The sequence below is a fragment of the Anoplopoma fimbria genome, chromosome 23 (assembly GCF_027596085.1).
Source record: "Anoplopoma fimbria isolate UVic2021 breed Golden Eagle Sablefish chromosome 23, Afim_UVic_2022, whole genome shotgun sequence".
In the NCBI taxonomy this organism is placed as follows: domain Eukaryota; kingdom Metazoa; phylum Chordata; class Actinopteri; order Perciformes; family Anoplopomatidae; genus Anoplopoma; species Anoplopoma fimbria.
In genome coordinates, this window is record NC_072471.1 from 8,367,920 (window position 1) to 8,436,995 (window position 69,076).

General features: G+C 41.4%; 6 protein-coding genes across 7 annotated transcripts; 3 read left to right on the forward strand and 3 right to left on the reverse strand.

Moving 5' to 3' along the window:
• Positions 1-15,138: 15,138 nt before the first annotated feature.
• Positions 15,139-17,901, forward strand: trim35-14 (tripartite motif containing 35-14). The gene is made up of 7 exons (XM_054624775.1): positions 15,139-15,207; positions 15,390-15,843; positions 15,953-16,048; positions 16,165-16,395; positions 16,489-16,511; positions 16,602-16,720; positions 16,839-17,901. The coding sequence occupies exons 2-7, from the start codon at positions 15,418-15,420 to the stop codon at positions 17,381-17,383; spliced, it is 1,440 nt and encodes a 479-aa protein (XP_054480750.1). The 5' UTR covers positions 15,139-15,207; positions 15,390-15,417; the 3' UTR covers positions 17,384-17,901.
• An 879-nt stretch (positions 17,902-18,780) lies between these two features.
• LOC129112698 (protein mono-ADP-ribosyltransferase TIPARP-like) lies at positions 18,781-22,429 on the forward strand. The gene is made up of 6 exons (XM_054624906.1): positions 18,781-18,854; positions 19,203-20,020; positions 20,236-20,404; positions 20,521-20,708; positions 21,022-21,282; positions 21,592-22,429. Exons 2-6 carry the CDS (start codon positions 19,203-19,205, stop codon positions 22,037-22,039), a joined length of 1,884 nt encoding a protein of 627 aa, XP_054480881.1. The 5' UTR covers positions 18,781-18,854; the 3' UTR covers positions 22,040-22,429.
• Positions 22,430-24,181: 1,752 nt separating this feature from the next.
• On the reverse strand, positions 24,182-44,915 carry tulp3 (TUB like protein 3). The gene is made up of 12 exons (XM_054624849.1): positions 44,843-44,915; positions 37,344-37,385; positions 35,351-35,402; positions 30,593-30,755; positions 30,085-30,327; positions 26,776-26,909; positions 26,193-26,384; positions 25,910-26,022; positions 24,894-25,011; positions 24,706-24,804; positions 24,445-24,616; positions 24,182-24,341 (listed from the first exon to the last, which is right to left on the reverse strand). Exons 1-12 carry the CDS (start codon positions 44,860-44,862, stop codon positions 24,208-24,210), a joined length of 1,482 nt encoding a protein of 493 aa, XP_054480824.1. The 5' UTR covers positions 44,863-44,915; the 3' UTR covers positions 24,182-24,207.
• A 451-nt stretch (positions 44,916-45,366) lies between these two features.
• On the reverse strand, positions 45,367-47,782 carry rhno1 (RAD9-HUS1-RAD1 interacting nuclear orphan 1). The gene is made up of 3 exons (XM_054624842.1): positions 47,620-47,782; positions 47,311-47,498; positions 45,367-46,775 (listed from the first exon to the last, which is right to left on the reverse strand). Exons 2-3 carry the CDS (start codon positions 47,473-47,475, stop codon positions 46,047-46,049), a joined length of 894 nt encoding a protein of 297 aa, XP_054480817.1. The 5' UTR covers positions 47,476-47,498; positions 47,620-47,782; the 3' UTR covers positions 45,367-46,046.
• A 61-nt stretch (positions 47,783-47,843) lies between these two features.
• On the forward strand, positions 47,844-53,835 carry foxm1 (forkhead box M1). Of its 2 annotated transcripts, none has more exons than XM_054624438.1 (9): positions 47,844-48,061; positions 48,762-49,247; positions 49,392-49,531; positions 50,136-50,327; positions 50,578-50,706; positions 50,893-50,952; positions 51,324-51,372; positions 51,497-51,669; positions 51,802-53,835. In XM_054624438.1, exons 2-9 carry the CDS (start codon positions 48,800-48,802, stop codon positions 52,621-52,623), a joined length of 2,013 nt encoding a protein of 670 aa, XP_054480413.1. In that variant the 5' UTR covers positions 47,844-48,061; positions 48,762-48,799; the 3' UTR covers positions 52,624-53,835. The 2 variants fall into 2 exon arrangements, with proteins under 2 accessions (XP_054480413.1, XP_054480414.1); XM_054624439.1 differs by lacking the exon at positions 47,844-48,061 and adding an exon at positions 48,156-48,580.
• A 283-nt stretch (positions 53,836-54,118) lies between these two features.
• si:ch73-352p4.8 (cystine/glutamate transporter) lies at positions 54,119-58,686 on the reverse strand. Its single transcript, XM_054624810.1, has 12 exons — positions 58,461-58,686; positions 57,528-57,654; positions 57,330-57,445; positions 57,077-57,202; positions 56,869-56,968; positions 56,689-56,733; positions 56,460-56,583; positions 56,258-56,361; positions 56,052-56,148; positions 54,879-55,028; positions 54,608-54,785; positions 54,119-54,183 (listed from the first exon to the last, which is right to left on the reverse strand). Exons 1-12 carry the CDS (start codon positions 58,684-58,686, stop codon positions 54,119-54,121), a joined length of 1,458 nt encoding a protein of 485 aa, XP_054480785.1.
• Positions 58,687-69,076: the final 10,390 nt, after the last annotated feature.

Here is a 69,076-nt window from a genome sequence, read left to right on the forward strand (position 1 = left end):
ATAATGGTAAAGACTTTTTTACTTTCCAAAGACCATCCGCGGCAATTCCCCGTGGAATATGATCAGCATGTTCTCTTTCTCCTGGTAGCTACCAACTTCAGGTGAGACTTTTTCACATTTTCAGTAATAGAAGAAATAAAGGTTTTTACCTCTGATGCTTCCAAGACCGCAGCCGCAATTGTTATTCAGTCCTTAATGCAGTATTTAATCTCCATTTAAAATCAATTTAATGTTAATTAATCATCATATACATCAGCACAGCATCAGCAGCGTAATGGTGGAAATGTATTGATTAGCAAGATAATCAGAGTGTCAACGAATGAGTGCTGATTTATTAGCCTGATACTTTTGTATGATAATGTGGTTCCCTGGTATTGGAAGCCAGTGATCCCCGGGGATCTTTGAGGATGTCAAGTTTTCCGTTACTCTTGGGTGACAGAGTGCGGAGGCTGCTACCAGTTATACAAATGGAAATCTGATACAGTACGGGGTTCATTTTGCTGTGTACAATGCCCCAGAACTTTTTCATCCGAATTTGAATGCGACTCCAACCGGAATAATCAAACACTCTCCTCTCCTATACTCATGTATAAGCATGTCAGTGAGAGGCCCTGTCCTGGCTGTCCTGTTTGAAAGCTGTAGAACCTAATTTATGACTGACAATTAATCTGAAGCAGCCAAAACACTCCAGCGTGGCCGGCGGAGCGTGACAGCGTTGGCAAAAACAGCTCTCGCCCGATTCGTCTCCCAGCCGACATTCTGGCCCCGTCGCCCAGCGTTTATCTGCCTCCATACGCTCCCCCCCAAAAACTCATTAATCTCTAATGGCTTAATTCTGTGTTCCCGGTATGGCCTGCGTATGTTCTCATTAATGGCTTTTCAATCTTATGCTATAGAGCAGAAGCAAGATTATAAAATGTTCTTTTCTTTAAAAAAAAAAAAAAGAAGAGAGCTTAGATTGGAAATAGAAAATGTACGTGATGCTTCTTGTAGTTATTTGATGGTGAGCGCTGCAGATAATCGAGGATGAGATCTGGTAGGAGGGATGATGACAGAAATTGAAAATGTCTAAAAGTTTTAAGCAAGCCTTAGTTCAATCAAAAATTAAGAACTTCTGAAAGACACTGAAAGACATGGGCTGAACAAAGATTATAGAGGGGAAAGGATTTTTTGCAGCACAGTTTGTAAGTTATTATAAAAAATATCCACAGCTGGAGGGAAAAACAATCTTTAGATCTCTTAAAGCTTCCTATTTGCTAAATGAGTAGATTCAAAACTCAACCGGAGGTGATCAAATGCCAAAATGATGGTCCTGAAGTCTGCCTTAAAATATACTTTTCAGACAAGGCACGTAGTTCCTGGTGTTTTGTTCTTAACTGTTGTCGGGATTATGGATTATCCCTCTCCCCTTTGGGTATTTGCTCTGCTGAAATAAACACAGCCTTCCATATTTCATTCCGCAGAAAATACATTCCTCCCGATGTCTCAAAGACAAGTCGACGATCCAAACTTTCAGTTGTCAAAACAAACCAAATTCTCCAAAAGAAAGAAAAGTGCACGTATGGCACACAATAGCTTTGAGGCCAATTAGTGAGAGAATTACAGAGACAGAATGAGGGCCGGAGCGAGAGAGGTGAGAAAAACTTAAAATGACATATCATCTGCCCGGTTCTGTAAAAGTATCTTTGAGTCATCATCCACAGAACACAGCGCTCTGTGCTTGTGCTGGGAGCGTCTCGGTGTTCCCGGCAGTCACCTTTAACAATAGGATTAGTGCCAAGCTGAGAAGCGGGGGAAAAAAAGGCAGTGGAAGGGAGTATCAAAAAACCTGCCTGGGATCACCGCTATCACTGATGGAGACTGAACCCCCCGAGGGAGCACTCGTCTTTCTGTTTGATTTGTTCTCAGTCATCTAGTCTGCAGCCAGTGGGCTGGGGGCTGTTTGCTTGGCACAGCCCTTTTTATCTGCCGATTGAGAGGAAGAAGGAAGTGAAATGTGGCCAAACGCTGAACCCTCCGCCTCCACCCCCGAAGGAAAGCAGGCGTTAACCCGAGGACATAATGCCCCCGCTGCAACATGCCTGATGTTGCTGTCGCTTTTTGTCGACACTGCATTGTGATTCTGTGTGATGCAACTTGCTCCGACCATCACCTTGCTTCCGAATGCTTTACAGAGATGACCTAACTGTGGTACTTATATGAATTTATATAGAAGTCAATAACCTCATAATAAAACACCTCTGTCTCACTCCAGCTGATCACCAGTTTTCAGTGTTTTGAAGGGGCCTGCAGTCCCAATCGATGAGAAAATAAATTACCACTCGCAACCATCGCCTGATGACTGAGGAGAGAGGTTGAGCCACAGCAGTAGTTCATCCCTGTTCTGCCTTTCTGCCAAACAAGAGATTGAGAAATAACTTCAGTAATGAGACAGTATCTGGGTGATAGGGACCATATGCAAAAGTGATGGGTTTGACTTTTTTTACTCTCTCTTCTTCGATGGGATTTAGCAAGACAGCTAAAGTGTTTGTGATTGGCAACGGGCCCCCTCTCCCTCATTTCTCCAGTCACAGGCTTCTCTCCGAGTCGGCCAAGCGTGTAAACACACATCAGCTTAGCGGGCGCCGGTCCTGCCCTTTGCAGGTGCTCACTGTCAATCCAGGAGGTGGTAAAGTAAATAAAAGTCCATCAGACAACACGGCTCAGACCATCTGCAATCAGCGCTCCGTAGACTGAAGATTATTCCTGGGTTACTGGCACAATTGAAAATAAAAACAGGAGGGAATTGTCAGAATTTTCATTAACAGGATTTGTTCAAGTCTACCTGCAGCATTTGCAAAAAATCAAGTTATTCCCTTCTGTCAAAAATGTTTTACTCAATCTTGATTAATGTGACCTATATTTTTGTAAATAGGAGGCACATTATTTAACTTCTAAGGAATGATCATGATGCTGAGAGGATGCTAGCAACGAGAGAGTCGCACCAACATCCGTCTCAAATTAGAGACGAGACAAAGTAGAGTCTGTGTAAATAGGGACTTAACTTTGATCACAGTACTCCAAGCTCATTTTGATTAACATCCATTTTTAATGAAGCCACAGGCAGCAGCCTCAGTGGGAATGTGCTTTAGCAGTGAACAATTTGTCATGGATGGAAGTGGACATTCTTGCAGAGATAAAGTGCAAGGATTAGCCTTTGCATTACAGTGCTCCATGCTTAATGCTTACTGATGAGTTTCCATCTATCACCCAGGTATACCAATTCTGTATTCTCATTAGCAAGCATTAAATGTGGTGCATTACAATGCAGCCTCCCAAATGGTCTGCATTATTGTAATTGGATGAGTGGGTTTGTAAGTTTAACCACAAAAGCAACCTATTTTATGCACTTTTAAATTCCCCCGAAAAACTTCTCGTAGTCTGAATGTTTTTTTTTTTAATAGATAAGCCTTTAACTTTATTCCGGCTAGCATGAATATTGATCACAGCATTAAAAATGGACAATTTCGAGCTATTGCATTCACAAGTAAAATGTTATGGCTGGCACCATGTGGAAACTCACCCAAGCAAAGCCGCTGCAGTGATATGTGTTTCATTTGTGTTTTATTTGGGTCAATTTTAGCCGAGCAGACGGAGCAGAGCGCCAGCCACATTGATGTCTGTATTAGTGTCTCACGGAATACAGATGAGAAAGCGTCTGGGCCGAGAGGAGCTCTGTGATTTCTACTTAATGAGGTTGAGAATAGCCCCAGTCCGAGCAGGTTAGGCCAGACTGTTTTGACCTTTAACACCCCATAACCATCAGTCACAAGAGCCTGACAGACTGCAAACAACTGACCCAAGCACTGGCTGGATCATGATCACTCACTGTGAAGAGGTTTGAATCTGTCGGCACGGCAGAGAGGACACCAGGGTGAAGTCCATTCTCAATTAATCTCTATTTAGCTATCCACTTATTTACATTGATTGAAGCAATGGACTGTACTTCATTGTAAAGATACATTGAAAGGTAAAAGCTTTTTTACACTGTTGATAGGTAAATGGTGTTAAAATGGAAAAAATTGCAGGAAAAGAAACAGGAAAGAAATATAAATAAAAAATCATGGTGCAAACTACGCTCTTAAAATTTTATTAAAATTAACTTCTTAAAGTATTTCACAGAATAAATGCAAACATTTCTCCCACACTGCCATATTTATAATAATGTTGTTTTAGCCAGTAAAATGCATTTTCTTTTTTCCAGTCAATTTTATTTTCAAGTAATTTTTTATGGTTAGAAAGCCAGCCTATAACTTTTGTTGAACAGCCACTGAGTAGTTAAAGGGATAACGTAAATTAAGTAAGTAAGTAAAGGCCTTTACAAGCCGAGGTTGCGACCAATATACGGCACTAAAAATGTAGGCTTTTCTTTTAAAAAGGTAAGAATGAAAGGAGTGGATCTTGTCTTTGCTGCCTTCGTCAAGGCTCGACGAAGTAATTAAGTTACCGTCTTGTTTCAGACTACGGAGCCTCCATGTGGTTGTTTCATAAGAAAAAGGAGGAATCTTGTAAATTCCATTAGGAGCACCAAAAGGAGGCAGAGGAACCTGTTTTTTCTACAGAATATCTGCCTCATGTAAAGTTAATTTCATTAAAGCTACCTACTGCAGATTTAATACTCCCAATCTATCTTATGGTATCTCCATCTCTCTCCCTGCTCCTACTCCTGTGGCCTTGAATTCAATCGAATCCACACTCTGCCTGTCTGCCAACATTATGATAATGAGACTTTACAAGCCACATTTCCACAGGCTCGCTGAGCGTGCACCTAAAAACACTAAAATTCATTCCCCCTGACGGATAAGCTTTTGTGCCACCGCAAGATTTTTTTCAAAGACTCTTTTTTCACTGTATATTTCAGAGACATTTCTGAATGTACAATAGTAATATTCACAGGCAAAAACAGCGTTGATCGATAACAGTGCTCCGCGTAAATGCGCGTTTGTGGTCACAAGTGCTGCCAAACACTCAATAAGGCATGACCTTCACTGAGGGAACAGTGTGGTCAGGGAGGGAACACCAACAAAACAATTATCTCAGCTCATCCCCCCCCCTCTGCTCACCCGCAATACATCATTGTTTTATCAAAATCGAAAAAGGCCTGACTGCATACAGCTACTCCTCTGTCCATGGATCGATGGCTGATTACGGCTCCTGCTGCGGTTTAAGCGCCTCTCATCACAACCCAAGTGCAGTACTACAGCAGCATGAGTCGATATGGACGTTTGCCACATTATAAGCCACATTATAGCAATCATATTAATGCCTCAGAGGCTCAAGTCTGAGTTATTGTCTCTTTCATATGAGCCTAAAAAGACGTAAATGAAATGCCGTTGTTAAGAGAAAGATGTGTTTTTCTGTTTTCAGGAAGCACCTGGAAACAGAGGCGCTTCCTTCAACTCGATGTGACATTCATTAGATTTAGGCCATCCCAAAGTTATTAATATTTGAAAAGAAAAAGAAAAAAAAGGACCACAACAAAGACTTCAAACATTGTTCTGACTCGCCCACACTAAACCTGTGATTTTTCAAGTCGAGAACTCAGCCAAGCTTCAGGATAGTCTTGTTATGCAATTGTTATCATCAAATGCACTCAGTCGCGGCTTCACTTGAAGACTTTGCTGTGTCGCCTCTTCTTGAAAGGAGCCGCAGCGATAAAAAGAAGAAGGTCTCTTATCAGTTCCACTATATGCAATTCCCCCCCCCGCTTTCATAAGCATATTAAAATGTATGTCAAGACATAACGATTATTAGCGCTGGTAGTCTGACATTTAAATGCAGCCAATTCTCTGAGTCATCCGGGGACACCGTCCTCCTCTTTTACAAATCAAGACTAATAAAGTACAAACAGCTGCCCTAATCCGATTCAGAATACAACTTGAAGCATAAGATGCAATCAACATATTCGGCCCTTTGGTATCCCGGCAACATGCCCGTGCCCCTCTTCCCAAGCCTCTAAATCTTTTCTGCTAGCCTATACATAAGGGAGTAGGAAGGGGCAGGCTGGTTACCGAGAGGAATGTGAGTTAATTTCTGCTCAGCAGCTTCTGCAAACAAGATGGTGATTTTCAAAGGGCCAGTGAAACTCATTCATTTTAACAGGTCAGGACCAGAGAATATGTCAGCGTGAACTTTGACTGATTCAACCCAAGCCTGGGTAAAAGAGTATTCAGGTTATTTAAGAGACTTTGTTCGGCTTCACAACTACCAGTTTGTTGGGATGTATCTTATATTTGTTTGTCCGTTTATGTGATCTTCTTTCTGGTTGGGCCAAAAGTCCAGTCCATATTAAAAGTATTTTAAAGTATATAACATGTTTAGAATATAGTCAATCCCATTGGCAACATTTATTTGCTTGTTTTATTTATTTGGTGCCTTTTAGCAAGAAGGCTAGTCTCCCAAGTGCCCAGTCCAAACTAGAATTTAATTTTAAACTATTTTGTTAACTATCTGGAGCTTTCGACATGGTCTTCATCAGTCGCAATTTTAGGACTTCTATTCTGAGTTGGTCTGTGATTCACTTTGAATTATGAGAAAGTTCATTTTGAGCTTGAAGATAATAGTTTGACCAAACAATCCCAACTCAAGGTCCATTTGTTAGCTTTCCCTGGAGCTTTCAGCTTTATCACACAGTCTTCATCCCCATATTACAGTTAAAACTTTAAAGTGTTCATTGTAAGAGTACAAATATATTTGTAGTCTAGCACATATGCTCACACAAACATTGTATGTTAATGTGATTTACCTAAAGACACACTCTATCCATAGTCCGATGCTGGATTCATATTGTGTTGTGTTATTATAATGATGTAGCAGTCCCTAAATTATTTTATACTTGTTGTCATTTTCCATTTTCCTTAATTATTTTAGCTGAACGTCACAATTCCTCTGAGTTTTTTTCAGGTTTATTCAGATCACCTGTTGCGCAGGGTGTGAGGACGGGCTCCTAATTAAGAATTGAGAGCAGCTTGGTGCATTTGCCCTCTTGGCCAATCACGCCCCTTCTTTAGGGCTTAAGAGAGGTGAGGAATTTACCACTCAGGGCATTCTGATCTGTCCTTGAATTGCTTCAGACCTCGTACTAGCCAGAAACTCAGATCTTTAGGCCCTTCTGAGACTTCTTTGCTGTGTTAGCTTCTCTGGTTGAGGGAGAGATTTTGATCCTAGCTGAAATGAATATTAAAAAACACCTTTCCACTAGGTCACATGCATTAGGGCAGACTTTTAGTTCTATATGTGCAAGAGTTTGCCATCATTTCCTTATTATTGAAGAGACATATTTTTCATTGTGTAGGCACTTGTGATATTTGTTTATCCAAATAAACACTTCTGTTTTAACTGGCTTCTACCTGATCAGCTAAAATTTGCGGAACCATTACCTCCTCGATAATATAATTGTTCTGTAAATAAAAGGTCTTAACCTTTCGCATTTTTGGTACAGAAACATTGCTGTCTAGACAGATCTCTGACTGTGGGCCCTTCCATCATAATATGCCCTTGATCCTAATGCAAACCACCCAAAATGATGATGCAGGCCAGCTGTGGTTCGGCAGGTAGAGCAGGTCGCTCTTTAACCACAAGGTTGGCGGTTTTATCCCCGGCTTCTTCTGTCCGCATGTCGAGTGTCCTTGAGCAAGACAGTAAACCAAAAAGCCACTGCCCCCCCTACCAAATTCTGTGTACCTGTATTTAATGACTATTCTTATGAAGTTTAAGCACAGCGACAGTATAAACAAAACCTGTTATATACCCAAAAGTCAGTTTATTTTTGTGTATAAAACTCAACCCATCACATGTAAGAATGTAAGCACAAATATTCAAAGACAAAGGGATCGTGAACACACCAACAGTCCGATGATTTCATTTGAGGACAAAGGGTTGCTGGGATAAAGTGGAGCAATGCGAGGTGGGATATGATGGCAGATGCGATGTGGGCGGTGGTGTTGGTGTTGCAGCTTTTTGTCTTTATTACAGTTCTGTGTTTCTGCATATTCTGTCTGTGTGTGTGTGTGGGTATTGTACATACTGTTGTAAGGACCTTTGTGGTGCTGCTGACTGACCAGATTACAGGATTACTGCCATCACGGACGGTTCGACACCTTTAAGTCAGGCGAAAAGCTGCAATCCTTTTTTCTGGCAATGGGGATTTATATCACTCATATCTTCCTCGGAGGAACAAATATTATTATTATAATCCCACAGAATTATCAGCGGCTGATATCATTCTGATATGTGCAGCCTCAGGAATGTTAATTAACGCTGAGGTCACGTAAAGTACGGTCAGGTGAAGCGGGGCAAATATTTTAACCAGCGTAGGTGTGTTTGATTTATCTACCTAGGCACACTGCCTGAAAACGACAACCCAAGCAACTCTCATGTATCTTTTAATAGTGAACTCTGTATTCTGCCATGGTTTTGTCCAGGCTATCAGGTTATTTATCACGCGCTCTTCAATGTGTTGCCCTGTGCTTTTTAGTACATACTGACACACTACACACACACATGTGCACACATAGAGGACTTTGCAGGGGTCACTGGGGGATTGTGCAGCTCCATCCAGCAATCCATATCTTTATATTTGCCCCAACATAAAGCCATCGAGGGCGGGGTATTTGTCACCCGGATCAGCTCTTAATGTGCACCATCACGTGGCAGAGGCCCTTTGGGTGTCATGCTGGTGGAGCAAGCACATCCATCTGGGCTTTAAAGAGACCCAAGCCTCCCTCTAGTAGATGAAATGAGACGATGCCGGGGGCCAATTTGTTCCTAGAGAACTAAAACCCCAACGCAGGCTTTTGCTCTGGTCCCCTTAAAGTGAATTTTTTGATACACCAGATAAAGTCGGCCATGATGCAGGTGCTGAACACAATTAGTGCGAGCTTTCGAGCTCGATGATGTGGCTTCACCAGTTAGATCCCTGGCTTCAGCCCCCGCAGCCTATCTTGTCATGCCACAGCTGATTTGACACATCGATGGTGACAGGCGGCTCTGGCCTGAGCCGAGCCAAGTGACCCACATAGAGACGGCCAGTGCGCGGTCCCCGTGGCCCTGCAGCAGCCCCATGGAGCCTCAGCACAGATCCTGCTTTAGAGTCTACAATACGATCTGTTTGATGTAATTTAGATTCTTTTTCTATATTATCAATCTTTACAGGAATGAGGGCAATTTACTTAATATCCCACTTCGCCTCCTGAAGATGACATGAAATCCTAAGAAGATAAATGTAATGTAGAAACATGTAACTCAATTCCAGCAGAAAATGATTGTAAGCAATTTTCCAGACGGTGCGAAACCATTCCCTGACATACTCATATGCCGTTTTTTGATAGCGGAGCAGTGCAAAAAAAAAAACTAATAAAGATTTGGGTCATCACAGACAGCAGATTCATCCGGCTAAAACAAAATTGTCATCACTCTGCTTTGCTGAGCTCGAGTTTAAAGGGAAGGGAGGAAGCCAGGAGGGGAAATGGGTTAGCAAAGAGATGGAGAGAGCAGCTGTTCTGTGGCGTATTGCACCGTCCCTGTCAGCCCGGGCTTATTGAATTGATGTCACTCCTTTTTTAAACTCCAGTGGGTTGGGTTCACTGTGTGCAGGTGTGTGAGTGAGAGCCGAGGAGAGAGAGGGAAATACTGTTAACTGTGGTTTTCCTGTGAATCTGGAGGGCCTGGCTGCCTTCCAGAGACTGAAAGAGGTTTCTGAACCCCAGGCTTTCCAGCAGCCTCTCCAATAAGATCGAATTCACCTCGAATTCAGTGCGTATTTGTGTTTGTGGAAATGCCGGGGTGCTCATGTGTAGGCACGTTTGTGTGTGTGTGTGTGTGTGGGTGTGTGTGAGCAACGTGCAAGTGTGTCATTTCAGTCCACACACCTCCGAATACACAGTAAAAATAACTAGCAGGAAAAAGACCTAAACTCTGAATTCATTTTTTTTTCTCCTTACTACATTTCTTGCAGTGTCCGTGTGAGATGGCTGACAAAAGTTTCTCAGCTATTACCAAGGGCAAAAATCGATATATGACTAACAATAAGGGTTCCTGGTCTTTGGTGAGGGTGCCGTGCAAGCCCCAGTGAAATTGTGCATTTAATCCAATTTATATTGAGCACTCAATTCATGTGTGAAAAAAGAGACGAAATGAAAGCATCCTCTGATGAAATGGATGTATTTCCCCCTTTGACGACGCCGGAGCTCTCTGCTCATGAGTCACAATGTGAAGAGCATGAAAATGATTTGTCAATGCGTCACAAGTATTTTAATGTGAAAAGATCACATGTTCATGAGGGCAGAAAGTATAATTCAGTTCTGGCACCCTTATCCCTCTCTCTTTTGTCTCGTCTCTCTGGTAGAAATTCCAGTTGTAATCGAGATTAATCTTATAATGTCCTCCTCTCCACATGCCGCTCTGACTCAGCTGCTGCCTACTGCAGACATTTCAGTATTCAGAGGAATGTACTAGTATGGTTGCAGTCAAGAAGGAGGATACACTGAGGCGCGAAGTTCAAATTGATACACTGCGACCGTTGGCGTGTGGTCAGACTGGATTTGATGTGAATTTTGGAGACAATGAGGTTGCATAAAAGGTCAAAGTTGTGTAGCTAAAGATAATGTCTGCACAAATAGTGCATTGTGGCAATAAAACGCAGACTGCTCATGCAATTAGAGAGAGGAAGAAATGAACACATCCTTTGGAGCTTTAAAAATGACACTACTACCTTCTGAGGTATACTGCAGAAAATAGTTAATTAATTGCAAGTAATTAAGAAGGTGATAATATGTTGACGTTTTTTTCTTTACAGCTTTCTTCTGTTGCCCCCAAGTGGCTGAAAAATAATTAAATTAATCCAGGTTTTATTATGTTTTGTCATTTTAAGTAGCATTCATTTATTAACTTAATTCATCAACAACTCATTGACTATTAAAACAGGCATTAGTCACAGCTTTTAAAGTGTGCATAGTTAGAAAGTGGGATATGTTACCAACAGAGATATGAACAGATGTTGTGTAAGCATAATGAAGAGTGGGGGGGGGGGGGTTTAGTTTAGTTTAGTTTAGTTTAGTTTAGTTTATTTGCACAATTGGAAAATATAAAAAAAACACAACATTGATAAATAATATTTCAGTGCAGGATGAGGCAGAAAGCCCACTGGGCTTATTTGAAGCCTCCACCTGTATAATATTTTTAAATCACAATACTATAATGAATACAAAAAACAAACTTTAGACTTTATGGAGACCTGCCTGCCATCATCATCAATCCATACCATAAAATACCTCTCTGTCTCTTTCTTTACTTCTTTCTCTCTCCTTCACTCCCTCCTCTTACGGTTTCCCATAATTCACTGGCTTTAGTTCACTTTTTTACTGTCCAGCTTTGCTGCATAGCAGACACATTTTCAAATTGGCTTAAAATAAATATGAAGCTGGGATGTTTCCCTGCTAATTATTTTTGAATGCACCTCCTCAGCTGCAACCATCAATACCTTTCCCCACCTGAAAGGAAGGAGCTCCGTCCACCGACAGCATCCGTCAGAGTGATGCTTCTCTGCAAAGTATTGGTCCGAGAGACAGGTTCAGACCCGGGTTGTCTCTGCTGTGTGTTGGCCTGCCTGTCCTCATTAGATGCTGTGAGATTGACACAGCCCTCCCTATTTCGCCTTCCCCCACCCCCCTTTCAACCCCCCTATGAAGCTGTGTGAACACTATCAGGGTGGGAGCAATAATGAATCACTATTAGCCTGGGTCACACCGGCTGACAACCAATTTATAGGCAAGGAGAGGGGGCAGGCGACATCCAGGTAAATGTGAGCATTTAAACCGCTTCAGTCTGAGTTTGTACAGGTATTTCCAAAGCACCTATCATGGAAGGATAACACAGATTATATATCCTCTCCTGATATTTGTCTGTTTACCTAGAGTCATTTTGATGTGAAACAATCAGGACACTACTGCATGAATGCTGCGGCATAAATTCAGTACCTTTTTTTGGGTGCTTTAGCTGACTTCACCATGCGCGGGTGCATTCTGACATCTAGTGGTGGTTAATGATTACAACATCAGGGAAATGTGCTAAATTTTGTCTCAGTAGAAAGATGGTTTTTTTTACCCACAATAGTGAGAAGCAAGCAAACTTGCTTACATCAGAAGTGACAAATACTCGGTAGTGTTCTGTAAAGTACTTTATGTTCTTCTGTATGCTAATACAGATTATGTAACACATCATGTTAGCGAGAAACAAATATCTGCATGACATATGGCTCATAAAGACTTATGAAGCGGTGTAAGCATAATAGCAAGCATATAACAGGTTGATTTTTATGATGCACAATGACACAAATATTCCACCCTTGGGCATAAAATGAATCGGTGTCTTACTGTATGAGCAGTGACAGGCTTGCAAAGACATTACAGCGTTTTCACGACGTCCTATTTACACTGAGCATCAACAATGTGAACGCTTCATTGCCCCCAACTGAAGCGGAGCTCAGCAGGCCCTTAAAAGACTCTGAGTCATTCCAGGAGGGAAGTGAAGGATATCTGTGCATGTTGCGGTACTCATGTCACATGAAATGCGGCTCAATTAAAAGTATGTTTTGGAAAGCTGACGTTATGCTGACATTCTTCTTGAAGGTGACGGGATGGCCGAGTACAGACTACCATCAATCTATGATTAAAAATCATCTTCTGCAGCTCTGTCAAAATGAAAAGCTGAAGACTCTTGAGTCTCTGTGGCATACCAAAATGTCGTCAAAGAAGTAACTAATGAAGTATTGAATGATAACATGAATAACACAGCCAGTAAAGCAAAGATTAAATGTAAAAACTGAATTGTGTTTCAGGCTGTCCTCAGACAGTTGGCGGACAGTGGAGGGTTGTCAGCTGATTAAGCTCACATGGGCCCTCAGGCTACAAAAGCTGGCATATGTTCTCTCTCTATATTATATTTAGAGCATAAATACAGCAGCAAACGGCTATTAGCAATGTAAAGATGCATTGGATTAATGTCTCCCTCTGTGTGTGTTGTTATCCAAGCTTCTCCTTTCTTTGTTGACATAGCCGGTCCGGTACTGCCAGATTTTTGTGCATTTTTGTGCATGTTAGAGTGTACAACTGGTTAGCTCATCACCGTCGCTCAATATGGCGGTTAAGGTTGATAACTTAATCCCACAACCACCCTATGGTTCCCCCTCAGGTAAACACTGTTAGCTCTGTGAGCCTGTTTGCTGTAGTTTGCACTGTTAGCACCGTTGGCTGCAAGCCGCCGGCTCTGTAGCAAATCGATGAGAGGTAGTCAAAATTCTCCCAATACGGTATATATAGCACCTTTTGATCTTTCCACATACCCACATTCAAGCAATATATTTAGAGGAGGAAGATGCATTTCCTGCAAGAAATACAGTTAAATGTAATCCGGGGGGGAAGGCTCCAAAAAAACATCTCTTAATGGCTTGCGTTTAAATGCAAAGTTGTGAATTTGATAGTTTTGTTTCTTTCCAAAATGTTCCCTATAACTCAAATGATTACAAAGCTGACCAGGTGAGGAGTCTATGGCACTAATCAGACCCCAGAGAGGGACAATGGGGCCAAACCACAGCACGTTATCAGGCCTTCCATACAATCAAGAAAAAGTTCCTGCTGCACACAGTTAATCAAGTTACAATCACAAAAGCCATGTGAAGACTGCAGATTGGTACAACTCGTCTTAGAGTGGACAGAATGAAAAATGAAGATGAATACTCTCATTCAGAGTTTAACATGAAAATTAAGAATCATGTTACAAACTTTGATCCATCAAACAACAGCCACACTTCTGGTTAGGTGTTTAAAACACACATTATGCTATTTTGCATTTATACTTTTGAAGAAATAGCAGGACTTTTTTTTATAGAAGATTAAAGTGCTGAGAGGAAAGTGTGTACAGACAAAAACCTTCATTATGTTTTGAGCTGATCGTATAAGACATTTAATTAGACCGGGAAAGAAAGTGCTGGTATTATGTAATTTGATTTTAAATTCTGAATGTTCCCCTCATACTGTGTGAAAAATCGACACAGTCTACATACTGATGCCCTAAAGTTGTACAATACATTTATCAGGGAGCAAGCACCCACAGTGAGCAGACTCTATTTTTCTCTGTCTATCTGCTTTTGTGCTTTGGAGCATAAAAAGAGCAAAGACATACAGGAAAGTCCTTCTGGACAGCTGGAGCATACTGTGTGATTAAAAAAGGATGATAGTCCTGACAGAAATATAAGAAATGCCTGAGTGTGACTAAAGACTTTAACACTACAACAGACATTATAAATGATAAATCCACCGAACAATTATTTCATAAAATCAAATCATCTGAGCATAAATCATAAAACAGCATGGTACAAACTGCTGTACTTGCTGTTAAATGAAAGATGAAAAAAACTAATTAGTGCTTTGATCACTGTAAAGTGAACAGAAATTAGCTAACTGATTACACTGCCCATCCAACTGCATAATCTGCTCAGCAGTTGCTGTTAGTTACACACTGATGATATAAACCTTCTGCTGTATTTTGCCACCAGATGGCAACATGTGCTAAGAGCAGTTTACCGGACTCCATTTGAGACTATTCAGAAGAGGCTGCAGTGTGGGACCAAAGTGCAACATTATTATCATATTTCATAATGTACATGTTTTCAGATTGGCTTTAACTGCATTACATTACTACGGTCATTAGATTTCTTATTTATAGTTTCAATTTTTCAATTTGAAATGAATTTGGGCCTTGAGTTAAGGCTTTCTGGATTATTATTCATTATAGATTACGGATCCTCCTTAAAATATGAATCAGACTAGTGGTTCCCAACATTTCTGGTTTATGGATCATTAAATTGGAGCAGTTTCTACTTGTGAGCCGTCATGATGAGAATTTTTAGCAGTTAAACTGCCGAATCTTCTCAGATTGTTTTATTTGAAGTGTTTTAAAGGCCTGTAGAGGTGAAAGTATGCTGTGTGCATCCTGGTAACCCCACAGAGAACAGTTTATTTGGACTGTAAACAAGATGTTGGGGTTAATTAAGGGTTAAAAACGCCTGCTCTGTCTCTGAGACTCCGCCCCCTTTGGGTGACTCATCACAACACGAAGCAGGAAGTGCCTGAATCCAAGCTCGTATTGCTGTCACAGGACTCTGGGTGTGAGGTATGTTTGGCTCAAACTGTCAGTTTCATATCAGAGAAGTGAATCAGCTTGCATTCAAATGCTTTGTAAGCCTGTTTTGTGTCCAGCAGTGAAGTGAATAGACTCAAAGAGAGTGTGTGTGTTAAGAAGAGGCTTTGTGTTTTGATCTGTGCCCTCCACTTTTGCCCTACTTTCACTTTCAGAGTAAAACACAGAAGCGTCAGAGTCAGTATGGCAGGCCGGCTCTCTCTCCCCGAGGTGGACCTCTCCTGTTCCATATGCTGTGAAATCTTCAGGGACCCCGTGGTCCTCAAGTGCAGCCACAGCTTCTGTGCACCCTGCCTGCAGCAGTACTGGACTCAAGGGGCCCGGAGACGAGACTGCCCTCTGTGCAGGAGCCAGAGTGTGGATGACCCCGTGCCCAGTCTCACCCTGAAGAACCTGTGTGAGGCCTACATCCAGGAGAGCGAGGGTCCCGAGGAGACCGAGGGGGGGGAGCTGTACTGTGATCCGGGGGTGATGTGCCCTCTTCACGGGGAGAGGCTTAAGCTTTACTGCATACCGGACAAGGAGCCTATCTGTGTGGTCTGCCACACCTCCAGGAAGCACAAACAGCACGACTGTTGCCCTGTGAGCGAGGCAGTCGTGGATGTGAAGGTAAATACTTTGCCTTCAAAAGAACATGTCTCTGGGCTGTTTTTCTAAGGCTCTTATGTTTAAAAATAACCTGGCCTTCAAATACATTTTCTCTTATTTGCCTTCTCAGGAGAAGATGACGTCTGCCCTCACCTCATTGCAGGAGAAGAGAAACGCTTTTGACAAAATGAAGAAAAACTATGAGGATGTTGCGGCATTTCTTCAGGTGACTTTTTTTTTGTTGTTGTCAACATTTCTGGTAAAAAAAATCATGCACTTATTAAGCAGCACAGTCATTTCCAAACCACGCTCACAAAGGTATATATTTTTCTTATTATATAGGTCCAGGCTCGCTTTGTGGAGCGACGGACCAGGGAGGAGTTCGAAAAGCTTCACAGCTTTCTTGACGCCGAGGAGGAAGCCAGGATGGAGGCGCTTAAGAGGGAGGAGGAGCAGAAGAATCGAGCGTTGATGCAGGAGATCGAAGAAATCACCAGAAATATAACGTCTGTGTCTGAATCCATCTCACTTTTAGAGGAGGTGATAGCTCAGGAGGGAATCTCTATCCTTCATGTAAGTGTGTAAATGTTTAATATATGAATAAATGCATGGATACTGGGACAAATTTAGCATTTCTTGAAGTGATTTTGCCTCTTTTTTTTTCAGAAATGCAAGACGACATTGGCAAGGTGCTTAAAAAACTTTTACTTTTCAAGTTTTCTCTCTTCTCTCTGCTTTTATAACAAGATGCATTAACGGCCTAATTCTGCTCCCTGCAGAACTAACAGCCCAATTGAGGATCCAGTCATGCCTCCTGGAGCTCTCCTGGATGTGGCCAGATATCTGGGGTCTCTGAACTTCCATGTGTGGGTGAAGATGCATAAAACTGTCAAATTCAGTGAGTACAAACTCTTACATACTCCTGAGGTGGAGAAAAGATTGTGATGCAGAGTGAACTACAGTCGGAGCGTGTTGCCGGAGACAGCTGACAATCTGCCATGTTTTTCCTCTTTCAGCTCCGGTGACTCTGGACCCAAACACCGCCGCCCCTTGGCTCGTCCTGTCAGAAGACCTCGCCAGCGTCTGCGACAGTGACGAGAAGCAGAAGCTGCCGGACAACCCGGAGAGGTTCGACCCCGACACCGGCATGCTGGGCCGCGAGAGCTTCACCTCAGGCAAGCACGCCTGGGTCGTCAACGTGGGAGACAACACGGCGTGGGTCGTCGGCGTGGCCAAGGAATCCGTCCAGAGGAAGGAGAAAGTGTCTTCAGTGCTCAAGAACGGCTACCTGAGCGTGTACTTTTACCACAACATGTACTTTGCAGGCACCTCTCCTTTAACGAGGCTCACCTTGAAGAGGAACCCGCAGAGGATCAGAGTGCAGCTGGATTGTGACAAGGGCAGGGTGTCCTTCTACGACCCGGATGACAACACCCACATCTACACCTTCAAGCACGCAATCACTGAGCGGGTCTTCCCTTACTTCTGGGTGGGCTGTCAGCAGTGTCCTTTGACGCTGGAACCGGTGGAAGTCTCTGTGAAGGCTGTTGAATATTTCTGAAAGTGCATTTCCATTTCCTAACTTTTACTTCTACTCAGCACAAAAGGAGTAGGAGCTTTTTTTTTTTTTTTTTTTTTTTCACACAGTATGAGGGGAACATTCAGAATTTCAAATCAAATTGCATAATACCAGCACTTTCTTTCCCGGTCTAATTAAATGTCTTATACGATCAGCTCAAAACATAATGAAGGTTTTTGTCTGTACACACTTTCCTCTCAGCACTTTAATCTTCTATAAAAAAAAAAGTCCTGCTATTTCTTCAAAAGTATAAATGCAAAATAGCATAATATGTGTTTTAAAAACTAACCAGAAGTGTGGCTGTTGTTTGATGGATCAAAGTTTGTAACATGATTCTTAATTTGTATGTTAAACTCTGAATGAGAGTATTCATCTTCATGTTTTTTTTTTTGAAGCCCAATTTTGTTCATAACAACATAAATTGCAAACACTTGATATGCTTTGTGTGCAAAAACTATAATGAGAATACTAATCTACAAATAAATTATTTGCAAATCTCATTACTCCCTTTGATTTTGTGCAACCTGCATGTCCAGTCTGTGGTCTTGACCTACATGATTGGCCTATAATGAAACAATGATTGTTTTTTTAACAGTGGGAATAATGCCCTGACCTTAGGGGTTATAAGTAATGTTAAACAGGTTAAAAAGACTTCCTGTCAGCCACTGCATTAACAAACATGGCAACAGGAAATACAGAGGTGCCCATTTAGAATGTTTATGTTGTCAAGTTTGAAAAAGGTCTATATGAAACTATAGACTGACTAAAATGTAATGTAAAACATTTGTTACTTAAAATTTGATTGTAATTATACGCTTTACGACAACCGTTATATTATAAGATGAAATATTGATATAATGAAATACACATAATATTGGGTAAATATCCCGCGCCTCTTAAATCAATTGATACACTTTTTTCACTCATATTTTCAGTGTAATTTAATTTGCACAATAAACAAAGTTAAAGATGAATTTGACTGATACCATTATTTTCAAATGTTCTTAAAGATATCAAATCGGTATAGTGAATTATTTTCACCGTGATGATAAAAATCTGTAATCAACAGTATGTAACAATATGTAATTCCACTATTGAAAAAGTAAATAATTCTGATATTATGGGTGATTTTTTTTTTTTTTTAATCATTGCTGTCTTATATAAAATAAAACCTATGATAATTGTTTTTTATGCTACAGTAAGTAGGCATAAAGTTTATTTTATCTGCACGTGCAATTACTACTTACTTACTGAAAATACCTTTTTTTTTTTTATGTATTTTTTTTTTTTATGTCTTCTCACTCCTCCCACTAACGTAACGCTTCTCCACCGAAAGCATATACAATGTTGCACTCTTTCATTGACTTTAATTCATTCCTTTGACTTTCTGGCTGCAGTTTATTGGTTTGAAGCTTTTTAACAACGCGTGTCCACGTTAAAGGCGAGTGTCACGGTAAGGTTACCCCCAAAAAATCAACTCGTTAATGAGCTTTCATTAGCCAGTTATAGCCGCAATGCTAATGCTAGTGCATGTAGCTAAGAATGTTTATTAAATTCACAAGAATGTTGAAAAGTTTAAAAGGTTAGAGGTTGAGTAAATATATATTTACATGAATTAAGACCTCCATTTGGTGGACTTCAATAAGGCCTCCAACAAAACCACATTTATCTTTGTAGCTTTATTCTATTTATAATAACATTAACTTTAGAGATAAAGTCACTTAATATAAGCTTAATAATATAATATAAGTCATTTGTGCTAATTTACTAAAAATGAATAATTCAATGTGTTTTTTTCAAGATGCCCAACGCTTCATCCAGCAGACGAACAAAGAGAAAGATGGCGGACGGTGTTGCAGCGGTTTTGCAGCCCCCGTCCAAATCTTCCAAAGTCACCTTCCTGAGCCCGTCTCTCTTCCTGCTGGAAATCCCTGCCGACACCAACACCAGCCTCCCAGTGTGGGAGGCCATGAGATCCCAGCAGGTGGACATCGCCTGGACCGTCAACCCCTACAGCGTCAGTGTGCATTTGACCCCCGTGACCCTGAAGCAAGGGGAGAATACAACCTCCACCCAAACTGAAAGCTCCTCCAGCGTGGCGCGGAGCTCAGCGTCGTCTTCGGGGATCCCGCAGCCTCAGATGGTCATCCAGTCCATCACCCAGCAGCAGAACTCCTGCGTCCTGCTCACCCTGCTCACCCAACCGCAGAAAATACCCGCGAACCCCACGCCAGCCACCTCCCTCATCGTCTCCCTGCCTCTCATCATCACCCAACCGCAGCCGGCGCATCAGCCCAGCACGCCGACCAAGGAACGGGTCCTACCCGCCATCCAGACCCCCACAGCCACCCCCACCAAGCCCCAGGCGCCGTCTAAAGGCCCCGTCCGCTCCCCGTTCCACACAAAGATTCCCCCCAACATCCAGGTCTGCGACAACTTCCTCCTGAGTGTGTGTCACGCAGGGAAGAAGTGTAAGATGCACCACACTCCCTACCCGTTCCACTGGCAGCTGCGGAGTGTGCTCACCCACCAGTGGATCAACGTCCCCTCTTGCTCTCAGGTCTTACTGGAGAGGAGCTACTGCAACATCGAACAAGAGTCCATTTACATCAAGGATGGGTGAGTGAGAGAGGAGAACTGGAGTTTAACTTTTAAGCGTTGCTATTAGAAGAAGATTTCCTCTGGTAAAGATAATTACATTACGGATAAATCGGAAAATTGACACATTTTTCTTTGTCCACAATTGGGTAATTGCAGGATGTTTGGTTATCCCGGAGTCAAAAACATAAGTTTGTGTATTTTAACAATGTTGTTTTGTCCAACACTCCCTTTAGCATTCTCCTCTGCAGTCTAGTCTTTGACTCCATGGAGATTAACGACTCATCTCAGTACAACGAAGCCAGACGACTCACTAACTCGGACAGTGTGGTCAAGAACCCGTACTTTCCCAGCAAATGGAAAATCTACTGGTGGTCTAACCAGGTCTGGGTAGAGTACAACAAGGTGAATGTGTTCCTCTTTTTTACACTTTTTCCATTATTGCCCTCTTAGTACCTTTTTAAACTCTCTGAGGTATAAGTTGCGACGCCTTGTTCATTAACTGCGTCATCCCTCCGCAGGACGTGTCCACCCTGCTGCTGAAGAAGATGAGCAAGAAGGAGACCGAGTGTTCCTTCTATATCTGCTCCCAGGAGTACGAGGTGGACTTCACCACCATGATCCAGACCAACGTCACCACAGGGTTCCTCAGAAATGTCCGCTGCAGACCGTTATACCGCTCCCCTGATTCCATGCGGCCTTACCTGCAGTCAGTATCCATTTCTTTGTATTCCTAGTCTCTGTTTCAGTCACATGACATAACCAATTTCATATAAAATACATTGTAGTGGTGTTGCTGAAGCAAAGTGAGTTATTGTCAGGTTCCACATATGATAAAAACAATGTCATCAATCAAATCACAGAAAAAGCAACGAGGACAGATTTATAATACTCGTACTTATAATAATATGATAATACTTGTACGATAAAGTCAGGCTATTTGAAAGAAAACCCCATTAAAAAAGGTCCTGTACCTCCTCTTCATCACAATAATACCCCCCCTTCCTCTACTTCACACCCAGGACAGGAATCCTGCCTGAGCCCGACGGCGATCCTCCTGGTGCAAACTTCAGCGTGGACCCTCTGGAGGAGTTCAGCTCCTGGTATCCTCCCGTGTGGTGTCTGGACTCGGAGCAGGACTACAGCTTGGTGGACCTTCCGGCCGGCACGCAGGCCTACCGGAGTGTCCAGAACTTCTTCTACGAGACCCTGCCCGAGACCAAGGTGGACATCATCGGCATCCAGCAGGTCCAGAACCTCCTCCACTGGGACAAGTACCAAAGGTCCAGCTGCTGTTTGTGCTTAAAAACCTTGAAGGTTTCATTTAAAGTTACTGAGTTTGCATTGATTAAGATACCAAGATGGTACCAAGTGAAATTACCTCTCTGAAGACGGAAATTCGCTTGAAGAAAATTCAGATAAATATTTTTAAAAGCTTGTTTCGGCACAATATATTGTCAAACTAATATTTAAACATAAGCCAGATACATTCAGTCTAAATATCAGTCCGTATTTAAGTGAAGTACAGAGATATAAAGGTAGGAAACATGTTGGAAAAAAGGAAACACTTAGCATCTGCGTTGTCATTCCAGGTACAAGGCGTACATGCAGAAGCAGCACGCCAAGTCCCAGGAGCCTCTGGAGAGACATCTCTTCCACGGGACAATGAAAGGCCCCTCCGAGGACATCTGCCACAACAACTTCGACCCTCGCATGGCCGGGGTCAACGGGACGTCCAACGGTTTCGGCTCCTACTTCGCCACCGCCGCCTCCTTCTCCAACACCTTCTCGGCCAAGTTGGGGCCAGATGAGGTCTGCTACATGTTCCTAGCCAAAGTCCTGGTGGGGAAGGTGAGTCTCGGAAGGTACGACTACCGCCGGCCGCCGCCACTCGACTCCAAGACGAGTAAGTTCCTTCTCTACGACACCTGCGTGGACGACATTGACAAGCCCACCATGTTTGTAGTTTTTGATAGCTGTCAGTGCTACCCGTACTACCTCATCAAGTACAAAGACCTGCCCAAAGCGATCGAAATGTGATGAAGAAGAGGACAGGCCTTGATAGCAGTTGGCTCTTGGTGATTGTTCGGACATAAAGTGTCCAGTTGTAAGACGACCTAAAATGTTTATCAAAAGTTATCACTTTATAAAATGCACAATGTGTAGATTATACACAATCACATTCTATTTGACAACAATGAAGACATGTAAGCAGACTGTTAAAAATGTAGTTCAAAGCGCTTTATTTTTCCAAAATGTTTTTTATTTTGGTTATTCAAACATTTTAACACAGATGGAAATAAGTACTTTTGTTTTTCTCTTAAAGGTGTTCGGAATCAAATTGACATCTGTGTTGGTTATGAAAATAAATCACCCGTTGTTATACTTTCATCTGTTAAAATAAAACAGTTTAATAAACATATTGTCAGACTGGAATGTGTTTCTCAGAAGTCCCCTGTAGTAAAAGCATATATATATATATATATATATATATATATATATATATATATATATATTTCAAAATATCTTCTATAAATTCCTTTTTCTTCTCTCTTTAAAACTCAATTGCACACAAAATGACAAAACAGGATTTTTTTTTATAAATTGCTGGCACACACTTATTTTGAAAATATTTGTAACATTAATTTCCTTAAGACTTAACCAGATATTTGCACTCTTATCTGCATGGTATCTGTGATTTCAGAGCCGGACACAACCCACATCAAAAAGCATTTATATATACCCCTGAAAAACCCGGATCCAGATCAGACTGATTTAAAATAACTGAATTATTTATGTACTATTCAGATGTTTTAACATGTCCCCACAGACATAAAGTACACTGAATTAACAAAATATCAGAAACATTTAATGATGACATATAGACCTGTAAAGGACGCTATCCTTAACTGATTTCCCTTAAGTTTCCCTTATAATTCCAAAGGGAGGAGACACTGGCAGTTATATTGTTGAAGCTTCGAGACAGACGACATGTAGGCTGTACAGAACTGACCCCGTCTCAGCTCGTGTCTTAAATACTCAGCGTAGAAACAGTTGAGTGCTTGATTTTCTTCCTTCAAAGTCTGGGGCCGCCTTCTGTATCTGTGCAACAATGAAAATAAAAGCTCTATCTAGTGTTTTAATGCTGAACTTATATCCATTATTTAAAAAAATGCATGTTTAGTGAAGACTGCTAGAAGAGATCAAATAAGGCATTACCTTGTGTTTTATGTACAGTATGTATATCCTTTCTCTTTAAATGTGCAATTCTGCATTTTTTTTCTCATGATAAACTTACTTGTTATGACAAAGAAAAATCACAGTCACTGATAAAAATTACACTTATCCACAAAAAAATCCCACAAAAACCATAACACAGGCCTGTTCTGAATAATGCACTTCCCACACAAAAGAATATAAAAAAGGGTTGAAAAAATAAAATAAAAGAATGAATCGAAGTAGACGGCAGATTAAACCACGACGCCACATTTAAAGATGTAAACAAGACTGAAATGCTGACCATGATGCAACTTACTTACCAGAAAATAATTGTTGGAAAGATGAGTAACAGAAAACAACTTTTCTTTCTTAGTCTTAAAACTAAGAGTTTATGCTCTTAGTCCCTTGTTACCAAATCATTCTGAAGTTTGGCCTGAAGGTGGCGCCAGAGGAGAGGCCATGTTGTTGCGTAATTACAAATGGTTTAACCAAATCACTAGTGTGACAAAAACACGCAGTGAAATCAAATTTAAAGGCAACAGAAAATACATAATTAATACACATATCACCCTCTACATAGTGCGAGTCATATATCTGTTATCAGATCTTTTTGCACCAGATGTCTGACAAGAGTGGTGTGTTCTGCTTTTGTCTTTTCCCTTTTAGTTTGCATACATGTGTACACGTAAACTGTACAAAATGGTTAAATTGATAATTGAAAAAAAAGCTTCCGCACTAAAACAGTTTTTTGGGGGGGGATCGGCCAACAGAGCACCAACATCTCTAATCAGTATCTTCTTGCTCTTTTCTTTAATCTCATATTTGTCACTCGACTTCAGCGTGAACTGGCCCCCTGCTGATTTAAACAAGTGTATCTGTCTGCTTCCAAACTGTCCCGTGGGAGGAGTTTTGAGGGGAGGACAGGAAAGGTGGTGGTGTGGAGCTAAAAAAAAAAAAAAAAAAAAAAAAAAAAAAAGAAAACAGGCGGTTCATTCGCAGGCCAACTTGCTGTCAAAGCTCGACAGGCCAATGGCGAAGGCCTGAAGGGCGCACATGGGATAGTTGTAGTCCAGAGTGAAGATGTCTTCAGCCACTCTGCCAAACTGCATGACGATGTAGTCAGCTAGAGTTTTGGGGGGGGGAACAACCGCACAGTTTGTTAATCATCACTGTAAACCTGAACATGTGCAGGGGACAAACAGTGAACAGTGGGGGGGAATACTCACGGTCGTTGTCGTGAACTATTTGGAAGTTTTTGACTGAAGCTTGAGTGACGCGGCCGTGGAAGTTCAGAACGTACGACTGGGTGTCGTCGTTCCACACGGGGGCTTTATTGTGCAACTCGATCAGGTTGTCCAGTGAGTGATTCTGCCACCTGCTCAGGAGGCTCTCCTGCTCCTGTAACACACAATCATATTCACGTTTACACATTCGGCTCACGCTCTTGTTCAGAGAGAATGATCACTTGGGGAACCCATCAGACTCACATTTTGAGGCCTTACGGGGACTCTTTCAAAGCTCATGTTCATGCCCGGGATGATTACGGTCATCTTACGTGGTCCTTTGAATCCCAGCACGTTGGTCTCCTGCCAAAGAGTGTCACAAGTTCTGGTCATATTAGGAATGAACACGGGACGCAGCTGATGCTCGTGTGCTTCTTTTGTTATTCACTCACGTAGCAGATGGCAGCCATTTCCTGCCGTGTGTTGCTCTCCTCCAGCAGTGTCCCGGGGTTTTTGCAGGGATTGGTGCCGTTGTCGTACACTGTGAATTTGGTGCCCATGAGGTTGGACCTGATAGGATACGCACAACCGAGATGAAATGTTTGTCCCATGCTGGCAGCATTATTTGTAACGCCTGAGTCATTGTGTAGTGGCGAAGGCAAATCATCTTGAAACCAATCAAACATAACCACTGCCAGGTTTAATTTCATACTTTGTACACAGTTTAATAACAGCAATTACTAAGAGTCGCTGCTCAGTGTCTGCAAGCTGCTCGTGGTGCCGGCTAATGTAGCTATTTGTAACAGACATGGGGATTGTGTAATTTGTGTCCAATCAGAATGAAATGCAGTCTTGTAGCACGTACAAAAAATGTTCAGGAGGATTTTAGGCAGTTTTTTGTTTTTTAGGATGATTTCACAAATGAAGTTAGGGTCATTTGGTCTGGACGGAGGGGAAAAAAAATCATACGTTGTTGCATTTTAGTTCATGTTCACACTGACTTTTTACAAACAGACCAAGAGGAAGTTATTCAGACTGATTTGACAATTGTTATCTTGCATCATCAGCAAACAGGGTCAGATACAAGCAGAGCAATTTTAATAGCTCTTGACCTATGAATCAGTCAAAATAACCGAGCTGATGTGCATGTGTGTTGAATTGCATAAATAGGTTATAAAACTTGGTCTTCATACAGATCGTTTATAAGATCGCTCTCTTAACAGACTTCACAATTAGCATACGGATTAAGAAGTAGTTTACAGCTTTTGAAATCGTGTTAAAGTCAAACATGTGCTATCATAAAATCTTGTGATTAGTTTGTCGCTCGTTGGTCCTCACCAGGGTTCCAGTGAGAGCTTTCACAGCAGCCCAAATGAACCGTACTTATTCGGCAGGGTCAACAAAAGACAGTGACAATATAGTCCTCCGTGGACGCAGGTAGATCCAAGAGAGAAAGTGTGCTTTTTACCTCAGTTTTCCTATGAAGCTCTCTCCCTCTCGGGACAGATCAGTGGCATCCACTGAAATAAGGTAGTTGGACGTCTTACTCTTCTTTCTCTTCCTTCCTGCCAGCAAAAAGATCTGGAGAAAGAGAGACAGAAAGAAAGACGTATGTGTTTATATCTCTACTGTACACAGGATGCTCTACTCCTGAGAGGTTCGTTCTTTACGTATCTCTAGTTGAATAAGTAACTATTTCAAACCGAGTCTTGGATGTTACATTTTGTTATGTTATGTGGCTACACACTCACTCTCTTTCCATCCTCTCTCTCCATGTGCATGAAGTAGGTCGGGTAGAGGCCGCGGTCCATGCCCTTCTTGTCCCGGGTGATTCGACATTTAACGGTGACACCGCGAGGAGCCGGACGCACGACAAACTCCTCTAGATTGGACACATCAATGAGTGAGCTCTCTGCTGTGGGTGATCCGGGGGTCGACACCTCCTGGGTACAACACAGCGCATGAACTTTGGTTAAAATAACTTAATGATTTAAGATAAGATAAGATAAGATAATCCTTTATTAGTCCCGCAGCGGGGACATTTACAGGATTACAGCAGCATAGGGTATAGTGCAAAACAAGAGACATAGTAAAAGAAAAACAAGATCAAATAAAATGAAATAAAAAACAAGCATTATAAATAAGCAATAAAAAACAGTAAAAAAAAATCCACAATAACTGAAATATTATATGTACAGACAGAAAAACTATTATGGCTATAATTGCAGAGTGCATTATATTGCACTATATATTGTATTGTATTGTATTTAGTATTGGGGTTGGGATTAGTCTTTGTTAAAAGTTGTTGGTGGGTGCATTTAATGGTCTACTCACTGGAGTGTCCTTGCCACTGGCGGCAGAAGCTGGTCTGGTGTTGTCTGCGTTGGGGGACAGAGAACGTGTTCGTTCTTCGTCCTCATCGTCGTCATGCTCGCTGTCTTCATCGAAGTTCATACTGCCAGACAGACCTGGTGAGAAAGTGTGAGGGAGCTTTAAAGCTACATGAAGGCCTTTTAGAATTTCACACAATTTCAAACCCGACAGAAGTAGAAAATAATCCCAAGAAGCTCTGTTTATATTTCCAACTACAAAAGAATCTCAAAAACTTCCCAGGGGTTTTATTTAGTTTTGGTACAAAATTGTCCCCAAGGTGGATTTCACAATGTTTTGGTTCATGTCTTCTATTTTTGATATGTGATGACTAATTTAGAAATGATGCAATACTTATGCAATGATTGAAGCAAAAGTAGTGCATTATTCAATTGGAATATATTTCTCCGGAATATTAAGCAGGGATTTCTTTTACTCAGGGGAGACTTATTTAATCTCTTTCACACTAAAGGAGGAAAATGAATGAAGCTTTGGGAACCTAACTGAGCCATCAGACTGCTGTCTGTCAAACAGAAAAGTGATTTAGTTGGACCTCTGATCAACACAACCTGCCAGCAGGTTTCATAGGCATGTTTTCTTAAAAAATGATCGCCAAAGCTAAAGAATTCATCATAGCCAGAAACTTTAAAGACAGAAATTATCGTTGGATTTTAAAATTCTCGATGTTCATTGAAGGAATTATGGGTGACAAACGTTTCTGTCAGGAAAAATGACCAAATCTAAGCTTACACAGAGCAGACAAGAGTGGTTGTTAAATTGCAAATAGTTCAATATGCCAACTTTTTCCCCCCAAATTTTTAAAAACAAATTATGAAAAATATTTGATAGCTTGCGTTTTTCTTCTTTCTTTTTTTATGATTTATTGCATTACAACTGTGTAATACTGCACAAGAGACATTGTTTTCCAGCTGTTGTTGTGCGGTTTCCATAGACGTGCAGGACTTATTATATTGCAGAGAAAAACACAGACACACTGAATAAAATGTGACAGAAGCAACAAACAAAAGTGCTTGGAGATCAGAGGGGCTCTGCTCAGCACTCACCCTACAGAAAGGTCACATTCGGAGCATGGCCTCAATACCTGTCACAAACAATGCATGTTTTGTGTTTTTCTAAGTCCGTTTCTGCAACGCTGAGATTAATATGAAGAGATGCACAGCTTGCATCTGCGTACTTGTGAGGAGACGGCTCTGTGCAGTCATGCAGATGTAAAACTGGGGCCTGGCTCACTGCAGCCAGTCGAGGCTGCTCGAGACATCTGTCTCTTCTCTGATAATTGGATTTATCAGCCAGGACGCAGCTCTCTGCTGCAGCCATAGCCCGCGTTAATGTGCTGTCAGACGATGACAGTGGTCCACTGGTTTGGAAAGATCTCAGAAGGCAGGGGGAACTAGTGTCACCACAGCTTTGTAATGTTTAAGATATGCAAAATGAATTAATGAAAATAACATGGTTGGTCTAAAATTATAGAACATGTTGCACAAGTTTCCCAAATTATAATCTTCAGTTTTGAATTGATTAAATAACATAAATTGTGGCCCACCACTGGTAAAGCCTTCTTCTTTACACACAGAGTTTTTCTACTTTGCACCCAGAGGAGCCATTCTGCCACTTTTCTCCCTCCACCTGGACCAACATGTCATGGGGCATTAGAGAGTATGAGAGGTGGGAGAGCACTGGCCTCTGCAGTATTGAACAATATTGATAACGTGACAGACAACACAGCCAAGCGCAATATTTATACTGGGGAGATGGATCCAGGATATGCAGCTACCCCTGAGAGAGGAGAGAGGGTACCGTCATGAAACACAGATTGCAAATGTTAGCTTCCCTCTAACATTGACACCAGGGCTCCAATGAAAAGGCCGCGCAAAGTCAGCCAGTGGCTTATTGAAATCAACCATCTGGAAATGTCAGACAGGACTCATAATTGGCTAAACAACAACTTACTAAATAAATAAAAAAATCCAAAATAAGACACGCATTCACATGATAATCATCAGCGGCTGGTCAAGAATATAATATTTTTTTAAAAGGAAGTCGAAAAAAGAGCTGATCAAATGTGAGCGTGCCACAACTTTTCTGTTTCTCGGGGGTTGGGGTGTTATGCAAGGGCAGGGAGCCAAAAATACTTTCTGCAAGTCCTGAAGACATATTCCTGTGATAAACTGGGCTGGCATTAGCAATGAGGCCTTGCATTATTGAGAAGGACAATGATGTTTTCTACTGTGGAACAACGTCTCCCTAAAACCCAGGAAAAAAAAAATATTCTAGAAGACCTCGGATTCAATCGTGCCGCTGCAATTATGCTAACACTATGACACTTGTGGAGCCGCTATACATCTTAACTTCATGGTTTTAAGTGAACATGTTTTTAGGATGGAGAAACTGTTTTTGCTCCACAGTAGCAGGTGGATCAGTAAAAGTACACGACCCACTCGGGTGAGGTTTTAATGCATCCTCCATAAACTTTGTAAAATCCCTACCAGCTGGCTGGTGAGTGTGGGTGGGTGGGTGGCAGAATCTATAATGATGCCATAGATGAGCACCGCAGTGTGAACAATGCCCCGGCCTATTATTAAATGACCCATTTCTCACTGCGTCACCATCAATCACGCCACTGTCTGCATCCCTATTCCATACTGCAGCAGCAGAGTGCTTAGAATTCTAGGGGATGTCGAGAAGTCTGACAACAGCAGCTAATCTGGAGTGACTGAGAACAACGACTTCATCAAAACAGAGTTTGAGAAACAGCTGCGAAACAGCACCGGGGGTCTCCAGAGTCAGCGCGGGAGGCAAATAATTAGGCAGGCTTGCTCATGAAACCAAATTATAGTTGGACAAAGACGCATCTTCCCTTAACACAGGATAAAAGTCAATCAGTGGATTGTAAACGTTTAAATGGTAAATTAGTGCCTCACTAATCCTTTTTCCTGCTTTATTGTTCCAAACAAAGGAAAAGTTAACATGTTTCTCAACTCATTAACAATATCTATGTTTTGATTAGTCCTCTTAAGACGCCGCTTTAGAGTCATATATTTTGTCAAAGAGCATTTGACTACCAATTTGTTCCAAATGAGGGGAGATTGAGGCCACCTGAGTTACCGTGGCACTAATTCCAGAGGTCCTCCCTGATTGGCCAGAGACAGCAGGTGACAGGGGATAAAAGGTCATGCAAGACAGCAAGCTGGCTGGTTTATGTTTTATTTCTCTTGAAAAGCCAATGAAGTATTAAACTCTGCGAGGACTCACCTTGTTTCTGGAGTAATTCGTGGATATCTGTCTTGGGTTCTAGAAGCGTTTCAGTGTCTCCATCTCTCTCCGGCTCCTCAGCAACAGGGGACTGGGGCTGAGACTGAGGCTGTGACGGGAACTGGAACTGGGACTGTGATTGGTACTGGGACTGGGACTGGGACTGGGACTGGCTTACTGACAGGATTTTTATTCCCAGATCAGGGGCTTCGGAGCCCAAGAAAGCTGCTGGGCCATCGATACCTGCAGCAGGGGAGATCAGTCAGATGTTACCTCAGCTGTTAATTGTCTATGCAGTATTACCAATTACTATCTTTAATGTATTTTTTGCATTTATGCAGTTACACATTATAATGCTGCCTTTTAATCACATAATTCTCATTTTCTGTTCATATAAACAGATCGTAGCACATTGAGTCCAACTTTTTAACGCAGAGAGGAAGGATATCCCTCATGCAATGTACAGAAATGATGCCAGATAAAAACAAAAACAGGTGATTTTTCTCACCGTCCATGTTGACATTGTTGGTGATGCTGACTTGAGGCTCTACCAGAGGGGCCTGCTCCTCACCACGCCGCATCCTGGAGCGCCGGGGCCGAACCTCTGTGTTGGGCTGCACCATCAGCGGTTCCTGGCGCTTCCTCCGCTGCTTCTGCTCCAGCAGTGCCCTCTGTGGACCAAACAGGGGAACAGAAACGGCGCGGTACCTCAGTCCAAGTACAAATGGGTGGAGTTTCAAGGCTGGAAAATCGCTGCATACATATATACAAAAAGGTTTCTATTAATTGTTAAAAGAGGTTTTGAGGATTTCGCCAAGCTGGAGAACATCGACTCCATGAGCTGAGGGCGATTACATCAGTATGCATGATGAGTTCCAACCTGTGCCTATCTGTAGGTATTCAAAATGGCCAGGAGGATAACAACTGCACAGTTAGAATAGCTGAGGCTGATGGGTATTTTATTCATTTTTTTAAGAGGTTTCTTGCAAGATAAGATAGTTTTGGACAAGTGCTGACCTTCTGTTGGCAGATGGTAAAAAGATTCACTATTTACCGTTCACCTAAGATATTTAACTTTCGAAACATAGTGTTGCATCGACATGAATATTTACATAATAGAAAAAGGAACCTTTCATGGCATAGAAAAATGGAAATTGCTTAATTTACATAATGAGTATTGTGATGGAACATCCACACTGCATGGACGATGCAACCGCACAGTACAGGTGATGTAAGAAAAAAAACAAATACCCTTAAGACTAAAGCCAAAAGATGAAGGCAAAAAAATAGAGCCATAATAAAACCCAACAATCATGCCCAGTCATGAATAGCTCAGAGTGTAGGTTCAATGAATAGCTGAAATAATGGGTGCTGCCAGAGTCTCATTTGGTGGTATGCTGTTTTATTTTATATTAAAGAATGAACAACATTCCATCCAATGAGGTTTTATTTAAATGAGGCACTCAGGATCTAGGCCTGTCGTCATAATTATGTTACTGACATATCATACCATATATGGACATAACCTCAATCATTTTAACATTATCGATTTATTTATTGTTTTGGTTGTGTGGTTTTATTCTGTTTCTGTTTAACTTTTACATTCAAATTCCAGTGTCTGAATATTCTTAAGAATCTGAAATTCATTGCTCTTTAAAAGCGTCTACTTTTATATTATCATTACATGGTGTAAAGTGGTCATAAAATGACAATTATATTAATTATCGCAATTATTTATGGGACAGTACGTAGTCCAACAAAAGTAGTTTCCAACAAAATGTGTTCAGCGACAAGAAGATTTTTCCATTTCCTTAACTGGTATTTTTGCCCTCTGACTACACAGCATTAGTATATGCTTTAGGTGGTGTGGTATACCGTGTAGTGATTTGTGATGAAGTTTAAGTAAGGGCAGAAAATCCATCATGGACATGCTGTGTCAAAGTAGCCGATGGATTACGCAAGCACATTAATTAGCACGTCAAGTGCACAATAAGTTCTGTTTGGTGATGTTGTTTAGTGAACTTGAAGAGTCCAGGAGGCCTTGTCTCATATTTCCCTGACCAAAAAGCTTTCAGAACTCATGAGTCATATGTCTCTAACGAATCCGTCTCACTGTTTCTGTACAACCACAACAACATCTGCTACCACTGTCATGACTTATCAGTGAAAAGGTTAACGGATAAACGTGAAGATTTTACATCACCAGCACCATAAAAAAACAATCTCCATGAGTGCAAAGAGGCATGGTGCATTGACAAACAACAGATGGTAATATATAAGAGGTATAAAGATATATATAAAGCAATAAAAAAAAAAAGATGTGTAAGCAATTGAAATTGTATCACTGAATGCATTAGTTCTTTAATACACACGTGTATGAAGAGAGATTTGTTATCATTTTAAGAGAACCAGGATTTGCATGCAAACTTTATGGCTATAAATAAAGGCGACAAATGAATAAAACATACAGCAAGATTATCATAATGAGTTTCATTAATGTTAGTGTCATAAATAGATATGGAAATATAGCCAAATTTAAAAATAGATATCTATAGTGTTGGGAAAATCTGATTTATTCTGCCTTTTGTCAATATAGGGACTTTTTAATGAATTGAAATCCCACTAGAAATAACTGTAATCAAAACAATCGGTTTAAACTCTGGACTAATTCTTCATACAATCAAAGTCCGACCGGATTGCGTTGCCCTCCCTTCTCGTTTCTATTATAAGCCGATCTATTGTAATATTGTATTCTTTTGTAAAGACTCTGTACTTGGCATTTTGAGACCAGGATGTGACTTCATTCAGGCTCTAACAGTCTTTCCTGTACCAGCCAAAACATGAGGTAGAGTAGACTAAACTATAAATCTAATTAGAGGAGACATACTGTTTATTAATGTGTGGCTTTCCAAAGAATCTGACGACAAGAGTTGAATTTAGTCAGTGAGAGATTACTGGGTGACTGAATCTTTCCTTTCTCAGGCAGAAAGTTCGAAAAACAATCAGACGGGAAGACAGCCAAACACCTCTTACAAACTGTTATCCTCACGAAGTTAAAAAATATATATATCAGAATCAGAAACATTAGAAATGACCAACCCGCTCCATTGATATCCTGAAGTTGGGTGAGCCAAAGTTAACTGCTTTCTTTATAGAAAAAACATTACAAGTCCCACTCGTCTTGAGGTCAGATGAAAGTACGTTCTCCTCCAAAGAACAGCACTCCTGCCGGGCATGACTCTGTCTCCCTGTCCCCCATTCACTTCTCTGGAAGTGGAGTTTGACAGTCGATAAACCAACAGCCTCCTCTGCACTATGTGGTCCTCTGACAGAAAGGAAAAGAAAAAAAAAAACGATCTGGCTCTCAGGGTAAACACCGAGCGCCAGTGTGCGTGTGCGTGTTTGTGTGAGCGTATGCGCGGCCACCGTCGCTAACTGAATCAGCCGTCATTAGTGCTCCAGCAGGAGGGGAGAGAGGGAGAAGGGGGGGGGGGGGGGGGTTGAGGGGAGGTGAGGTGCGCTCAAAGTGATATACGGTCACAGCCACAGTGCTTCTGGTGTTATTGTCTGAATGGTTTTCATTTTTACTATTTGAAATGGGTTTGGAAACACTGAATTGAGTGAGATCATAAAAGAAAGCCGGATTTAACTTGTGTTTAATATTCATCAGTTTTCCATAACCTATGTGTGGACCCCCCCCTCTGGGCATAAGAGCATGTGTGTTTGTCCTCGTCATGAGTTACATAAGAGCAGAAGACTCTCAAGTGAGGCTGTTTGGTTTCAACTGAAAGTGTGCTGCATAACTGAGCCACAGTGGGACCATGACACACACACACACACACACACACACACACACACACACACACACACACACACACACACACACACACACACACACACACACACACACACAGAGCCAGGCGCCCCGTACTATAAATCCTTCCCTCTCTTTGAACTCCACAATCTGGCCCTCCCGCTCCTTTCTGCCTAATATGTGAGATAGTGGAGAACGGCTTCCAGCTTAAATCAAAGCTCTACACCGCGGCTCTTCAGCGAGGTTTGTGGATAAAGCGTCTTACAGAGACTCGGGGGTGAGAAACGGATAAAAAAGAGAACAAATATGTGACAGAAGAAGAGCTATGTCAGGTAATAGGTGGATATGAGGAAAACAATTCAGCCTCAGGAGTAAGAAGGCTTTTAAATTCCAAGTGGCTGGGCAGGTGAAAAACAGGAGATTTCCAGAACCGGCGGTTAATCACTAAATTGCACGCCACCGCTGTGTTGTTGAAGCTGCTCCTGCCAACAGCAGGCGCCCCTCGGTGACACCACAGTGGCAGAGCACAGAGGCATCTCGGCCCTTTTAATGTCCCCCGGTTTCATGCTAAATCTTGGCAGGTGCTTACAAACACAACAGGATAGCTCTCAAAAACACCGTCTATGTGTGAGTTGGAAGGCTTAGTCAGACTAAAGGTAACGCATAACAGCTATGAACAAGAACAGATGTTGTTTGAAAGAGGGATGCACCAATTTCACTTTTCCAGTCCGGACACGGATACCTGGCCTTGGGCGTCCGCTGATACCCAGCATTATCTTTCTATGTGATAACCAACATCAGGCTTGACTTAAAAATTGCTTTTCTAACTTTGTAAAACAAAATGAAACAAACAAACAAACATATAGAAATACATTAACTGAAATGTTTTTCATTATAAAAATATTAAATCGTGCGCCAGCAACTTGGTAAAAAAATCTTCAAAATGAACATGAATTACAATTCAAGTGCAAACCTTTTTAATGCAGCAACACATTGGTCATAACTAAAAAAGGAATTCAAATCCAGTATATAATATAGATAGTAAATCAAAGTCTGACCACTTTGTGTTGCCCTCCCTTCTAGTTGCTATTTTAAGCCAATCTATTGTAATATTGCATTCTGTTGGAAAGACTCTGTACTTGGCATTAAGAGACCCGGATGTGACTTCATTTAGGATCTAACAGTCTTTCCTGTATAGGCCAATACATGAAAAGCAGAGTATAGTTCAGTTCTATGCTTATATAAGCATAGAACTGAACTGAATAGATCGGGGCCACCAAGACCCGATCCTGCTATTAGAGTCACTATCGGCTCGATATCAGTGATGGTACTTCCCTGCCTTAAAACTACTATAATAAAAGAGTATGGACATCAAAGTCGTCCGAATTACGTTACTGGGAAACAAACAATTGTCAAAAAGTGTATGTTAGTGAATGAAGTTTGGCTTCTTACCTGTTTTTCCAGCTTCTGTTGCATAAGACTGGCACTGTCATCTTCGATGCCACTACAGAGAAAAAACAATAAAGCTTATTTATAAAGCGTAAGAGATTTCACACACGGTAATCTCTAAGAGCATTTAGACTTGAATCTGATTTCCCATAACAAACCAGTAGGGGTCACCACTGCTGTTGCACTAACACCAGTTAATAAAGGATTTGTATCCTGCATGGTCCTCCGTGTAATAAACCAATTAGGGCATTAACAGGGTTTAGTCACAGTAGTGGCAGTTTTAAAAAATGCAATAAAAACCAAATAATGAGTAATCTACAGGTCAAGAAGAAGTGACCTTCTTAGCTTGTTGGTGAAACATGGCATGACTCATTCTCTGAAAGTGACAGAGAAAAAAAAGAAAAAAAAGAAGAAAGCATGAAAAAAGAAAAAAAAAGTACAAAGCTCCAGCTGAGACGAAGCCTTGAAGTCTGGCTCTACTGGGAGTTTACCCTGGACACCTATCTGAAGGGACCAGGCCCTTGTTGCTTAGCTACCGTGAGGAGAGAGAAGGGCAACAGCAGGAGTCAGAGACCTTCTGTATCTCAGTCCCTCTGTGAAACACTCACATACGCTGATGTAATGTGTAGGTAGGTCACTAACTCCATTCCTCATTTCTATCATCTTTTCCTGTCGGGTACATCTAAAAATATCTCATGTTCTGCCGGGCTGAAATTAGTTTGGGTTTTTTTTTGGAGAAAAGGATTAAGGGTATAGGATGAGAAGTCTTCAAATCAGGCTGCCTATCTCTTCCATCAGGTAAGCTCACCCGATATCTGACTCACTCATCCCTCCCCCTTCTATTTCTACTTCCCTCAGTTACATTACATCCTTTCCACAGCTCTAGGTGATGACACACACTACTTAAGGACCTCAAGCCCAATGCTGGCTGACATCACAGCTCGTCACTGAAGGACAGTCGCTGGACCTCAAAAGGGGGACGAGTTCCGGAAACCCAATTTATTTTAATAAGCTTGCTCCGCTTTTCATAGCCCAACAGCTCTGATCAGTCGATTCTCCGTAAAAAAAACCGAGTCCTTCTCTTATGGCACCGGAGAACAGGTGGTGGTCACAAGGAGAAGGGATGGAGGGGTGGAGGATGATGATGGTCGTTTTTAAAAGAAAGATCTGTGTGAAGGTTGTGTAGGTGAACAGAGAGACATGGCAGAAGGCACTACGGGTTTCTGCATGAAGTTGTGTGTGTGTCTGTGGATGAGGATACTTCTACCAAAGGACAACCACAAGATGTTGACATAGATTTCCCCATTGGGGTGTGACATTAATGACGCTGTTTCCATGCTACAAAGTAAAGTCGGATCTTTCGCAGAAGACACACACCCTCTATCGGAGAGTTTCCCTCATGTTTACAACCTCAAACCCAGTCTGCGGTATTCCCCTTAGGCCATCTTTGTCCGAAAACAATGTGATTAATTCTTTTTATGGCAGCTTTTGAAATAGTCGAGCATGTTTTCCCCACACAAAGACATGCCACTTGGTATGACATTTTGGGGCGGATGTAGCGCAGTGGAGAGCAGGGTCGTTCTTGGGCAAGACACTTAACCCCAAGTTGCTCCCGAAGGCTTTGCCATCGGTGTGGACTGGATGTCGAATGCTATGTTGAATGCTAGTTACAGATGGGCAGCTGGCACCTTGCATGGTAGCCCTGTCATCAGTGTGTGAATGGGTGAATGATATGTAATGATATGTAATATAAGCTTTGAGCTACTGATTATAAGTCGATTTGGATAAAAGCGTCTGCTAAATGACTGTAATGTAATGTAATGACGTAAAGCAGTTGGATTGCCATCTGTCCAAAAAAGTCTGACAAATATGGTGTTTACACAACAGATAACCTTTGAAAATGGAATTAAACTTCTGTTTCAGTTGGTAGTTCAAGACACAGATTGTAAGAAGAAAGTGTGTGTGTGTGTGTTTGTGCAGGTGTGTCACTTTCTACCTTGCCGTTGAGTTAGAGGAGAAGCTGGCAGAGCTTGAGGGTCTTCAGGGACAATGGCAATTTGGCACCAAGGCAGCAGTAGGACAGGACACGTGGAAAAAAGATAAAAGGATAAAGAAAAAAGTTCAGGCACAAGATCAAAAACTAAGAGACGTTATGCTTCAGGAGGACAGTAATGATTTTTTGAAGTCGGACAAACTGATAATTAAGACAGAGGACAGCTGAAGAACAGGTGCCTCATTAAATAAAAGACACCATCATTTAGAGTAATATCATAAATACTTCAATCTGTTGGGGGTTGAGAGAATGTCCTCTACAGCAAATGTTCTTGGAAAAACTCTCTCACACACACACACACACACACACACACACACACACACACACACACACACACACACACACACACACACACACACACACACACACACACACACACACACACACACACACACTTCCTGCCTCATCACAGCTGTGAGTGATCAATGTTTCATTAGTCCGTCACAGCTTGGGTGACAAGAGAAGGACGGGCCCCTGTTGTCCCCTTTCCTTGTGTGTCAGACGATGGTAGCCATGGAGACTCGGGCTCCGTAAACAGCGCACCTCCACCTGCATTGATTAAAAGGCTGCAGCCAGATCTTAGGCTTCACTGTAATTGGAGGTCTTAGCACTGTGCTGTAAAGATTTACAGACCGGAACAGAGGGAGGGGTCTGCGAGGGCGTGTAATTACTGCTGGGCTGCACATAAAAATCTAAATATTTATTCGGACAACATATGGTCAGAGGTATTTGTGAGGCACGTTATCAAATGTGCAATATAATAACAGAAAATGTGATTTTTTTTTTTAAATGCTGTAAATAATGAAATGTTAACAGCGCTCCATCCCACCACTGTTGATTCAGGGTGAAAAAGGAGGACAAGTCGACGATATCAAAGCTATTAAGAAATTGCGTGGCATTAACTGGAGGGATCCTATTATGCGAGCACAGTCCATTTTGGCTGTTGTTCGTTTTAATTAAAAGCCTTTGCCACTTCAAAAAAGGAATTTGAAAGTTGAATGAGCATAATTTAATGTCCGCCACGGGGCAATGCAGCTCTCGTCTAAGAGAGGACACAGAATGAAAGGAGGACGGATGAGATTAAGCGCTTAGTTCCCTGTGGAGTTTTACATAGTTCACTTGTGTAAAACTGATCTGAAACTGCAACCCCAAGTAGAACCACGTCCAGACTGAGAGGCAAATTCACAATGAATGGCTTGCGGCTGCGGGATCATGTAGATATTGCACTAATGACATAGCGCATGCACGCCCATAAAGATTTAGTGCAGAGGACAATATGAATCTTTTTTTTCCTCTGATTGCTATAATGCCTTTTGGAAAAGAAGAACTGAGCTGAAGTTCTTGACCTCTGAGGTTAAAAGTGTAATGCCAAATTTAAGTTTTAGTTATACTGTGTGAATTATATTTGTGTATGTTCTGTGATATTCTGTGTAAAGGATTGATGTCCACAGGCCAGGTGCAGGTTGGTAAACACCTCTGTACAAAAGGTTGTCTTGTTCCCCTCTGACCTTCACTCTCCCCTCCCTAACCTACTCCTTGTCCTAGGCGCCAGTAGATATACTAAATCAGAACAGAGTCTGCAGACACTGAATTATAGCCTTGACCACCCCTGTCTTGTTTTGTCCTTATATTCAGAGTGTGAAGCCTTTCTCTTCAGTGCATTAGTTTGCAGGCTCGACGGTGCACACTCTGTCGGCTCTGTATGATCCTGTAAACCTCTGCCTCTTTCTTATAAGAAATAAAATATCACAAAGACACTCTTTGTCATCTGATTGTTATTTCAACGCTCACTTCGGACTCATCTCGGGTAGTATTAGCATAGTATCATTTGTTTCCACAACAAAAGGCAGAAATTAAACGTGACGTGAGAGAAACCGTATTTGTAATTCAATATCCCCCGTCTGCTTTTGGTGATTCTGTAACCACACCGTGACACTGTAAAAAAAGAAGATGGCATGACGATGCAATACAATCACGGCTTCCATGACCACTGGAGAGTCTGAGTGACACACCCTTCATAAATGCGCTTCAGTTACCAGAAGATGCTCATAATTTCAGTGTAACTGCGTGCTGATCTTTGTGAATTGTACTGTTTTCGCAGTGTGGCTCATTTGCATAGAAAGGGGACCGTTTTGCTGCCACTGTTTTCATATTACCTCATTTAAATATGTGCAAATAGCACAGGAGCACCGAGTCAGTTAGGTGGTGCTTATCACCCTTCTTCCGGTGCTTTGAGAATTGTTTGTTTACAACTGAGAGAGCATTAAACACTGAAGCTTATCCTTCCACTCAGTACTTCCTAACTCTGTGTAAACCACAAATCATGTTTTTTTTTGTACTGATTATTCAAACAAGATTCACACTGTGCTTGTTCTCTGAGCTTAAGGGCTGATGGGATTTATTTGTTTTACCTTGGACAGAGCCAGGCTATCTGTTATTCCCCTACTCTGTACTTTAAGTGGCAATTTTTGTTGATAGATGATTCAGAATTGTGTGCATAGTTTCATCTGTGTGTATAAAAAGGAGGAAAACTGTAATACATCATTTTTTCCGTGAACGTCACCACAGACAACCAGTTTGTAATTCTGCAAATACATCAATATTGCAATACAAAAGGCTCAATCACCATTGTGTTACCTGCTTAGCCAATAGCCAATAGACTTAACAGACATTTGTTTAAATAGGTTGCCACTTTAACGCATGTACAATCAACATTAAAACATAAACCTTCTCATCTAAGCCTCAATGTTGATTTATTCCTTTAAAACATTTGGACAGCAAGCCATTGATGACACCAGCACCACTTTGGCCTCTGATAGTGTTTTTCCCCATCTCAGCTTCGCTTACTAATTGCTAACTTGGCTATCTTTGAAAGTGTACCAAGCTCTTCCAAATACTACAAAGAAAAGGCTAAGAGGACACATTGAGTGTTGACAGTCACAGTCGTGTCAGCTCTTCCAGTAATCACTTGGATGGATATTCTAAGCACATCCTTAGATGCATTCCAATCAAGAAGCCAAAAAAACCCAAAAAGAAAACCAGCTCTGACACGCAAATCAACCAACTCTGGTTACAGCACAGTCACGGCCTGAATAAGTAACGACGCGGTGGCAGAAACATGAGCGAGAGAGGCACATCTTTGACTGCAGGTCAGCCGTTCAGCTGGTTCAGCTGGCCAGAGGGAAGGAGCGGCGACTGGGAGACACATTACATTAGAGCCGACCTCCCGTCCTGGCACAGGCCACTGTGCAATTCTCAATCCTGCTAAGTCAATACAGCTCGGAGGACTGAAGGAAAAATGTGTTTGTCCGTGTGTGTGTGTGTGTGTGTGTGTGTGTGTGTGTGTGTGTGTGTGTGTGTGTGTGTGTGTGTGTGTGTGTGTGTGTGTGTTAATGCAAGAGCCAGTTGTCCTGCTGGAACAAATAAACCATAAGTCTTGGAGAGCACACAAGGAAGGCTAGTTTCAAACAACCGCCAAAGAGCATAACATATGTGTGTGTGTGCCTGTGCGCGGCTACCTGTATGACCAGCGGCTGTAGACGGGCTGCGCTCCCCCGTTCTTTATAGCGTCCATGGATGCGGCTGCAGGAATGCTAGTCCAGGGGCTCTCCTATCACAGCTCAAGAGTTACCGTGCCGTCCTACCTGACAGCAAGCAAGCCCCGCAGGCTCCGAGATCACTGCCAAAGAGTAGCTATGTCCAATCCCAGGGGAGTGACAGCTACCGGCGCTGAGGCAGGCTGAGGTCGGGAGGCTTGGAGCGGTTGCCATGACTTCACACCTCGGGCAACTCACAAGGGTTCAAACTGGGGCTAGGTATAAAAGTGAGAGGCCTAAATACTTGTGTCGCACAGTGGTTACCTGTTTGAGCCGTTTATGTTTGATATAACATCCCACCTTCCCAGTGGCTGGATAGATTTCCAAAATAAAATCTATTTGTCAGCTTGGTGTCATCCGAGTTCTCCTTTTTTTTTTATTTTTTACTGCCAGGCTACTTTCCAGTAACTTTCTGAAAGACTCAGCAGTCGCAGCTCATATCCTCTGACTCATAAGGCGGCACTGATATACCAAACCACAGATGCACAATCTGTCTGGCATCTCAGTTACATGCAATAGTGGAATTTTATTGAGCTTTAAATATCCTAAATTTCTTCTAAAACGTAATCCCCCGTCAACCTTACTGGATCAATCCATGTTCAACTGTCAGCATATGAGTAGAACGTGCCAGTCGTTGTTAATCATGATAATACTGAAAAGCACATGTTGTTTTAAAAAAAAAAATGCAACTCAATACACTGAAATTTATAGATTATCCTTTCTAAAAACAGACATGGTGTGGGGACCTTAATCTAGTTGCTAGGGAACCAGAGCCTCACAAACGTTTATCTCCACCTATTTGCAAGAGTGGCGAGGAAAGAACGCACGGCGCAAACGAAGAATGTGTTTGTGTACGTTCGTCCTGGGGGACAGCAGTGAAATGGCATATAAGTCAACTGGTGATAAGCGGGGGAATCATTCACCACAGGGAGTAATTATTGAGCTCAAAACAAATGATGGAAAAAAAGCTACAAGAGTTAATAATGATACCATTTTCCCTGGGGACCCGATGGGACACATTCTACTCACGGCTCTCCTGCAGTGACGCTTTGCTTTGTTTCTGGAAAGCTTGACAGAAAATGTCATTACGTCCATTAAGTGTTTGGCAATTTGAATCTTCTCAAGGTGGAAGAAGCCATTTGGCTCTGATCGTATCATGACGCAGAAACACAGATTTAACCACAAACACAGCAGAAACTGTAACTTCAGTGAAATATGTGCCGTGCTGAAGCATTCAACCAGGACAAAGTGAGTCCATTCCCAAATACCACGGATGTTTTTTCAGTGTCTCAGTGATTGAGCAACAGAGTGGATTACTCTGGCCAGCTGGGCCGTATGGTTTTTTTCGGAATCCACTGGACAACCACAGCAAATCACAACTCAACTACAAGCCCCGGTGTAGTTAGAAAGGTCAACTGCCATAATGATGGTGTTACCATGGGCAACTACAAGTACTGGATTCATTTTCATACATGGATTCCTCTCTGGGAACCAACAGATTACACATTTGTCAGTTTAGTTATCTGCACTTCCAACCGTGCTGACAATTCCTCCAAACTACTGATGCATGATCTGTAAAAAAAACCTCCTGTGGCAGTTGTGATCTTTCTGACCTTGTTCAATACTGTACTCTGTGAAGACATTACACCCGCTCTACAGGATAATCTGGACAGTAACAATGGATGTTTTTGTGACTGTGATACTGATGGTACTCAGTGATACTATACCTCACTATTACGCAACTGCTGTACCCAGAATCATTGCAAAAAAAAAAAAACACTCCACTGGGGTTAGGAGCCATGGGTGGCCTATCTCTACAGTTGTCAACATAACAACCTGGAAAATTGTATAATAACCTTTCAGCTGGTGACTCTAGGCTGACACAGGAAGTCTTTGGGTGCCATTAAAGTACAGATGTCCCATTACGGTTGTGTGTGCCGTTTTTACCGCTAACCCTGGCAATGACAATGCAACAAGCGAACAGAAAACTTTCTCGGCGATTCACTATTAACACTACACTCATGTTATCAGCCCCTCAAACATTACACAGGCTCCAGTAATCATAACTGCTTCACTCTGACATCCTTGTGCTTTGGAAAAAAAATCTGCTGTGACACAGTGCTACTAGGAGTAAAAGTTAGACTAATTTAAACCAATATGTTTGTAAGAGAAAAATAAAAAAGTAACAAGAAGCGGAGAAAAGGCCACTTATTCATCTGTCTTTGAAGGTTGATCATTACAAATGCCGAGTCAGCCGTCTGTGAACTTTATAACACAAACTGTCTGGGTTCGTCGAGTCTATGAGCAGTGTGCATCACAGCGTGGGTGCTCATAAGGAGTGATTCCATTGCTGTGTCTCACATTTCCAAATTGACACGGTTACAAAGCCAAGATTTTTCCTATACTGTAAAATCCCAGTGTTTGTTCTAGACATACGGGGGAAAACATGAACAAGATGGTAGCTAGTCATTTTCTAACACATTAACCTACTGACACTGACTGGCACCACTTAGGTTATGAATGAATGCAGTACAAAGACAATATAACAAGAATAAACCAAGGCTGTAGCAATCCACATAATTTGTTTGCATTCAAAAACTTGTCAACATCACTGTAACTGTAATAAAAATGTAAATGTTGCATAATGTGTCTGTGCCTTGAATGCCTTGAATGTGCAAACTGAGAAAAAAAACAAATAATCACGCTGGGAATGTAACAGGAAAGGGTGGGAGGTAGTTTGATTTTTATCTGCCTGCAAAATGAAAGCAGACCTCTGCTCCAGCGCTTGAAATTGCTCATAGTATCTTCCATCATGCACAAACACACAAACACACAAACACAAGATCCATTTTTCCAACACCTGTTTGAATGACTAGCAGAGTGGACATCAGAGGGAAAGTGTAGGAAGCACTCTTGCGCATTATGCTGATGTGAATGATGTGTTTGAGTCTGACAATGGCTATCAAGCTTTTGCTACATGTTTACAACTGATACCTTCAAATGTACAATACAATCCATGTTTTTGCATTTACAGACTGCCCTACTTTCTTACTCGGTTATCAACGTATGAGGTCCATAACTATAGATGCTGTTCTCGGTGGTGAGGACATACTGTATAACGTGACTGCTTCACAGGAACGCTTTGACACAGAACAGACAGAGGCTGCATGCTCCAACACGACATGCAAACTTGTGTTTATTCCTCATGCCTCTTGCTTCACTGTATTTAAAGCTGATTCAACCTAGCCTTCCCCCCCATCTGTGATGCATAACTCCCTTTGATAGGTTGTGATCAAACAGAGAACATAGGGATCCAAGCTCTCAAGTCTATGGGGAAAGCTGCACAGTGAGAGAAGTTGTTGTTACATTGTATCAAGTAAACATACACACATGCTTCATATTGTAATAACAAGATATGAGGTAACTAAACATACACTACTACTGAAGTCCATCAAAATGTGCTGCCTAGGAGACAAATCAAAACACTATTAAAGCACGTTATTGCAGCTGGATATTTAATTGTTTTCCTTTTTTTGTTCAGCTATAAGAGATGTTGTTATGAAGGCACCTCGGCTGGTTAACGTGACACTAAAAAGAGCAACATATGTGATCAACATAAGAGAGAAACAGACTGCTGTGAGATGTTACAGCTAGCTTGTTAGCTAGCGTTAGCCGCTTCAGCCTCTACTGTAAGCAATGGTGCCTTCATTAAAAAAAAAAAAGTTTTTACGGGTAAGAGAAAACGGTGACGACCCCGGTTGGCTCATCGTGCCACAGTTGTCTTAAACAGAACAAAACGCAACCGTAGGAAACACAAGCAACGTATCGCTATCTTTTGGTTTTTACCTCATGCTGTAGTAACTCATGTTTATCCACGGTTGCTAAGGGAAGATCCTCGTGCAGCCGAACATTCTCTTTGTGGACGCGGTAGCGGAGAACTCTGTTACTCGGGTCCTTAGTTACAGAGCGCACTAAGAACGGGCTTTCCTATTGGTCAGCCGACTGCTACGTGGATTTTGATTGGCTGACCAGTCCGGAGGAGGATGGAGAGTTGTTCATATTTTTCGTTTTTTTACCTTGAAATGTTTTTTGTGTGTTTTTTTTCCAAATTGTAAAAGGAGCCACAAAGGCGTGAAAATATATATATATATTTTTTAAAATATTGTCACAGAAAATACAATATAAATGGCTTTGGTCAAGGTTGTTCTACAGTGACTGGTAACCATGACAACAAGTAGCTCAAGAAACTCTATGACTCCATCAAAATGTAGAACAAGTCAGAGAAGAGACTGTTTTTTTCCCCTGAGAGCATCAAATAACTCATTATAGCCTGAGAGATGTCTTAATAAACCAAGATTTCTGTTTGCCCATTGGTCAGATACATTTATTCCATGTATTATACGCAACACATTTGAAAGAGAAAATAATGGATTTTAAGGAACACAGACATGCTCGCAATAACCAAAAGCAGATTTCAAGACACCAGTGACTCAAGATTTCAGGAAAATGATAAGTGTCTGCTCAATATAGTCCGAACAAAATGTACGAATGTAAGAATAACAAACAAACAAAAAGTGTGTGTTGCTAGAGGTCAGGATTATACAGAATTCAAACACAAGGACCGTCTCTAAATTGCAACATAATCTATAACAGTACAGTATAATTGAGATCGGTCTAAATATTTTCTCACTCATGGAAAAAAAAAGCGCTTACAATTTGGATATTGCTGTAATTATGGCTTTTTTTATTTGCCCATTACTTGATTTGATCATTTGATTCTTACAATGATAACTCCCAGGGTTGGGCATTTTGGGGGGTGGGTGAGAGAGTTATTTCATAATGTCCTTGGTTTATCATAATGACGTTCAATCAAAAGTGACACAAAGTAAAAAGTCAATGAACTGAAATGTGATCATGACTTTAAAATGCAGCAGCTCCGTTCACTGCAATAAAGAAGAAAGAATTCTGGGCATTCAGAAGTGGTCCGATGAGTAATCGGTGACATTCTCGGTTGACATTGCCTAATCGTCTTCTTACAAAACCCTCTACATCAGCTGTTAATTACGGCATCTGAATCAGAGAGATGGCCCCTCTCTTTTAACAACATCATCAAACCTCTCCTCCTCCTCCACGTCACCTTCACCCCATAATCCCTCTCTGGTGTGTCAGCCACTAAAATGTCAGGTGGCTGATTACATGGTGGTGTACATGGCTGAGCCTCTAGCATGTGTAGAAAGGTGGAGGAGGGACAGCTATTCCCTCCTTGAATTACTTTTGGAGTGTCCACATCCGGTGGTGGACTGACACTGCTGACCTCATTGGAGACTGGTGTTGACAAACCATCTGCTGGAATTCTGCATTTCTCTGTTACTTGAATAGGTGGAGTTTCAGGCTTGTCTGAACATCTGCTAGAGGATGCAGCACCTTTAGAAATACTATCCACATTCCTTTTTCTGATCGAGGTCGGCTGTCTCTTTGGTGTTTCAGAGTACTTTCCACTTGAAACGGTCCTCTTGATGATTCGGCATGATCCCCGGGGTTGATTTCCTGCGTCAGACACAACAGCGGACTCTGTAGACGTCTTTGTGCGTGTGCTCTTTGGTTGATGAGATTGCTCTCTTGACCTTGTCTGAAATGATAATGAAGGGAATTTGCATACGCTCGTCTTTCTGGACAGCTGACTGCAACCGTCGAGGATGCTTGTGGCAGAGACGCATTTTCTCCTCCCTCGTCTCACTGGAGGCACAGCTGCGATAGAACCGTCGAATTGTGGTCTTACCTGAAAGAGAGCAGTATTGTATTCGTATCAGTTTGTTGCACTTATAGTATTCGTATCAGTTTGTTGCACTTATTGTATTCGTATCAGTTTGTTGCACTTATAGTATTCGTATTAGTTTGTTGCACTTATTGTATTTGTGACAGTTTGTTTCACTTATAGTATTCGTATTAGTTTGCTTCTGCACTGTACTTCTGCTCTGATTTATGCTTTTAGGTGCTTGTTTAAGAAAGGAGATGCACTTATGACTTCTGGTGACTAGTAGTTCTCTTGAATACCTATGTTGAATACACTTATTGTAAGTCGCTTTGGATAAAAGCGTCTGCTAAATGACTTTAATGTGATGTAATGGAACATCTGAATAAAACTCATGTCATAGAATAATCATTATTCTGTGAAATGAATGCACAGGACAGCTAGATCAGATTCAGTGGTGTTTCTAGAGGACAGTAGCAGTGGGCTTTGTTGCTGAATGGCAAAGAGCCTGGATGCATCCCAAAAAAAAAAAAAAGTTAAAAAACATGTATGAACAACTTACCCATGAAGTAAGAGCAGAGCTGTCCTGTGCCTGCGTGTCTGTGAAGAACTCTTTGGGGTTGAGTGCTGCTCGGACATCAGGCACATTTTGCAATCTGGCTCCACACACAGGCTGCTCCAGGAACAGCAGGGCAGGCTTCTCTGTCTTTAAGGCTTTGCGGGGCATTAATAGAAATCATCCCTGAAAACCTGAAGCAATGAAAGCATCACTACATCAGCGTTACTGTCTGATTTACCTCTGCAAGATCCAGACTACTGTCTCTGGTCCAGATGTCAACAGACAGCTTATATAACCCGCCATTGTACTCACCTGCATGTAATACTTCGCCCAAGACATAGCACTTATTGCAAACAAGTAATAAGTTGTGTACAAAACGTTAATTATCCCATTATCGTCATCTACTATGAACTTCTTTTGTTTTTTCCGTCTTCTCGTTCTCATTTCCCGGTTTCCACCACCGACGCCTGTGATTGGTTGCTGCGCGGTCTTCTCCGTCTCCCATTGGTGCGTTTGTTATACCACGTGATCGCAGTGACGCGGTCGAGAGGAGGGAGGGGTGGCACCCACAGCGCCAAAAATTCAAAAAACGTAGCTGAATCGAGCAGACAAGCATGTAAATAACACGAAATGAAAGCACATTCTAGATGTTTTTGGGGTCCTGTGATTCAACATTGATTATGAAGCAAGTGTTTCGACTACGAGCAGGAGTCCAGAGGAGAGGGATCCCCTGAAACATCGCGTTAATATGAAGGTACGGCGTTATGTTAGCGCTACAAAGGCGTAGCTTACGACTAGCCACGAAGCTAACTTAGCTTAGCTTCCAGACAGATGGCTGGTGTGAAGCTCAGTTGTATTGTTAGCTGAGATCGTGGGGGTGCAACAGGAGCTAGGTTTATCTGAGAAGCATTAATGCTCTTGTTGTTGTTGTTGAAGTCAATAAGTAAGTTATGGATCCATATATATAAACACGTTGGATGTTTGCCAAGCGAGCCAGCAGCCAACACGTCATCTGCAGACCTGTAACGGACTGCTGTTCTAGAAGGCATGAGTAACCAGGGAACCGAACCAACCGGCCTGACGTTTAAGAGGCTAAATCTGAGCAATCGCACTGCAAACAATAATAATAATCTTGAGGTGGATTATTAACATGCAAAAGGGCTCATTGGTGACAGAGCAGTGTGTGTGTGTGTTCAGACTGGTAACAGTTGTTTGTTTGTTAGTTAATTGATTTCATCGTGTCAATCTGAACCCACCAAAGGACTGAGAAACGGTTTGAGCAGTTTTTTTTAATTGACTGTTGATGAGTTAGATTGTAACTTTATATTGATTTCATACATTTTATTTATTTTTTTACAGGTAAATCTAGTAAACACAGTGTGTTTTGGTACTGATGCACCAGAGGCAGTGCTTTAAAATGTTTGCATTGTTCTTTGTGTTGTTTTTTTTTACAGAATTCCAGTGAGCACCAAGGAGCATTTTCAGTGATTTGATGACCATGAGACGGAGCCCAAGGAGACCCCTGATCCTCAGAAGAAGAAAGTTGCCGTTTCAGCAAAATGATCCGCCTGCAGCTGAATCCCAAAGCCAAGCCGAAGCGCCGGGCTTCAAAGAGCCATCGAAATCGGTCGCCAGCCAGTGCTTCCCCGATGGCATCCGCATCATGGATCACCCCTCCATGTCTGACACACAGGTGGTTGTCATCCCCAAAACGGCAGACCTTCAGAGTGTTATTGGGGCCCTCACTGCCAAAGGCAAAGAGTGTGGCGTTCAGGGGCCAAACAAGTTCATCCTCTTGAGTGGGAACGGCAGCCGTGACAATGGGTCCTTTTGTCAGCCTGCCGCTGAAGGGGATGACGTCACTGCAGTTGGACAGCCAGTGAAAGAAGAATCGGTGGACAGCTCCCCAGATGCTAAACCTCTCACTGGAATTAAAGCATGTATGGAGATGAATATTTGTGTACAGGATGATAATTCAAGTATAATTGTAGAGTTTTACTTCCTCTTTAATAGCACTGACTTGGTTAGCTATCTTTAATCCTTCCTTTCTTTGAGCAATAATGGCTTTTTTTCCCCTTTATTAGTGAATAAGGAGTTGGAGTGTGGTCCTTTGGATGACAGCCTCACCAATATTCAGTGGCTGGGCAAAATGAACACATGCACCTTCGAAACAGATGCTGCAAAGCAGATGGCCGACAAGGAGAATGTGAACTCCGATTCGCAGGTCAGCTGCTCCTCGTTGTCACCTTAGTGTGAATGTTACTGGTGATGTGAAAACATGCATGTTTGGAGGGGGCACTGATCTCAGGCATGTCTCAGCGTGTCCCTCTAACACCACCCGTAACCATTCTGTCTCACTAAAATGTCACTATAATGTGATTTTACTATTATCTCTGTAGAAAACTTGTGCTGCTAGATTTGAAACACTTTGATGACCATGAGGTAAAGAACAGAGCCAAAAAATGACTGTGTATGTGGACAACTGTGCAACATTGTAGTTACCATAAATAACTTAGTTAGTCAAGTTGCATTTTCATTATTTCATGGTTTGCAAATTTTGAGAAAGATTTGAGTTTGGTTGAGTTGCGTTAAATCAGTTTCTGGAAGTTGCTCACCTTCAGTCAAAAAGTGGTGCTGTTCATCAGGGCAGATTTATTTTAGTTTTAAAGGTTTTTACATTTGAAAACCTGACAGAAGTCAGATCCAAGATGTTTCTATACATAAATATTTAATAGAAATCTCTGTGGTGTCCGTGAATCGAAAATAATCTGTCTATAGTGTAATAAACGTAACGTATATTTAAGCCTTATTCTTCATTTCTTTTACAGGCGCAAAGTGCACTAATCGATGCAGAGGCCGTTCAGCAACCCATGTCAGAGAGGCCGCCGTACTCCTACATGGCCATGATCCAGTTTGCTATCAACAGCCGGAAGAGCAGGAGGATGACACTGAAGGAGATTTACATGTGGATCGAGGACCACTTCCCTTACTTCAGAGAGGTGGCCAAACCAGGATGGAAGGTACTTTACAACTGAAAAATTGTAAGCAAATGTAATCTTTTGTGACTTGCTGAAACACACATTAAAGGTACTAAATTCCTTATTCTGAGCATATTGTAAACCAAGCAATGAGAGGGATTACAACTAAGAGAGTGACTTCATTCTCTGCTTCACTTAATCATTTAGCAAATAGTTTTTGTTGTTATATTGATGCTTTGAATTTCAGATTTAGCAGTTTTTAAAGATTATTTTTGCTAATTTGTGATTGCAGAATTCCATCCGCCATAATCTTTCTCTACACGACATGTTCATCCGTGAGACGTCTCCAGACGGCAAAATTTCTTTCTGGACCATCCGCCCTGAGGCCAACCGATGCCTCACTCTTGATCAGGTGTACAAGGTGAGCGCAACGGACTTCATCGCTGTCACCCTTTTCACATTGTTCCGCTTTTGTGCTATTTTTCATCGTTTTGTATATTAGACACCATCATTATCATCCATGGTGTCGTGGGGATCATTTTGGATTTCTGTTTTTATACGATCTTCATGGTTTTTCTTCCCTCTTATTCCACATCTTTCTCTACAGCCTGGCTGTGACCCAATGACTGCTCCTGTTCCGGTGCCGCAACTTTTATTTCCCAACCAAGTAAGATGGCTTTATCCTTTCAGTCCTCTAGGAACAGTCTCCATCAGTCAGGCAGAAGAGAGCAGAGCAGGGACAGAACATCAGATGTCTTTTTGTTGCAGGAGGAGAGGATATGAGCTGCAGGGAGAATGAAGTCACACCGAAAGACTAGTCTGCTTTGAGACAACAAGGAATGCTTATACTGTATCCATCATTCTTCCATAAAGTATAGGGACAGTTATAAGAGGTCTAACTTTTACTTTTGTTTTTTCTTGCTTGCCAAATCAAACATCATAGAGAACAAACCAAAGTGTGGTCAGGAATGAGAGAGCACAGTAAGAAAGTACGCTTAAACTGAATTAACTGATGTTATGTCGTTTTGTTTTTCACAGCAACAAAAGAGGATGCTTCCTGATTCGAGAAAAACGCCAACTAGCTCTGGTGAGTGAACAAAGATGGAAGGACTTTGATAGAGTTAAATGGGGAGAGGGGGTCTGTAAAACAAACAAAAAAATGGTTATTGAGATGCTCTGCTCTGAGCTGTTGTCGTCTTCTGTGCTTTCAGAGAGAAGGATGAAACCTCTCCTCCCTCGAACCGACTCCTACTTGGTTCCCATCCAGCTCCCCGTCACCTCCTCCGTCTTCCTGCCGTCCTCACTGGCCCAGTTTCCCCCGTCTTGCTCGCAGCAGAAACGGAACACTTCGCGAGGAGCCAAGAGAGTTCGGATAGCCCCTAAGGTAAAGATTTTTGGCCTAAAATTCAAATGAACTATCACTTAATAATGTGTTGGGATGTGTGTGTGTGTGTGTGTGTGTGACGGACACAGTTATTGGTAGAATTGTAAAGTCCATGGTTGTTTTTCTCGACAGGTGACACAGAGTGACGTCCCAGCTGTGGTGGTGTTTCCCCAGAAGGACAATAACGTCACGGTGAAGGAGGAGCAGGAATGTGTCCCGATTAAATGCGAGACTCCCAAAGCTCCTCCGACGAGACAAGCCAGCAGCTCGCGACGCAAACAGCGCCTGGTTCACTCCGTTAACGAGGAGCCCGTCCTCCTCTGCCCCGATAATACCTTCTTCGACTCCGGCGTAGTCTCCGATGCTTCAACCTTCCAGGAAATGCGAGACACCGAGCTGGACGAGCACCAGCAGGAGCAGCGCAGCCCCGATCGGGACTTCTCCTTCAAGACGCCCATAAAGAGCAACAACCACCTGACCTCCTCCACCCCCAGCAAGCCTCCCTCTCACGTTGTACCCGAGCCCTGGAAGGTGACCCCCGTGGGCAAAGGGAGCCAGAGCGTCCTGGACTTCAGCCCCATCCGCACGCCCGGCGGCCCCGCGGTCACGCCGCGCCACGACTACACCACCTTCAGCTTCAACAGCACCCCCTTTAAAGACTGGCCTCTGTTCAGCTCCCCGAGAGAGCTGCTCACGTCGGCCCCCGCCAGAGCGACGGGGCCGACGGACTCTCCCATCGAATGCCTCAGAAGCAGCTGCTCCAGGGAGCTGCTTCAGGCAGGAGGAGCCGCCGCGACGCCCGCCAACCGCTCCATCACGGAGGGCCTGGTCCTGGACACGATGAACGACAGCCTGAGCAAGATACTGGTGGACATTAGCTTCTCTGGTCTGGATGATGAGGACCTGGGTATGGCCAATCTCAGCTGGTCCGAATTCCTCCCTCAGTTTAAGTAGCAGGAGGGACGAAACGCAACACATTTCAGTCACATCAATGTTTCATCTGTTTTCCAAAACACTATAGGAGAAGATGGGAATAATGACAGGGACACTTTTATTTGATAGATGTTCCTCTCCACCTCTGGCTTTTTCATTGGTTCCATCACTCGTCAACTGCTTCTTTTGTCTTATTCTCTTATTTCTATCCGTAAAGCTATTCGCTGGTCCTGGTTTCTTTGATCCCTTTTGTCATATCTGTCCTTGCTCTTGAAGGAGAAATATATGCGTTCGTATGTGTGTATGTACACATACACCGATGTATGTTCGATTTGCACATTTTTAATATATAATTTAGCTTTTGCGTTTGTGAATGAAAAAGACAATATATTACCAGCGAGATGCTTCCGTAGCCGTTTTGGTGAAGGCGGCCTCCTGGAATCGACTTTTTTTAGATTGTGAGATTGTTAGCAATAAACAATGGCAAAGTAATACAAATAGCACTAACAGCAACGGGGTTGTCTCTGTGCGTCACTCGTAGGACTGTCTTCACCTCTTGACTTTATAAATCCTGATTGTTCATTATTTTTCCATCAGTAGGCACTGTGCACCTGCAGACAGGGACACTTTGCATGCAGTTACTCCTCATGTCAACACCACAATTGAAGGTATTCTTTGGGGGGAAAAAAATACTGAATATTTGGTGTCTATCTAGCAGATTTTATACGTTTTCAGTAAAGATGCAAATGTATTTTTCTGTAAGCACAAAAAGGATGTAGGGAAAAGCTTCTTTTTTTTGTTGCAGCACCATCTTTGGCGGGCAGAATGGGAGATATTCCTGTTTTGAGAAAGGCCACAAAATAATGTATGGCTTTAATCATTCCTTTTGGTTTGTTAGCATGCGTGTTTGTATGGGAGAGGTTTTGCATTGCAGTGGAGTTGATCTCGTCACAGTCGGCGCTGATTGGCATTCAAGAGTGAAATGTTGTGGTTTCGAACAGTTTTCAAAGCGTGTGCCTTGTTCTGTTTTCTGAAGTTGGTGTTTCTAGGACTGTATAATAAATGTGCTGGTGTCGGTGCCTCGGAGAGCATGAAGGTTTGACTCGCTCTGCTCACATTTAAAAAAAAAATGTAAATAAAAAGGGTTTAGACAACTTCACACAAACTGCAGTACAGTGATGTGGAATTCCCTGTACCTGTTTTTATTTATATTTGAATAAAGGTTGAAACCAATTAAAGACTGTCTTTGTGATTCAAGAATGACTTTATTGGTTTTACAAAACTTTGTAATCATAAGACTACCTTGAGAAGAGATTTAGATGTTCAAAGAGAATGATAATGAGCACCTCTTATTCCAGTGGAAATGGCAATTTAAAGCTGACTTTGCAAAATACAAATCCTGTTATTGTCTGAAAATGATTACAGTGTCCAAAATGGACACTTAAAGAACTGTTTTAAAATCTAAACAAAAAAAGATTCTAGGACTTAAGGTGGTATCCAGTAGAAAAAGCGATCTTCAGTATGTCTGGACTTCCTGTTGAGTCACTTCTAGAAGGATCTGCAGCTGCTTGCAGAAGTAGTCTGGGAATATTGAAGAGAATCAGAGTTATGGAAGAGTTGAGCAGGCTTTTCATTCTTAGCAAAATGTCTAGACTTGGTTTTATATCATTAAAAGGGGCAGAGGGAAATGAAAACAACTTAGTTTTGGGAACAACAGGCTGTTTGTATTGGACCACTTCTTGTGTGAAAAGCCTATTTCCTTCTGTGTTTCTACAGTTAAAACCACTGACCTCTTTCACACATTACATTCCTTAGGAAAAGCTTTGTTGATACATCAAATAATGCCATTTGCTCTTTTCACCTTCTGCTCTACACATATTGAAGCTGTAACTACATCTTTTCCAACAAAATGGATATATTAAATCATAAACTCTCACGGTTTAGTGCATTCTCCCTTAAAACTTTTTAAAGAAATGACAAGTTTGCAGATTTCGGTTCGACTTACCAAAGATGCGTCTCAACCTAGGCGGTAAGCGATAGCGGTAGATGGTCACATAGTAAACCGGGACCCCGGTCAGTGTGAGAGCAAAGCTTTGCCCTGTGTTCCAGGGGTCCGAGTACAGAGACAGACCCACGATGAAGAAGCAAACCACCGTGAAGATAACCGCGATGGCCAGGGGCACCTTTGGGTCATCACAAAGAGAGTAAATCAAACTGTGGGTGGTCCGTTTAGTTTACAGTATAAAAGAGAATGCTGTAAAGTAAGACAAACTAACCTTAAAAGGTCGTGGGTGGTCAGGGAAGCGATACCGATGGATGAGCAGCCCTAAGGTTGCCAGGGCGATGAAGAACCAGCGAGAAAAGGAGGCAAAGTTGATGAGCTGGTAGATCTCTCCAGTGAGTAACATCGCCACCATCAAGGGGTACTGGAGACAGAACATACAACTATAATGTCTTATCCATACTCAGCCTGTTGGGACTGTTATATATAGTGATGTACTGGAGAGTAAGCATATTTGTACAAGTCATAACTAGGAATGAGAATAACGAGCGGATTCCCATAAAAAAACATATCCTAAATGTAATATTTCTTACTGATACACACGTAGAAATATAAGAAGAAATGATAATTGGATTAAAATTGAATCAATATAAGTCACCACTGAAAGGGTCCTTCATATCCAGTTTTCATTTTTAAAAAGTTGTTAACTGTACTCTGTTTAAATTGGATAGTGTTTGACAATTTTCTCCAAAATGAAGACAGATAATACATACATAAAAAACATGCATTACCTTTTGCAGGAAAATATTATTTTTAATACATTTTAGGATTAAAAATCCAAATACACATTCAGCGTTAATTCTTGACCTTGGCGACAATAGATTGACAAAAAATAAATTCCCAACAAGCAAACTCCATCTGCTGCTGAAGACTGAGATGCAGTTGAAAGCTCATGGAATATCTAGTAAGTGGACCTTGATTTAAAGGGGACATATCATGCCCATTTCCAGGTTCATACTTGTATTTGGGGTTTCTACTAGAACATGTTTAGATCCTTTAATGTTCAATAAACACATTATTTTTCTCTTACCATCTGTCTGAACATACTTGTTTTCACCCCTCTGTCTGAAATGCTCCGTTTTAGCTCCTATCTCTTTCATCCTCCCTCCTTAAGTCTGCTCTCATTGGCTTGGAAGAAAAATATGTTGCACCTTTGCAAAGGCAGTCCTCAAGTAGTGGGTGGAAATACACTGATGGAGGGCGTTATATTCTAATGAGCCTGCATGTGACATAAGAAAGGGAGCCGGATCTGAATGGCTTGTTTTATCACATGATTTCTAACAAAAAAAGTCAGATTTTCTTTTGTCTGTTAATGTGGTGAAATTTATATCAAATTAAACATTGCGCGCTAATTTTGCTGGTTTTAATTGTTTGTAAAGTACTTTACCAGGAATAGCACAGCAGGTAAAGGTGTTCGTCTGCGGATGTGAATCATGGAGAAGATTGGAGGCCAGTGTCCCTCCCTGGCTCCCACGAACAGCATCCTGCAACACAAACAGTAAGACTTCCACTCAGGCTGTAAGCAGTCAATCTGCTGATTTAAAGCACACGCTAGAGTATAAGACTATAATAACATATCTGTGCACAGATCACCTGGGAGACCCAAAGGTGCCACCGTTAAGCGCTCCAAGGCAGGATAGGGCCACGAGGAAGGGAATCACAGAAGCCATTCCCTGGAGAGCACGGTTTGCAAACGTCTGCAGAGGCACAGAACACGACATTTAAAACACACAGAACATATTCCTTATGATCTTCCTTTTTTAAATGCATACATGTTCTACAGTACAGCACTGACCACAGCCACAGCATCGGACAGCAGCAGCTCAGCGGGAGTCATCATGGTGAAGTAGGCCACATTAACGAGCACATAACAGACTGTCACTGTCACCATGGAGCAGATTATTGCCAGCGGGATGTTTCTGTCAAGACAGGAAACACGCAGAGATATGTGATGGTATTCTTTCAAGGCAATGAGAGTTTTAGAAATGGATTTGAGTGGAGAGCAGATGTCAGATTTAAAATACCGATTTGGGTTTATGACCTCTTCTGTGATGAAGTTCAGATAAAACCTAAAGGAAAAAAGAAAAAAGCCAGGACACACAAGCATTTGTAATATTACTGGTTGATATACTGCCATGTATAGTAAGAGAAGACAATGTTTTGTATTCTAGCTGGTGTTTATACTGCATTGAATGGTCGCTTACCATCCACCGTAGGCATAAAGGCCGTTATAGAAGGCCAGTGGCAGCCTATCCAATGTCAATGATTCAACCTCTAAACCATTCTGGAAATTCTCTGTTTTTCCTGGAGAGAAGAAGATGCAGAGAGAGTAAATGAGCATCATCATCAAATCATGATAATTTCTGCAAAAACACATCTGTATCTTCAGGATAAACCATAACATCCTCCCACCTTTGGCCAGTGCCATGACTCCAGGGATGATGATGAGGACCAGAGCGAACATCTTCACGAAGGTCAAGGTGATCTGAGTGCGGGAGGCCATGGTGACACTCCAGCAGTTGACTGCCACGACGAACGCTACCGAGACACAAAGACAAACAACTGGTAAAAGATCTGGTTTCTGAATCGATATTTGACACTCTATGGACATATATAAAAGCGAGATGGTATTGTAGTTAGAAGGAGGAGCTATAAAACCACTCACTCAATCCCAGGATGCTGACCAGTTTGATGAGCGCTGTGGGAGCAGCACATGGTTCAAAGAAGGGCTCCACCACGTAGCGGCCAAAAGCCAGGGACACGTAGGAAGCCACCGAAGGTCTGGACGTGGAAAACATGTTTGTTATGTGGTGCGATTTAAATATCAGTCCAGACAAACAGGGCTTAACTGATCCAAACCAACCTGATGAATAAGCACTCAACCCAGAGTCGTAGAAAGGCGGGAAGTGGCCCCAGTGTCTCCAGTAGATACGTGTAGTGGCCCCCTGATTTTGTGAAAGTGGTGCCCAGTTCAGCATAGCACAGGGCCCCTAATGCAGCAGAGGGAAGACCAGGGGAAAACATATTTAATGTAATTCAGGTTTGCTAGTTCTCTATCGGTGTTTATGTTGGAATTACAAACAGTATGTAATGATATGCAATGCAGTTTGTTTTGATTAGGAAAAATCAAAACGAACTTGGAATGTCCACCAGAGGATGAATCCTTTTTTTTTATCCCCAGACTTTTCATCATTTCAATCAGCATCACCTGAAGTTTTTGTTTAATGCAAATGTTAGCATGCTAACACGCTACACTTACATGGTAATGATGGTAAAGATCTTTTCCTGCTAAATATCTAAAGGTTAGCCTTGTCATTGTGAGCATGTAAGCAAGCTGATGTTAGCATTTAGCACAAGAGTCTTGTTGTGTGAATAACTTACAGCAAAATGGACCAATAAATAAACACGTTTAGTGATTAATTATTACAATAATAGTCTGATAAATTGACGCATTGAAAAACGTATTGATAGAAATATTGAAAACAAATATACACTTACATGATGCTACCCAAAAATATATTTGAAAAGTTAAATAACCAGTAACCCGTCAATTAATTATCTTAGTTCATTGTTTTGTATCAAAAGGAATAATGAAATTACTTTATGTTTAAATGATTAAAAAATATAAGTAAAAAAGGAAATATATATTTTTTTGTAATTATTATTATATATTGTGTTTTCCTAAAATATTCCATTCTGCACCATACACATACTAAGTGAATACATTTTTTAATTCAGCTCTAGTAACATATAGAAATGAAGTTTTAACAGACAGCATCAGGCCTCTCAATCTTACCGAACAGAGAGAGGACCCCACACAGCGCCCACACCAGCAGGGAGAGCCACACGCTGCCGCTGTTCACCAGGACTCCCTTGGGTGCGATGAAGATGCCACTGCCCACCACTGTGCCTATGATGAAGCACACGGCGGGCAGCAGGCCGATCTCCCTCCGAAGCTGCACCACCTCCTCTCCCGTCTTCTCCTTCTTATCATCCTCTTTCTTCATTTCTCTCCGGTCCATTTCTCTGCTGCTGTAGATCCAACTTGGACGTAAACTGAACAGCCTTAGTTTCCAAAATTCTGCAGGTGTTTGTTTACACCTACGTTGTTTTTAGTTAAGTTCTCACCTCTTATTTGTTTCTGAATCCCTGGTTCTCTTTTCCCCACAAAAAACCAGCAATCAGCAGTCCTCTCTGTGCCTCCTGTTAACCCTTCTGGACACACATTTGCAGCAGTTAAGGAATGTGCATGTGGCTGCATTAGGAGACAACACTGGCCTCAACGACATAACTACCCCCTCTCCCCCTAACTTACCCCCAAAGTTATTCTCTTCCCCTCACCCCACTTACCTCACCACCCCACCCAGTCTGAGCAGGGAACAAAGCCAGCACTCTTCCAAACTTCAGCAAGTAATTACAGCAGTTAACAGGCTCAACACGTTCCTATGCATGTGTTTGTGTTTGTGTGTGTGTGTGTGTGTCTGTGTGTGTGTGCTTGACGGATGCCTTTCAAGCTGTTGGGGAAAGGGGTCAGTGTGATGTAGGGCCAGCTGCACAGACTGCAGGGGTGCTGCTTTCAAAAACAGCACACATTTTCATCAAGTCCCATCCAAAGCTCTGTTTTACAAACATGCAAGTGGTTGGAATTCCTTTCTATTTCAGCAATGCTTTCTCCCAGCTTTCCTGCACATGTGGCTTTGGCTTAGCCACAAATATATGTGCAATATTTCTGCAATATTTCTGCGATAGAGAGAATGACTGACGCTTGTTTTTTCCTCTTATTTCCACTCGACTGACCACTGTTTGGATGTCAGTTTCAGTCCATCAGCGATATAGCTCTGCTTGTTGAAATTCCTCCACACCCACTACCAATAGGCTCCTTTGGAGATTTTATGAAGTGTTACCAATCTCATCTGCAGTCAGATTGTGAGTTGGCTTCATATTGATGCATTCAAAGCCAAAAGCAGATATAGAAGATAATGCAGAGCTATGGGATGTTGTGGCAAGCATATGTTCAGGATTCAGCATAACAGGATCCAATGATGGATCACATGTCTTTGTTTTGTTGAGAGGTAAAGAAGCTGACAGGTGCCAACATGGGGAATGTTTGTTGGGATTTACTTCTGTTAAAGGCAATAAATCATTTTACTTTATTTCAAAATTCCAAATCAACTTAAGAGCTGTGTGCAAATATACAAAACAACAAATATGTTTAAGGTTTATTATATTACTATATCCTACACACATAGAACCAACACTAACACTAATTTGTTTAAACACACAGAAAGTTATTAAAGTCTTACCACATGCACCAACCTTTTGCTTCTTCGGGGAGTTGGTGGTGCTAATGCATAAAATATCTCTATTAGCTCTCAAAATCCAACATATGTAAAAATGTAAAAATGTATAAAACACATATTGGGTTATTTACATAAGCATTTGACTTTGAAGTTAAACTCCATAATTTAAGCTTTAACTTTTTTTATGAGGCAAAAGTTATTGCTTTGTATACAATCAGTCATATGAGGATATAACATAGAGGTTGGACACAAATTGTATGTGCATGTGTAGAATGTCATTCTGTCATACAATCCAGGACATGCAAACTAAAGTACAGCGTCAAAAACAGCTTTTTAAGATCCTGCAGATACTACACCCAAGAGAAGATGCATGACATGAATAGTGAGATATCATCTTTATTAATTCACTGTAGCAACACAGATTTGAAACCTGACAAGGGTTTAAAGAATAATAAAAAAGTAAAAGAATTCAAACATGTGGCATTCCCATATGAATCTGTAAGCATTTCAATTTTGTTTTAAATAAACATAATCATCTGAATCTTGATAAAGCCTCCCTCATTATCGTGTTATGTGGCTTTTGTTTGAATGGCTCACTGTAAATGTGTATAAGTTTAGTGAAGGGAAGGTAAAAGTTCTGCATGTGATAATAGTAAGATAAGAAAAAGAATGAATAATAGTCTCAACATAAGTTGATCATTAATACAGCTTCTCCAATGTGAGGATGTGCTATGTTTCTCTGTTAACATCATGGTAAACTGATTTTTTTTTACAATTTCTTTGGACAAAACAATAGGTCAATTTGTCACCTTTGACTCTGGAAAACTTCTAAGGACCTATTTGTACTGCTCTCTGGCATTTTATAATCAGTTATAATGAAAACAATCAGCACTGAGTAAAAGATAAATGAGACATAATAGAATCTAACATATTATTGGAGCAGACTCAACAAAACTTAAACATTATAAGTATTAGTTTCTGCAAGGCCCCCGCATTGTTTGCATAGACTACATTACATTTAACAGATGTTGAGTACTCTGATGTTTCCCTCCCTTTGACCAGCAGAGGGAACTAAAGTGTTTGACTTCCCAAAGGATTTATTTCACGCAAAGCTGGATGCACAATGTTTTTCCCTCCAGAAGATGGCAACCTCATCTCACACTAGATATCAATTATCTATCACTGAGTTACTACTATCTCTCCAGGCTCTGGGACATCCTGGGTATTGAACTGTGAAATCTCATCCCAGATCTGAATTCAGGCCCTCTCTCAGCGGGTAACCCTGCCTCCCAAGGGCAGATGTGAGCCCCGGCTCCCCCGGCTGTTTTCCACCTGACCTCCCAAGATCCCTGCTCACTCAAGTGGAGGCCAAACCAGCCTCAACCGCTCACTTTAGACCGCTCCTCCCATAGGGCCATCTCACAGATAATACTGAGAGAATATGCTCTGATATTTCCCACGAGCCATTCACAGGACGATCTGCAAGGTTTTTCATTTTTTAAATCACAGGTTGGAACGATTTAATGTGGTTTCCCTCAGTAGATATCCCAAAGGGGAAATGTATGGGAATGATCACATTAATCATAGAATTAATTCCCAATTAGATATAAACAACAGCTGAAATTTGAACATATGTCTCTCTGATTAAATTGCAATCTTATATTCTTCATCTCTCTCCCTTTTGATTATAACCGTAAAGGTAAACAAGGAGAGAAAAGTCATGCTCTATACTGTCCTCATGGAGACATTGTCCTTGGCAACCAGCTGAGGTCTTTGCATGCATTGACTCGGTCTCGAACCCCCCAATTACAAGCCATGTTATCATATATAATGTGTGTGTGTGTGTGTGTGTGTGTGTGTGTGTGTGTGTGTGTGTGTGCAGCTGTCCTGGGAATTAATTAACCCTCTCTCTCTCTATCACACACACACACACACACACACACACACACACACACACACACACTACCAGGGGTGGAAATATTTAGCCTACTCTCATTGGGCTACTGTAACAAAGTACCGTATTTTCCGCACTATAAGGCGCACTTAAAAGCCTTTAATTTTCTCAAAAAACGACAGTGCGCCTTATAATCCGGAGCGCTTTATATATGGATTAATTCTGGTTGTGCTTACTGACCTCGAAGCGGTTTTGTGTGGTACACGGCGCTCTGTCAACATGTTTTAGTAGACTTAGTAAACTACAAAGCCGCACCGCAGCAGCATCACGGCCACCGTAGTCAGGAGCGTCGCGGAGTAATACACACTGTGCTTCACCATCACATTACAGTGTGTGTGGATAAGGACCAACATGGCTCCTGTCAAGAGACACGCTGACGACGCGGACTGAACACTCAAGGCTGTCAGTATTTTATATATTGTAGGAGTGTGGGAAACAAAAGGGCTGAGAAAGGCTTTTTGTGGACGGAGTAAATAAACGTCGGCTTTATTTCACACTCTGCATTCGCTCTGAAAACACAACAAGCGCTCCCCGATCCCACATCATTAACTCATCAACCCGCTAACGCTCATGGGTAATGTAGTTTGACTGACTGACTGTTTTGTTTCGCTTAATGCGCCTTATATATGAAAAAAGATCTTAAATAGACCATTCATTGACAGTGCGCCTTATAATCCAGTGCGCCCTATAGTGCGGAAAATACGGTTTTGTACATTTTTGAGTATTTATAAAACTCCACAATACTTTTTTTTTCTTAGGTACTTTTTTTATTTTTTTATTAAGAATTGTAATTATGGGTATGATTAATCAACTTCACCACCAAACTACGTATTCATTCTAAGGTCAAGTAAGTAATCCCCATTTTAGACGAAAGCCTTTAGCTCTATTTAACCCAAGTCTAAATGCAGAATTTGACCATAAAAAAAGGATGATAACAAAAATAGAATGTAACATTTAGAACAGTTTACCGGATGTCCCAATAAACCCCAATTCCCCCTTTTCATCAATAATAAATAACAGTGGCCATGTTAACGCCATTATTAATGAATCATCATTAACATCATTTATCAGGGATTCAATTGGATGCAATGCACGCTGAGTGACCCAAATCAAACACACCCAAACACACCTGCAGACTGGCTCTGCCTAACATCCCCATTCAGCTGGAAATGTTTGGGAACGTTGAGGACCGCAGTGGGACAGAGAAGATGGATGGACTGTGTTCAACTGTGACCATGAACCGTGTATGGACTTAATAAGGGAACGGAATGAAGGAGATTGAGCAGGAACTGCCTTTCTGACAGGTGAGTACAATAACACACCTGGGCTGTTTAAGGTGTTCATACATCTCTGTGTTGGCTGCTTTGGTGATGTTTTATTCTGATGTTGGTTCTATAAGAAGTGTCAGGTTCTTTAATTCATGTGGCTTAATAATTCATCTTGCACCCGCCATGTTGTCCATGTACTTTTTTTAATTGTTTGAGTTTTGTTTCTTTTCTGGGTAGTTCTATTGAGGCTACAGAGGAATGGGGTTGTATATTTCTATATGATAATCAGTACAGGCTGCAAAGTTCCCCTTGTTGAAATATGATTTAATGTTTGTTTGGACATGAAGGTTCTGTGGTTTGATGTTATTCCACTAGAACTGCCATTATGCAATATATAAATATACACAACACAATATATATATATATACAGTACCTGTCAAAAGTTTGGACACACCTTCTCATTTAACTACTTTGAAGAATCTAAAATATAAAACATATTCTGGTTTGTTGAGCATTTGTTTGTTTACCACATAATTCCATATGTGTTCCTTCATAGTTTGGATGTCTTCAATATTAATCTACAATGTAGAAAAAAATAAAATAAATAAAATCCATTGAATGAGAAGGTGTGTCCAAACTTTTGACTGGTACTGTGTATGTATATATATATATATATATATATATATGTATGTATGTATATATATATATATATATATATATATATATATATATATATATATATATATATATATATGTATGTATGTGTGTAGTATATGAGTGAAGGCAAATGTGTAAATTGATGGATATGACTGCAGTTTACGGCAAATTTCAGATGTGACTGATCTGAATGTTAGCAGATTATAAAGTGTGGTTTAGACACACAGAGGGAAAGTTTTGGTCTAGATTTCATGGGACTTTCATGACTCCTCAACTTGACTGCATGGGTTTTATATTTGATTCTGTTCCTAAAGTGACACCCTCTTGGAGATGAGGTAATAAATCAGGACTCACCTTGTAGGCCTGTGTCATGTCAGTGAAGATTGTGCTTAAGTGGCAGTTTTCGAGAAGTAACCAATACACTTACCCTTTATAAAAGTGGGGCTTTCCCCCCTATATCATAAAACTGGCCTCCATAAATCCAAATCCAAATATGGGAACACTTCCACACATCAATTCCTAATGTGAATTGGCCCTCAGGGTGTTGCTTTTAGCATCCAGGTCATGCCCGACAGCCCATCTGTTATTGCTCTGACTCCGGCACTTGTCATGTGTCTTACAGAGTGTTTCAAATATGAATATTGTAGGGTGAGAGGAAGAGGATCATTACATTAGATGTCATACATGACACATGATGGATGGGGGTTGGGCGATGCTGGATAGAAAACGACAAATAGACAGGTAAACTGCAGAGTACTGGAACATGATCTTTAATTGGATAGTTCACAGTTCATTCTGCATGCACATCTCCGCCAGATGTGTCTGCAGCGACCACTGCTGTAATGGTGATTTAATGAATACAAACCACAATTGCCCCCTTGCATCAATTCCGTTGTTGTCAGCCGTGTGCATACAGGCATAAATGAGCCCCAAAAATATTAAGCTGATGGACAGTATGTAAGATTTGGCCACGGACAGACAGACACACGGATACACATGCAGACTCACGACCGAATACATAATCTTCTGGCAGAGATATATTGACAGTTCTGCCAAAGACGCATACAGAGACGAGACAGAAAAAATGTTAAAAGAAGCCATGTTGTTGCATTCTGGTGTATGCTTCACTAAAAATCTGACGCCACGGGTTTCTTAGTCTGTAGACAAACAAGAACGGCAGCGATTCAAAGCCACCTTTTGGGATTTTGAGGTCTTCCCATTATCCAAAGATTAAATAAACACCACTGGCTCTGTAGCGTGATGATACAGACCCCCACTGGCCAGATGCCAAAAGGCAAAGAATCAGAGGTTAAAAAAAGAACAATACATCATCCTCGTCTGACTCTGTGGCCTCCCAGAAGGAAATCTGTCTTTCTCTAATCTCTTTCTTGCTGTTTCGTTCTGTCGTTTTTCTCTCCACTAACAGAAACATCCTGGGTGTCTAGAATCCTGGACAGACATTCATATCTGTCTGCAGGGTAAACTATCTTCAGACCTGGCTCTGGTACAATACAGTGTGTTTCTATTCTCTGGTAAATTGACTTTTTATAGGAGATAAATTGGTTTACAAATTGTATTACACATACAAGGAATTTGGCTAGGTGATCTATTGGTGCGTAACAGTAAACATCAGACAGTGCAAGTAAAAGACATTTAAAAATACAAATATGAAAATGTAGAGAGACACAAGTAAGATTTTTTCCTTCCCAATAGTGCAAAATGAAATTGATGTGTCCACATGGAATTGAGACAAATTCAAAATAATAATTTCACCAAGTTTCCTTAAATTAAACCATGATAAGAGGAAAAAAAAACCCTCACTTTGCTTTGTGCTTTATTACAACAAATCTCCTAATTCCTTCTTAGTGACATTAGGTGAAAAAAATACAACTAGAGCCAGCTGTTCTGATTGGCTTTCACCCTTAAAGTCTGATATTCTAAATCTAAATCCTTCTGTCATGTTTCTACTGTGCATTTCCTCCAGTGAAACGCTGACTCACACAGTAGAGCGTGAGTCATCAGGCGGCTGGATTCCCCCATGTGTCTCCCAATGCGGTGAAATCTCTGACAGTGAGTCATAGTTCTGTTAGTGTATATCAATGGCTAATATTTGATTGATCATCGATTTATGATGACACCCATGACCTTATCCGGGTTAATAAAAGAATCATGGCAACGTTTGTCTGAGTGATGTTGCGGTGCTGCATCGTTGGATCATTGAACAATCACCATGAAATATGTGATTCACGTGCACAAGTCAGTGTTCATTAAAAATAATGAACAGGATTAATAATTCATCACCTTCTCTGGCTGGCATTGATTGCACTCATTTGTTGTGAATTTACTTTGCTGTCATGAGCGGCACCCTGAGTTATGGCTATAATTGTCGTATCTAAATATTTGCACTGTTTTGAATCTTATCAGTCCATATCAATGTCATCCGTTTTTACAAAAACCTCAGACACTGAAACGTCCACGAGGTCTTTGTTCTCTGAATATTCCTGCAAACCTAAATGCATCATATTCAATACTGTGTTGTCTCCTATCATGTCTCTGTATCCTGAAAGTCTTTCTGCCATTTATATGATCTGCATGGTTATTTTGGAAATGTTGAGGTTTCTGAGAAAGACATATTTTTATTTCAGAGATAAAACTGTAGTGTATATCTATATACACATCCTTGACATATTAAGACTTTTTTTTTTTACACATAGAGTGTATATAAGAAGTGGAAGTAGTCAATGTGATGTCACCCATTGGTTTGTGAACTGCCATTTTAAGCCTCTAAATTGGCATTTTGTCCGTCGCCATCTTGTTGGTTTTTCTTTAACCAACAGTGACATGAAAGGGTGGAGCTTAGTAAAACTCTGTGCTGAATAAGACATTTTAACTCACCCAAAACAGCTACAGTAAAACATTTTCAAGTGAAAACACCTTGAAAGGGTTTAAAATCCAAGACGAAAAGATGGACAACTCCCAGACCAGACAACGCCGTGGTAGTTACCTGTCAATCAGAAGGTAGCCCCGCCCTAAAGCATACCCTGCTTTGTCATCTATTTTACTCTAAATGGATCATTATTTACTAAATGAACATGCTGCCATATTAAAGAAGACTTGAGACCATAAACTCCAGTTTACAATGCTTACTGAGGTAATAAATCATGTTAGAAGTACGATCATTTTATTCATAGACTTGTATACAATTAGACTTATTTTTGCAAAAAATAGGAGTAGCCCGCTGCTGGCTATTAGAAAGTATGCAAGTTAAGGCATTTTTGCATTGGCTTCACTTTTCAGAACAGGAGGTCGCTGCCTGTTTTTACATCCCTCTTTCCCCCTTCCTTAATTGAGTTGTTTTAAGAATTTGGTAACACCCTTCAAATTTACCGTATATACCACTATATATACAACTAATATAGTATATTATAAATGACTGTAATGTGGATGTAAACAGACATAAATATTGTCTAATTTCTTAGGGTATTTGCAACTATTACTCCCTCTATGAAGCATCCAACACTGATGTTGTTTTAAACACATTTAGAAACGGCTCAAATATCTTGTCAATGGTTTGTGTATGAAATTAATATTTTCCACATCACATTGTTTTCATCTGCTGCTTTAGCCAACATGGCTAAGACGTTCCTAAAAGTTGTTACGGATGTTACTAAACTCCCAGAACCCAACAGATCCTTTTCCATGAACATCCATTCATGAAGACCATGTGATTTGGTTGAAAACTCTGGCAAAAGCAAACACTGTAAGGGGACCTTGAGTTGGGATTGTTCTGTCAAAGTGGCATTGCTTTAGTATTTCTTTTTGACGATGTCACACTGCCTGGGAGATATGCTTAAAATAAATTGGATCTGATTTTATTTTAGCACTCCTGAAGGAGTGAAGGAATTGTTCCCATCATGCATTCTGTTCCTCACAGGACTCCTTGAGGAATTTACGAGAGCATTAAAGCAGGAATAACCCGCTGTGTTTGTTCCATTGCAACACAATACATTGCTCGTTAAAGCTCATTCTCATTGGATATTGATTTGGTCTGAGTAAAACTGCAATTACATCGTATTACTTCACTGTGATGGACTGTGGGGTGGCAGACTTGTCTCTGCTAACCTGTTCTCATGCTGCCAATGCAAAGCCGTGGTGATAAGCTACTTTTAATGTTAGTTTTCTTGCGAGGCGTACATATGCTGTGTAAAACACTGCAATAAAAATGGGCTTAAAGTGCTGTGATAGGGTGTTTGTTAGGATAAGGGATAGATCAATTCTGTCAGTCTAAACAAACATAAAGCTTAGTTCACAGCTTTCAGTACAGCAGCAGTTTTCCATTTTATTTTAATATGATTTTATAAACTTACTTTTTAAATTTGTCTCAGACATCTCAGATTGTCTCAGATGTGCTGATTCACTGCAAGAACACACAGACAGACAAACACATCATGACGTTCTTTTTTTTGTGGATCTGGCGTCTTCATAGTCAAGCTTTCATTACTGCAGTGTCTTTGCACTGCATTTCCCAGGGATCATTTGTCAATAAAGCAACTTGAGAAGGCAAGAAGAGAAGATCTTACATCGTCTGTTGTAATTAAACTGTGTGAAAAGTTAAAGATTTCTGCTTTGAGGGTATGTTTTGTCTGTTTCCTAGCTGGTACAGGGATTCACGATCATTCAACCAAGAACCAGTCGTTTCCTAACCTGAATCAATCGGTAAAGGCAGACAGAAAGCCGCCATATGAATAGTTTTTGCAACCAATCATTTCTAATGGTTTTAGATGAAAAAGGGGAAAAACGTTTGCCGTTGGATTAGAAGACATGTGTACATGTGTTATTCAGGAAAGCAGTGTCTTCTGTTATTTAGCTTGGAAGACTGGTTGAGGTATCAAGTTGGAAATGGTTCATTTCTTAAACCCTCTATGTTTGGTCCCCACCCACAGTTGCATCAACCCTTACTGAAGCCAATGCCAAGACTTTCACAATCCCTTTACTGAGATACATGAAGAGATACTGAGGTAATTCAATCTAAAGAAGCAACATAATCACATTACATGGTATTAGTACTAGTCTACTAGAGACCTTTCCAGCTGTATATCATCAAATAACCATAGTGATGCACTAAAATAGGTCATTTATCACCATTTTTACAGCAACTACAGGTCCAGTATGTGACCTGGTGATAAATGACTGCTCTCAGGAGCCCTGGAGAGGCCGGACATCATATACAGTA

Coding starts and splice junctions, on each gene's coding strand:
- trim35-14 (XM_054624775.1), top strand. CDS start 15,418: ATGGCAGGCCGGCTCTCTCTCCCCGAGGTGGACCTCTCCTGTTCCATA. Junction 15,844..15,952: donor AGGCAGTCGTGGATGTGAAG/GTAAATACTTTG, acceptor TTGCCTTCTCAG/GAGAAGATGACGTCTGCCCT. Junction 16,396..16,488: donor AGGGAATCTCTATCCTTCAT/GTAAGTGTGTAA, acceptor TTTTTTTTTCAG/AAATGCAAGACGACATTGGC.
- LOC129112698 (XM_054624906.1), top strand. CDS start 19,203: ATGCCCAACGCTTCATCCAGCAGACGAACAAAGAGAAAGATGGCGGAC. Junction 20,405..20,520: donor TCTGGGTAGAGTACAACAAG/GTGAATGTGTTC, acceptor ATCCCTCCGCAG/GACGTGTCCACCCTGCTGCT. Junction 21,283..21,591: donor CACTGGGACAAGTACCAAAG/GTCCAGCTGCTG, acceptor TTGTCATTCCAG/GTACAAGGCGTACATGCAGA.
- tulp3 (XM_054624849.1), bottom strand. CDS start 44,862: ATGAGTTACTACAGCATGAG. Junction 30,328..30,592: donor CAACAATGTCAACATGGACG/GTGAGAAAAATC, acceptor CCCCTGCTGCAG/GTATCGATGGCCCAGCAGCT. Junction 24,617..24,705: donor TCCCCGTAAGGCCTCAAAAT/GTGAGTCTGATG, acceptor TGTGTGTTACAG/GAGCAGGAGAGCCTCCTGAG.
- rhno1 (XM_054624842.1), bottom strand. CDS start 47,475: ATGCCCCGCAAAGCCTTAAAGACAGAGAAGCCTGCCCTGCTGTTCCTG. Junction 46,776..47,310: donor GCTCTGCTCTTACTTCATGG/GTAAGTTGTTCA, acceptor GCTCTCTTTCAG/GTAAGACCACAATTCGACGG.
- foxm1 (XM_054624438.1), top strand. CDS start 48,800: ATGACCATGAGACGGAGCCCAAGGAGACCCCTGATCCTCAGAAGAAGA. Junction 50,328..50,577: donor TGGCCAAACCAGGATGGAAG/GTACTTTACAAC, acceptor TTGTGATTGCAG/AATTCCATCCGCCATAATCT. Junction 51,373..51,496: donor AAAAACGCCAACTAGCTCTG/GTGAGTGAACAA, acceptor CTGTGCTTTCAG/AGAGAAGGATGAAACCTCTC.
- si:ch73-352p4.8 (XM_054624810.1), bottom strand. CDS start 58,686: ATGGACCGGAGAGAAATGAAGAAAGAGGATGATAAGAAGGAGAAGACG. Junction 57,203..57,329: donor GGTCAGCATCCTGGGATTGA/GTGAGTGGTTTT, acceptor GTGTCTCGGTAG/CGTTCGTCGTGGCAGTCAAC. Junction 56,362..56,459: donor TGTCCGATGCTGTGGCTGTG/GTCAGTGCTGTA, acceptor GTGCCTCTGCAG/ACGTTTGCAAACCGTGCTCT.